Consider the following 72,089-nt stretch of genomic DNA (forward strand, 5'->3'; position numbering starts at 1 on the left):
TACTTCTTCACATCTGTCTTGAATTATCATCCTTGTAGCTGCCACCTGTCTCGCCTTCCGACTCCCCCTCCTACTCAACCCCCTTAAACAGTATGATGTCCAAATCCTGCTCTTTTTCTCTACTCTTGTCATGTTGAATACATGGCCTACATTCTAAGTGTCTTATCAGTCTGCAAATCCTCCCTTCTACTGTTTTGACACCTCTATTTTGTGGACTTGCTAGCAGCCCATTTCCCCATTGCCAGGATGTTCTCCAAACCTATACACAGTACTATGATGTGGTGCTAGCAGTGCCCTTCCCTGTGCAGTGGAAATATGATCACAGCATTTCTGCTGTCCACTTCTCATACTCTTCACCCCCAAAATCCTACTTCTCCATTATGTTGCATCACATGATTCGGCTTCAAACTGATCATCTGATTATTATTACCCCTTAAATTTTTTCATCCTCTGTTCTGCTTATGGTCAATCCACTAAAAATATACTTTCTAAGGCTTTCTTCCTCCAAAGTGCATCATTTTGTATTTTTATACTAAATCCAACTATTACCTGTCTACCCTTAATGTAAGCTACAACAGATCTGTCTGTAGATACTACCCTCGCCCATGAGTACTGCATCTGAATTAATACCATCAATATATAAGTTGGTGTTACTGGCCGTACCTAGTATAATATCTGCATAAATATATTAAATGGCATTAGCCCAAGTACTGATAAATCATTGTACATCTTAATGACTTTTCTCCTGACAGTTCCTTTTAGCAACTGGTTCTTGCTGCCAATCAAACAGCCAATTTTCAGTCCATCCCACCAGTTAAGGATCCACTCCCATAGCTTTTAATTTTCTTACTGGCCTCCTCTGTGGTACATTGTTTAAGTCCTTGCTGAAAGTAAGGCAAATTACATCTGTAGGGTTCCCTTATCTTCACTTCCACAATGAAAGGGCAGAGTTAATAGAGAAAAATACATAATCCATCAAGGCCTAAAGTTAGCATGATGAAGCTAAAAACACTGCAGTAAAAATAGAATAAGTGGATTTTCTAGAATTTTTTGCCATTACATTCTTGTATGGAGTGAAGTGATTTTACTCAGATATGATGAAAAAGACAAACCAGTTAAGCGATTCTATAGCAAGAAACCTGATCTTAATAAATGTTAAGTATCTCCTGCTTCAGTGGTTAAGATCATGTATCGTGCTAAGCAGTTAAACCTGCCACTGCTGGCCAGCAAACAACAGCAGCAGAATTAAAAACAGATATGTTTATGCCTGCTGTATATAACAGAATCTCTTACACCATCGTGCTGACAGTGGTCTTGAAGTGCTTTAAATCTTTGAAAGCCAGACAAATACCTAGCAATTTTTTTTCTGTAACTAGTAGTCCATGGAGCAGATACAGCTCCATGCACTACAGAGAATTATTATCAGGTCTGCAAACATAACCTACTATTATGCGTTCTCGACATGGATACAAAGATTCACCTCTTGAGCTTCACTTTCAAAGTGAATTTCTTGGCAAATGTGTCTCAAACACATAATAATCTAGTTTTGTTTGGCGCATTTGATGGAGCTTGTAATTACTAAATGCACAAGGTGAAATCTCCCATGCATGGGGAAAAAGGTAGAATGCAAACTAGTACTGTATACTCCTGTCAGATGTTTGGAGATAATTTCACATATGGAAGGCAGTATTATAAGTACATGAGTATATTTCAGACCAGACAGTGACATAGTGCTGAAACAAAAAGCAGATGAAGGGCACTGATTTTGTTCAGCCTTTCAAAACTGAGGTCAGTTATTTAGCAGATCAATGCAATGATGTTGGAAAACTGACTTCACTTGGCTTTGTGCTGTTATGCACATCTTGTTCCATTGACTTTATGATGTTCTAAAAATGTACGTAATGCAATATTTAGGTTGAGCACATTCTGTCTTCCGTAACTTTGGAAAGTTTCCAGCTATAGCTAAGACTGGCACCTTACTTGAAAAAAAGCTTTTTAGGCATTTGTCAGCTATAATGAACATATGATTAATATATTCAGCTTTATAAACCTTAGTAGTGCTAAAAATCTAATTATATTACTATATATGGTATTACATTTTCTTTCTGAAATATTTTTCTCTTTTAATTTCAATAGCAGCATGTGTTCTGTAAGATAATGTGACAAGAGGCAATTTATTTAGAAAATGACATTTATGACTGCACTTTTTTTCGTGCTCATGAAGGATATGACGTCTTTTGTCAAAACAATACAAGTGAACAATTTGATAGCATGGGAGCCTGCCACCAGTCAGGCCACTTGTTAAGGATACACTCCCTCATGTAGGGTTCCCTCATGTTCACTTCCACACTGAAAGGGTAGAATTAATGGAAAAAGATAAGTAGTCCATCAAGTCACACACACACACACACACACATGTCTACCACAAATGGTTAGCTGGTCTTGAAATACTGGATGATATTTTTCATTTTTCTTTTTACCAATATGTACAGTCACTAAATCTGCTGCATTTGTTTATACTACTATTGTAATAGTGTGCTGATGTGACACCAGAGGTCACACATCCTGCTGTGCTGATTAATCTAAAACACGAGGCAAGCAGATCTGCTGATCTGTTTATTTTTTTTATTTTATTAAATGTTGATACTGTGGATACGTATGTGGAATATATTCATTTTGAGGCCATAAATACTGATGGATTTACAGGTATGTCATCATTTACTGAGGGCACCAGCAGCGACTTGTTCACTTTTGGTTTAACATTTTTAAAAGTACCTAAAAGTCACTGATCAAAGCTTCTTTAAGATATGGGTGTGATCTCTCTATATATTATATAATATAGATTAAGGGGTGTAGCTCCGTCAAGGCTTGTTTTCAAAAATGTTACTTATGATGAAATCACTGCTAGAATTACTTAAAGTTTGCATTACAAAGATGAAATGAAATGTATGCAATCAAAAGACTTTATTATTTTTTTGATAACCAGAAATGTCTTTTGGGCATTTTTATTTTTAGATGAGTCTTAAGTAGAAAATATTCAAACAGAATATTCATCAGTCACAGGTACAGAGAATAGATGTGTGGCAAAGCAAAATAGTATTTCTTTTCTTTGCATTTCTGTATAATACACGTGGAAAAGTAAGCCAGTCAGCATTCTTTTGTTAAACAGAAGTATACATACATCTCAGTGAGCAAAAGTGCAGTGTAACTACAGTACAGTATATGCAAATGTTAATAAAGTATAACTATTTTAAATATCAGAGTAACCCTACATCAAGAATACAGAGGTAAAGGCATGCATACATTGAATTAGCAGGACTTCCAGCATACATACACAACACAAACACACACAAACATATACATTTGTGTGTGTGTGTTTATGTTTGTTTTTCACACACTCACACACACACACACACACACACACATATATATATATATATATATATATATATATATATATATATATATGTGTGTACTGAAATCAAATGAAACGCCCAAACCAACTACAAAATGTCAATTTTGCAAATGCTGACGTGTTAAACTGCAACTGAAAAAATATAATAGAACATTTTTTGCAGGGGGTAAAACTTCCCTGCACCAGCCCCTCACCCCATACAAACTATATATACTAACACCAAGACTGCAGAGTCTCAGTGAAAGGGCATATTTCCCTACCCAGGGAATTGTGCAATTTCACACACCTGTCAACCATATTTTTTGTCAACTAAAGAGGCAGATATCACTGTTCTTTCCTTCTTTTTCTCTATATACTTTATCAGATAGAACACAGCATATGCAGTGTGCAAGATCAATATTATGTTTAAAAGGGGGCTAATTAATATCTGATGTCAACCACAAATGGTTTTTCATTTGAGTTATTACCAACATGTACAGTCACTAAATTTGTTACATTTAATTATGCCTTTGTTCGACTGAGTATGGACTAGCTGTGAGGTCAACATGTCGAAATGTGAAATGATTTATGATTCAGGCAGTCATCATTTGCCAGTTACGTGCCAGATTTTTTTTTGGATAATAATAGTAAGAGGAAAGTTGAGGTATTTGCATGACATCTTATGAGTCTTGCGCAAGCTTAGTGCATGAGAAGTTAGGATGTTTGGATTGGACTGCTTTTTATAGAATAAAGGATATAGAGAAAAATATATGTTTAATAATTATCTGGGAGTGTTTTAAATGATTTACCCCATTAATGAAAAGAAACAGAACAAAGTGAATTCCTCATAGAGTAATAAAATAATTTTAAAAGTAAATAAACAATGAAAAAAACAAGCAATGCATCACTTAGGAAAAAAAGACATTTGTCTAGCATTTACCAAGCAATGAAATCATGGGAGAGTTCTTTCCAGAGAAAAGAAAAATGGGTTACTAGCAAGGTAGAGAGAACAGAGTACTAGATAATTTATCCCACGTTTGGGAGACAGTAAACCATATGCATGAAAAATGGGCATTTGGATATAAATTTGTCTGTGTAATGGTATTCTATTATTCTATTAAAAGAAGATAAATGTGCAGCAGAATAATTTAAAAGTTATTTTACACAAAATTAAAACTTTCGTCAAAAGAACGTGTGGCTAGAAAATAATTTTTCCTGTAACGTAAGGCTTGCTTTTTTAATCACTGGATATAGAGCAAGTGTACTACACTGTTAAACAAGAGTAATATACATCATAATGACTAAGGTGCGGGCGTTGGCCTAAGACTGATAAAGCAGGGAGCTGATTTCTTTGTATCTTACATTACACATTTGTTTTATTCCATAATTTTGAGAGTAAATTTCTAAGCAGTAGAAAGAGTTATTTTTGTTCCAGTCAACAAAAAGGATGACAGGAAGTCAATAAAAATATAGAACAATAGCTCTTTTATCACCACTGTCAAAAATATTACAGAAATCCCTGACTGCTCAGTTTTAGAAACATTTAGAGAAGACAAATGTTTTGGTGAATTTCAACAAAGGATCGGAGGAATAGGTCCAACATGTCTGTGTCCACTGTGTGTGCTATAGTGTCCATGCTGGATGACATATATGGTCCACGATGTTTATAAATCTTGTTTAACCTCATGTGTCATTTTATTAAAGGCGATTGTGTGGACCATGTGGATGTCATCCAAACTCTCAGTGACTTGGGTATAGACATAAAGCTTTTCACCTCTTATGGTTTTATTTGGAGGCGAGAGAAATGCAAAATATCTAGGTGCAATTACTTCACCTTTTAAACATCAAAGATGTGGAATTCCACAATGCTTTCTTATGGACCACTTATTGCTTACCATGGTGGTAAATTTGCTCTTTAAATCTGAGTTCTAAAATAGTAGCATATGCATATGATATTATTGTCACTGATTCACAGACAGTTTGACATTGTGCAGACTGGGTTTTCACTACATTCAAAAGTGGGCATGTTTGTAAAAAATGAAAATAAACATTTCAAACCTCTAAGGAATATCCTTTCTTTCTGAACTACCAGATGAGAGGGTTGTTGTAAGTAATGGTTCTATAGTAGTATGACTAATAAATATTGTTTACGTTTGAATATATTTTGATAATAAAATACATCTATATAAATAGTCCATGTACAGTAATTTATCAGAGATGGGCATTACAATTATGCGTAGGTCTGTCATCATAACCAAACTGTTACATATTAGAGATGTGGAAGTCAAGAAATTTGTCTTGAGAGTGGACTGAAGTAAGGCTTGAGAAGTGAAGCTGGACATTCATATCAAGAACACAGAAGAACTGACTTATAACTGGAGAGACTTACTAATAAGTCCTTTGCAGCGCATTGAGCTTTACCTGCTCCATGCACTACCAGTTTCAGGAAAAAATATATAAGAGCATGAAGTGTTTTAAAGCTTCATCAGAGTGACGCTTTGCTTTCAAAGATGTAAAACAGGTACAGTTATCAGACACTAAGCAAGCAGATGCAAGGCATCACTCTGATGAATGAATATGTTTAACAGGTGTTAGACACTTTCCTCTGCTTCACTGGTATTTTTGAGTCACAGCAAAATGTATAATGGTTTTTAAAGCTGTGAAGATGTTTCAACCTCTGATCTGTGGTGGATACTGTCAAACTATAGCTTAATGTTGTCAAAAAGTGCTTAAAAAGCTTTGTTAAGTGCCTCCCTTATATCACAAAGCTGCATAACAAAGTTGTCTTTTTAAAGAATTTAGAGTGCAATCACGGCACTCCATGCACTACAGATGGACTTACTAGATAATGCTGTATGGATTTCCAGTTTTGATTATAATATATTCATGAGGAAGTTAAAGCTTGATGCATATTTTAGAACTATTACTATCCTCTTTTAAGATTCATTAGCAGTTCCACATATAGAATTCATCATTATGTTTTCTGTACCTTAATATACAATTATTTCTTAACAAATCACATCTGTATGCACTTGACTTACTGACTATATAATGCGTGTCATAATAACATGCCTGAAAGTATTAAGAACTGAGTTAATTTGTTTAATCTATATTTAAATATGTCATCAGTATACACATCTCTGAGAGATACCATTTTTAATAAAACAAATCTAAGAAAGCTGACACATATTTTCTAAAGTTATGTGTAAGTATTTATCCTGTCAGCACAGTATGTATGCTTTTAAAATTTGAAAGAATGAATTATGTAACAATATGTTTGTAATTGCTTTTGGTTACTTTTTAAAATACTTTTGCATTTTCAATTTTTCCTTGGTCTTCTTGGAAAATGATTTATACATACAAATATATATATGTATATCTGTATACAATCTTATGTGGTATATTTCAGGATTAAATACAAATTATGAAGAAGAAACCTATATCTGGAATGATATTCTATTTGTACAACCTGAGCTATCCCTGGGTAAGGTATATTTCACAACAAATGACCAGTAGACACATTTCTGACTACAACAACTAGCAAAGTGGCTGTATAAGTGCAGACTTTGTCCGCTTTGGACTATACCAATATAAACCCTGTGGTGGGGGGGGGGTTGTAGCTAAGCTTCCATGTGATGGAGGCATATTCGTTGTTAGGAGCACACCTGTGGCTTAACAACTGGTCACATCTGCATATTAGGTTACAAACATATTTGTTTATGTAAAGGAAAAAAAAAAGGAAAAGAGGACAGATGCTACAGTGGAAGGAATGAAATAGGATTGCCTGGAGGGGAAAAAAATCAACAGACATTATTGGGGCAGGAAGATGCAGAGAAAGAGGAGATTAAGTTACTGAAAAGATAAGTCCAGCAGAAAAACAAAGAACAAAATCAGTGGTCCAGTAGTACATGCAATATAGTAGTAAAGTATAACAGCTGAGTTGAGAATGGGGGAAGAAAAGTTAAAATTAACATGACTGAGATAAAATAATTGAAGCAAAAACCACCCCTGTGGCATAGAGGGAAGAAGCTCTGACTGGGGCCAGACAATCCATGCTGATTTAATGTCACTGGTACAAGAGGAGCCAGCCTGGACAAATGGGAGTTAGTGGCTGCTGCTGTCTTACCCTTCCTTGGAGGCAATAGGTAGCTCTGGATCATCACTTGGAGGCAGCAGGCAGCTATAGTTCATGTCTTGGGTGATGTGCTAGGTGTTACACCACCAGAATGCAAGCCTGTGAAAACACTCTGCCAAGTGATGTTTGCACAGAACAGCCTGGGGGATAGCATGCGTGTACAGGCACACTCACTTAGCAGACATATGCAGCAATTGTGGAGCTCAAGGGGGCTTCCATATGGACTAGGAGATCCTAGGGACATATGCTGGCTCCAGCAAACTAATACCCTCCCTCGCTACAGCCTGACTTTCTCCTCTGTCTGGGGAATGAACTGGCTGATGAGGCATTCTAACCAGGGAATGAATGAGACATAAGGTTCCTGCCAGTCCAGCAGATGCCTGTCTCTTGCCCCATGCCAGGAATGAATGAGTCAATGGGTTTAATGAAGGAGAAAAAACAGGTAAGACTGAGCAAATGGGGGAAGAATTACTGAAGAGAAAGGTTAAGCAGAAAAAAGAAGAGTATGAGAGGCCCAGAGCTCTATGTAGGATCACAGCAAATAATTAGAGTTGGAATGGAAATGGTACAGTTAAAATTAATGGCTTAAAAGGTGATTAAAAAAGCAGATGTGAGGATGATTGGTATACCTGAATCTGTACAAGTGCAAGAACTGAAAAGGTTTCATAATATAAGAATAATACATTTCAGCTTCCAGAAGCCTATAATAAAATAATGGTATACCACTTGGGAAATCAAGCTGAAAAACACTGAGATTGGAACAGATGCTGAGTTGTCTGATTGTTTATCGCATTAATGATTCCCATTCTAAAAGAAATATTTATTTAAATTTGTTTACTGGGAAAGTCCAACTTGGAATGAAACCAATTTTCAGTGGAGGCCCAGGGAGAAATGCTCCAGACACGTCTTTGTAATGTGGGAGGAAACCGGAGTACCCAGAGAAAACCCACATGAATGCAGGGAGGACATGCAGACTCTGCACAGAAGGCACTCCAGCCGAGAACTGAACGAGAGAACCTCTTGCTGTAAGGAGACAGCACTACCGCTGCACAGCTGCGCCATCCGAATACTGACATAATATGAGTAAACTGGCAAATCATAATGTAATTTCTTTGAATTATGTCAATGCAGAATTATATTTCAAATGCCAGAACAGTGCTGACAAATCATGGTCTCCTTATATGGCTGACATTCCCAGCCTTAGTTGGTAATATGGATATCCAAACTGTGGAAACTTGAATCTCCAGGGGAGGTTTATGACTTTTCACTAGATATCATAGTAGGGCTAAGGATCAGCACAAGGTATCAGATTATAAAACTATAAAGGTAGTTCCAATGGAAGAAAGAGATAATTAGGAACAATAATTATATAACAAGAGGCTGTCAATGTATGATGGGTATCTAAACTGAGCAGTTCACTGTTTGGGGTATGTGATTCAAGAGACAGTATTATTCTGTGAATTTTATAGGTTATAATGAAACGAGCAGAAAAATATGGCTTGTGTCTCAAAAATGTGACATGATGCAGCCCCTCCCCCCCAAAAAAAATATGTTTGTTGAGCTTACACTGAACAGGATTCACACCAAGCTAGTGTAATTTAAAGGGTAGTGTATGAAGTTGCACTCATCCTATTAATTTGTAAAGAGATGTTCTCATGAACTAAGTTATACTATCTAACCATCTCATGGAACCATTTAAGATACATTTTAAAGAACTAATCATTGAATACAATTTGATTTGTTTTCATTTTCTCCCATAGTTATATTTCAGTAAATTAAAAAAAGAGGAGGAATGAAACCGAACAACAACTACCCCAGCCTATAATGACCCTTTTGAGTATCCACCATTACGGCAGTTGCAGAGACTGAAAATGAGGAACACCAACGACCAATGGGACAATCGCTCCCTCAATTATTTCCACTGAGGGGACAGCCCTGGTAGATGACTCACAGGAGGGGCAACCACAGATGCAACAATAACAGGTACTGTTTCAAAATGTTCTATCATAACTAATACAAGAAGTGATTTTAATATATATATCATTTTTCAAGTGATATGATTAACCATACTTGTGAGGACTTCTTTGCAAAAGGCATGACATTTGTTCCCAACAAAAGAGCAAATTTGCCTTATATATTAATGGATTCAAAACAGTTTACAAGAAAACTAGACTGTAGTGTACTGTTTGCTAATGTTTATGAAGCTTTGGGTTCTCTAAGGGTATCCAGTATGTTCAACCCACACATTTACCCATCTTTGATACTTTTTGAATGTGTCTGTAAATCAGACTTGAGAAATGCTTTAAGTAAGAAACATATAATAAAAGAAAATATAAACAAAAGGAACAAGGAACTTCATAATAAATTAAAGAACAATAACTTGAAAATTATGACACCTGATAAGGGGGGTGGGATTGTTATTATGGAAATAAATGATTACACTAACAGAATGCTAAATGTGTTAGAAAATGATTGGAATATGGTGGTATCACTGAATGAACGGAATACAACAAACCACAGAATTAGGAATGTTTTGAATAATATGTTTATTCAGGGACAAGTAAGTTTAGATGAGTTCCACTATATTGAAGTAACAACACCCACTATTCCTGACATTTTTGGTGTATCCAAAATTCACAAGAGCACCCACAATCCACCAATGAGGCCAATAGTTGACGCTAAAGACTCATTTACCCATCCCTGTGCCAGATTCCTAGATTAAAAACTAGAACCATTGCTAAGGCCAGAAAAATACATTTGCATAGATTCATGGGAATTCCTTGTGAAATGTAATGAGCTGAACTTCAATAGAAGCTGCTCCTTCTTGATAATAGATGTCAAAGACCCTTATACTGTGATCCCACATGATATTGGTTTAGCTTGGTTTGCTGAGTACTTATTTGTAAAAGGAATTACACAGGATGAGATTAATGTTTTTGAAACTTTACTTGACATTGTTTTGAAAAATAACTTTTTACTATTCAATGGTATATAGTACTTACAGAGCACAGGAGTGGTGATGGGGTCAGCATGTGGGGGTCTTTTTGCTAACATCATAATGATACAGTGGTAGACAAAATATTTAATACATTCAGAACACATTGAAACATGAGTTATGCACCCGATACTTGGAAGACCTCTGTTGTTTGGGACAACAGGGATGAAACAGACAAGAAAGAGAAGATAGTGGAGTTCATGGAATTCATCAACAATACCACTGAGTTTTTAAAATTTGCATATGAATATAAGAATTCCAATATTGCATATTTAGATATTTGGGTTATGAAGGATATGACAGCAGGGAAATGTATTTCCAGACTATATAGAAACCCAACACATTCTAATACCTACCTCCACCCACAGACACAAAAGCGGGAAGTAGTAAAATGACAGTTTGTCCAAGCTGCTCGTATGACTTCCATGTTTGAAGACTTCCTGGATGAGTGTGTGAACATTAAAAAACATATTCCTGGCTAGAGAATAACCAAATGTTTTTATTGATAAATTGATATACGAAGTCAGAAATAAAAGGTAACAAGATTTCTATAGACCCATAATGGACACAGAGAACAGACCAAACATTCATGTCACAAGTGTGAATGAAAACACTCTTGAAACAAGCACCAGTATTAGGCTTCATGAAACTGAAATGGCACTAACAGTACTCAGTAGTAATAACAACATTCATTGTTCATCTCATTCTACACACTCGTTCAGGAACTCATTTAACACCACTTTTGAGTAAGATAGTACTATGATTAAGGACATCATAGAAAAAAAACTGGTCTGTTTTGGGAGATGACAAGTCCTTACAAGAAAACATAGATACAAGGTCACAGCTCTGGATACATTCATGTTGTAAGGAAACAGGAACAACAGTTTTAGGACCTTTGAAAATAATGCTATCTTCCATCAACATTTTATCTCTGTAAGGAAAATAAGTTTGGACTTCAGGTGGTACACTAGATTGCTTTGACCACCATCCAACATTAATGTAGTGGTTGAGCTTTTGCAGAATTGGATCAGTTCTCTCTATGATCATTCAGCTCATCAAGTCTTGTGGTAGAAATATTACACACTTTCATGACATCAAAGTCAAAATTCTCTGCATTAAGCTGTTCTGTAGTATTTCTTGGTGATCTGGATAAGGTATCAGCCAGATAAAGAAATTGCCTTTTGTATAGACCATTTTGAAGTTGTATTTTTGCAATTTGAGCATCATTCTTTGCAATCTCACTGGAGCTGAATGCATAGGTTTCTTTAGAATAATAACTAGATGTTGGTGATCAGTCTCAATCTGAATAGCTTGACCGTAAATATAATCATTACATTTTGAACATGCAAATACTATTGCCAAAAGTTCTTTCTCAATTTGAGCATATTGCAATTCAGTTTGGGTAAGAGTTCTAGATGGATAGGCTACTGGTCTGCCCTCTTGAAGAATCACTGCACCAAGACGAAATTTTGAAGCATCACAGAAAAGAGTGACTGGTTTATTTACATCATAGTATCTTAATTTAGGTAGGGTTGCAGTGTTCAGCTTAAGGTCTTCAAATGCTCTCTGGTGCTGCTCCAGCCAAGACCATGTAACATTTTTTGTGCATCAGCTCTCTCAAAGGGACTGTCAGTTCACTGATGTCTGGTATAAACATGCCTAGATAATTGACAGTACCAAGAAAACTTTGTAGAGCTTGAACATTATCCAGTGCTGGCAACTCTAGAATGGCTGCTTGCTTGGACAGGTCTGGTTGTAAGCCAGTGCTAGTAAATAAATGACCTACATATGTAACTTCTGGTAGTCTGAATTTGCACTTCAGAGGATTGAGCTTTATGTTCACTTCATGTGCTCTGTCTAGAACTTTTCTAAGATATCTGTCATGCACTGCTTCACCATTGCCTCCAACCAATAAATCATCTACTATTGTGGCATAAGGATAACCTGAAAAAATTGCTCCATTGCATGCTGAAATATTTTACTTGTAGAATTTATTTCAAATGGCATCCTGAGGAATCTAGATCTTCAAAATGGGGTACTGAAAGTAGTCAGTAGTGAAGATCTGCGATCAAGCATCACTTGCCAAAATGAACATTTTGCATCCAAGACAGAAAAAACAATGGCATTCGGTATTCGAGGTGGGACTTCCTTGACTGTATGCATAAGATGATGTGGTCTCTTTAATGCTTTGTTTAAATCCCTTGGGTCAATACATATTCTGATTTCATCTGACCCTTTTTTGTGGACTGCTACCATGGACAACACACATTCAGTTGGTTGTGTAACTGGACAAATTACACTTTGCTGCACCAGTTTATCCAAATGAGCTTTGACTTTATCCTGCATAGCCATCAGAACTTTTCTTGCTGGTCTGACCACTGGACTGATCTCTGGGTCTAACTTCATAGAATACACAACTGGAAGCTTGCCTAACTTGTCATCGAAAACATCAGCATACTCTGAGAAAATAGCTTCAGTAAAATTGGAACTGCCTGCCCCTGTGGGAGTGGTTACTGCCTTGAAACTGTAGTTTTATTGGCCATTTTGAGTCAATTCCAAACTCCTTGATCTCCCTCTCTTAAAACCCGATTGCCTCATGGTTTTGGCATCTTTTTGGACTTGTTGGCTGTTGGTGAAGCACCCACCAAGAGGAGAAAATGCTGAGAGAAGAAAGGAGCCACTCTTGAGATTTTAAGTATTTTGCTTCAGATTATTTGTTAAGTTTTTTCTGCATTGCCGCCTACTTTTGAGCATTTTCTGGCTTGTTAAACTTGATTTCTGTGTTGGTAACTGTATTTAGAACACAACATAGAGCCAATTACTGAATTTCCTGCCTGCACTTATTTTTAAAATAGTTTTTTTTTCTTAAAACTTGCATTTTATCTGTCCCTGGCCTAGCACTCAAGTGTGGGGTCATTTACTGCACTGTTCTAACTTGTTGATACTTGTGAACCTCTGCTTTCCTTAAAAAAACAAAAAAAAACAAAAAAATCTTGCTTTTTTTCCCACTTTTCTGAAATTTAAAAAAGTTCAGTTACAGATTTGCTGTTCTGAACTGTTTGTAAGTTTCTTGGAGGCCATTGTTTGATGGGCTAAAGGGAAGTCTCTGTGTTCATCAGTAGCAGTGATAAACATTGAGCAGCCTGCCTGCCCCTGTGGGAGTGGTTACTGCCTTGAAACTGTAGTTTTATTGGCCATTTTGGGTCAATTCCAAACTCCTTGATCTCCCTCTCCTAAAAGCCGATTGCCTCATGGTTTTGGCATCTTTTTGGACTTGTTGGCTGTTGGTGAAGCACCCACCAAGAGGAGAAAATGCTGAGAGAAGAAAGGAGCCACTTTTGAGATTTTAAGTATTTTGCTTCAGATTATTTGTTAAGTTTTTCTGCATTGCCGCCTACTTTTGAGCATTTTCTGGCTTGTTAAACTTGATTTCTGTGTTGGTAACTGTATTTAGAACACAACCTACAGCTGATTACTGAATTTCCTGCCTGCACTTATTTTAAATTTTTTTTTTCTTAAAACTTGCATTTTATCTGTCTCTGGCCTAGCACTCAAGTGTGGGGTCATTTACTGCACTGTTCTAACTTGTTGATACTTGTGAACCTCTGCTTTCCTTAAAAAAACAGAAAAACAAAAAAATCTTGCTTTTTTTCCCACTTTTCAGAGATTTAAAAAAGTTCAGTTACAGATTTGCTGTTCTGAACTGTTTGTAAGTTTCTTGGAGGCCATTGTCTGCTTGGGTTAAAGGGAAGTCTCTGTGTTCATCAGTGGCAGTGATAAACATTGAGCAGCCTGCCTGCCCCTGTGGGAGTGGTTACTGCCTTGAAACTGTAGTTTTATTGGCCATTTTGGGTCAATTCCAAACTCCTTGATCTCCCTCTCTTAAAACCCTCTTTTGCGCAGTTTTGCGTGTTTTTGCGCATAGTGCAACATCGGGCAGTGCCGCATAATTGGATTTAAACTATTCCTGGCTCCACAAAGTCTGCTCTTCACTTTTTCCCTTAGAACTGCTCTATCTGTCAAATTAAACACCATATTCTCATTCTAAGGCCCCTCACTGGTCCAAATAAGTAATCTTACAAGTTAGCACTAATAAACCATAAGCACTACTTACTCTTATACTCTCTATGATAACCTTGTCCCCTATTGGTCCATTTTAATTCAGTTCCCTATATTACTCTAGCATGTCCAAAGGTCAGTCAATGGTTTCCTCTCCAGTCCAGCTGGTGAATCTGGGAATTTTGAGGCAATGTTACAACTGTCTCATGTACACGGACAGCCCTCTCCTCCTCCAAACAGGTTCAAATATATGTGAGAAATGCAACCATATAGCCAAACTGGAGGCTGAGCTCTCTCATCTCAAAACTGGTGTAACCAGTCAGGAGGAGAAGGTAACCTCACACAACACAATTCCAGTATCACATAGTCCCACCACAACAGCGAACCAAACACATAAAAACACAAAAACATACTCGGAGGCTCTAAATAAAAATCTACCTAAGCAACAGAGACCTCCAAAGCAGACATCCAAGCAAACGCTACCCCAAAACAAAACACGTACAACACATAGCACACAAAGTCAGTGTGCCAAGCAGTCACAGCCCTTAAGGCTGAATAACACACCTGATACCCTTGTAATAGGTGACTCTGTTGTCAGACACACTGACGTCCCACTCACCAGGCTGAACAAAGAGAAGGTCACAGTGAGCTGCCTGTCGGGTGCTAGGATCCGCCACATAACGCAAGCACTCAGGTCACTCCAAAGCAAATACAAATATGACTCAGTTATTGTACATGCTGGCGTGAATGACCTGAGACGTACCTCCCTCGAATACATGAAAAGAGACATAGAGGAGCTCTCTGAACATGTAGCCCAGGCCGGTATGACCCTAACCTTGAGCAGCATCTTACCCTCACCTACAATGATGCCACAGTATAAAGACAAAATGATTGATTTTAACAATTGGTAAAATTTTGGTGTCATTTAAAGGGGATCCAGTGTCTGTCAGCCTGGGATGACATGCTCGACAAGCCACATTGCTTCGCTAGGGACAACTTGCACCTGTCACCCCTGGGCTTTCAGATATTGGCAAAGGCTCTTGCCACCCCCATAGTGCCTTTTTTAGGCAAGGCTCAAAAGTCAAACCTACCTCCATAGACAGCACAAGGAACAAGAAACTAAGGGTAATGCTGCTAAACGCCAGAAGTCTTAACCTCAAGATGCATGCATTCGAAGCTCTCCTCAGTATGGAGAACATCGATATCTGTGCAGTGACAGAAACCTGGTTCAAGGCTCCAGAGAGCACCCCAGCACTACCAGGTTATACCTCATATAATGCTTTTCGGCCCCAAAACCCAGACCAAACCACAAAAGGAGGGGGAGTTTCCATATTTATCAAGGATATCCACACCTCCAGGTTAGTGGCAGTGCACGAAGTATTGGAGACCATCCATGTGCAACTGACAGTGGGCAAGACTGCTTTTCAATTTATAGCATCCTACAGACCACCCTCTCAAAGTCAGGAATCTCACTTGGCTTTCCTGAAAACATTGGAGAACACTAAGATCTCTCCGAACACCATTATATTGGGCGACTTCAACTACCCAAACATAGACTGGGAGCATTACTCAAGCCCCAGCACCTTAGCCCAAAGGTTCCTGGAATTTATAAACTCAAATGCTATGGAACAACTAGTCACCACTCCCACAAGAGGGGAAAACATACTAGACCTGATCATTACCAACATGGGGACTCTATGCTCCATACCAGAAGTATATCCCTCATTGGTAAGATCAGACCATAAATTAATTTCACTGGATATCCACATCCTGACCCCACCCCTAGCCCAGAAAACCACAGTGAAAAACTTCTCAAAAGCGAACTTCACACTTCTCAAAACTGAAGTGGAATCCTTCAAGGCCCCAGGGCCAGTGGAAACTACGGCCCAAACTGCAGAATCCTATATAAATGCATTCTACGGACATCTCCAGGAATGCATGGATCATGCTATCCCAAACAAAATCAAGACCCAATCATCCAAAGGCAGGCATCCAGTCTGGTGGATCCCAGCCATAAATAAACTGTACAACAGAAGGAGGAAGCTACTACATGATAGAGCAAAATCCCTAAAAGGGAAGGCATCTCTGATCAGTACTAGCAAAAAATTACGATCCCTCATAAAATCCTCCAAGGCCAGCTTTGAGAGAAAAATTGCACAGGACACTAAAGACAATCATAAGGCTTTTTTCAGTTATGTTAGGAACCTGGGATGCAACTCCCAGACTTGTTCTGAGTTGATTCTAAATGACAAAAAATACACTGAACCCACAGACATCACCAATATCTTGGCAGACAGGTTCAGTGCAAATGTCTCTACCCCCTCCCCCCCAAAAGAGCAAGTATCTATCCCGGCAGAGTGCAGCCTCCCAAACATCTCTGATGCTCAGGTGAAGGCCGCCCTTTCCAAAGCAAAAAACACTGCTTCCATGGGACCAGATGGCGTCCTGGGTTGCGTCCTACATGAACTCCAAGAAGAACTAATCCCTCAAGTAAAACTGTTGTATAATCTCAGCCTCACTACAGGATATGTGCCCAAAGAATGGCATACAGCAACAGTGGTCCCACTCCACAAAGGTGGCGCCTCTGCGGACCCTGGAAACTATCGCCCCATAAGCCTGACTAGCCTAGTATGCAAGGCTATGGAGAAGATCATCATGGAACTCATAAACAAAGACATTGGGGACCTACAGACACTAGAACCTACCCAATTTGGCTTCGTCAAGGGCAGATCCTGCCTTTTGAACCTGGTCGACTTCTTCGAAACAGTCACCAAGGCCATAGATTAAGGGGAAGGTAGTCCACACAGCCTATCTGGACCTCGCAAAGGCATTTGACACACTCGGGCATCATAGATAAGCTATCCAGCCTAAATATAAACCCCTATGTCACAAGATGGGTCACAAACTGGCTCAAAGACAGAACCCACAGAGTCAGAGTTGCTGGAGCCATGTCAGACTCGAAACCGGTTACAAGTGGCATCCCACAAGGTTCTGTCCTGGGACGTCTCTTGTTCGGTATTTATTTTTCTGAGAACAGGCCAACGTGGGAGGACTATGGCTCACCAAGTTCGCACATGACTGCAAACTGGGCGCCATAATCGACTCTCCAGCTGACACAAACATCCTTCAAAAAGGTCTCGCAGAAACGAATAATTGGTGCCAGAGCCATGGTCTAAAGCTAAATGCCAAAAAGTGTATAGTCATACCCTTTGGCAAAAACAATGTGCCCACAAATTACCACATAGGTGGTAACCCATTAAGTACAGAGAAAGTAATTAGGGATCTGGGGACCCAAGTTGATAGCAATCTCTCCTTTGACAACCACATTGCCAAAGTGGTTAGAAAGACCTTCTACATAGCCCACCTCATCATGAAAGGATTCACATCTAGATCAAGAGAGGTAATCGTGCCCCTTTATTCATCCCTCATCAGGCCCATCATAGAATACAATGCCCCTTTGGGATGTACCTTACCCGACACCTGCAGCAATTAGAAAGACCCCAAAAGTACCTCACCAGGAGGATCAAGGGACTCAAACAGATGCCATATGCTGCTCGGTTAAAAAAACTCCATCTCTACTCAGTTGCATACCGCCTACTTTGAGGCGATCTATGCCTGACATATAAAGCTATGTCCAACCCAGAATTAATGGACATGCTCCACCTCAGTAAATCTAAATCCCTTAGAGCCACGCGCTCCAGGGACTTGAACCTCAGCACAGAAATAAATAGAACATGCTGGAGGGACAGATTCATAACCCAGAGGCTCCCTTCGCTCTGGAATAGAATTCCAATTCATGTTAGGCAGAGCACCTCACTGACTCTCTTCAAGAAGAATCTTGATGAGTGGATGGGGGATCATAGGTTTGTCCCGGGGATTACTTCCGTGTCACTATTAGACAGAGGCACAGTAAACTAAACTTTAAAAAGGGCACAGTATACTCAAATCAAGGGGTCGCGTAAGCCAAACACAATCGGGCTAGGCTTATAAATGCCCCAGGGCAGATAGCCTAGTATGAACCTATGAACCTATGAACCTATATGTGCTCATATGATGAACTTCTTTCATAAAGGAAAGCAGATTCATTCTCAAACTGTCTCTGACACCCAATAATGACTGCACAGGTCTTTGGACTACATAGAATCGTAAGCTATAGCAGTTCCTAGCCAAATAACATGAAAGCACTACTGACCCTTCTGTTTGAATTTCTTCACCTCCATAAGCAACATGTTTTGCACAATTGACCACATTAAGCTGCTCATCAGCTCCCACCTAAGCAAATGTGTCTGCTAACATAACATTACACTTTGAACCAGCATCTACTTTGAGCTCTGTGGATTTACCATTGATCTGAACAGTACAAAACACTTCATTTTTTGCCAACAAATTTACTGCACCAACTTTACCACCAATTACTGACACACTATGTAGAAAGAAGAGTTGCAGCTCTCTATATGATCATCTTGCTTTTTTGAGTCACCCTTCTTTATAACTGTATGAGGTTTACTTGATTTACAAAACTTTCGAAAATGTTTCCATTTTTTACACTTGTGGCATTGCTGACCAAATGCTAAGCACTCTTCTCTTTTAGACTCATGACTGGCACCACAGTTGCGACAGTTAACAATAAAGCTTGATTTGGGTTTTGCTGACTCACCCTTGTACTGCACTGAGCATGTCTTTCTCACTGAACTAGTCAGAAAACTACAGGTGTTACCTGCTACACCTGCAGGGGTTACAGCTGCCATGTGCTTAGGCCTGCTTCTGCTAGCCACATGTTGCATGCTGTCTACATTTGCTCTGGAGCCTGCTGAAACCATGCTCTTATCACTTCTGTGCCTTTCTGTAATGTCATGGATTTGACAAATCTCAGTAGCTTTGCTCAGTGTTCAATCACTGTCATGAGGCAAAATCTTTCTCACTGCAGCACTATTAATGCCACACACAAGCCTGTCCTTTATTAATTCATCTTTTAAGTCACCAGGCCTACATTTTTTAGCTTTGTTTCTCAGGTCAGTAATATAAGCTGCAAACGTTTTTCCTGGTTTTTGATCTCTTGAGTAAAACAAATGCCTCTCTAATGTAACGTTTGTCTGGGATTTACACATTTCCTTGAATTTGCATTTCAAACACTTGGGGTCCTCCCTTGAATCAGCCTGTACAACAATATCGCAGTTTGCCCCTTTCTCCTTCATATACTGCTGGTGCATACACAAATGAAAGCTCTTTTTCAGTGGCCTCTGACCCAGCCAGGTTTAGCAAAATGAATGTCCTGGTGCACACATATTTGTTAGAATAAGCTGCTTGTGTAAAAATATTGTACTCTTGCTCAAATATTCTCCAGTTCTCTGCAATATTCTGATCAAATACAAGTGGACCCGGTCTGTGAATTGCCTCTGCCATATTAAAACATACCAGTAAAGGCTTTTGCAAGTATGCATGAACACACAAACACACACACACATACATATACATATGCCAGAACTTATACCTATGCCCAATAGCACAACAAGCCTCTGAATAACTGAACTTTGTGAAATAAGTTTCCTAGGCACAAGAATACTCTTGAAAATCACTGTACTGTAAGAAATCACCTCTTAGTGTAAGAAACATTTCAAAATAATTGCACTGAGTTAATAAACTGGGCAGAAGAAGCTCAGAGTAAAAAACATTTTGAAGTAATTGCACTTTGTGAATAAACAGTACACAGCACACTGAAACTTTCCTAAAATGGTTGTACTTTGTTAAATAACTCTTTACAGTGCAAGAAACACTCTGTAATGGCGGCACTGTGCAAATAGACACACCCAGCACAAGAAACTTTTCAAAATGACTGTATTTTGACTGCACTTTACAAAATAGTTGCACTTTGCACACAATAAACTCTTCGGAATAAATGCACAGTAATAAGCACACACTGAAAGCACTTTTACACACTTTGAGATACTTTGAATAACTCTGGTTATGCCCTGAATAGCTTCAATCAATGCAAAATAGTAGTTTATGCCAAAACACAATATCTTTGCCAATAAAACATGCAGTCACCTTGCTTTACTTATGGTTATAGTGCCCTTTTTGCCTTTTATTATATTTGTTTTGCTCATTTAACCTTTTTTCATGCCCATTATACTTTTCCTGGACTTGTTTCACTTTAACCGTGCTCGTTTTACTTTAAACATGCTTGTTTTGCAATTCCAAGGTAATTCCAGACCCCTTATGTGCTTTTCTGACAATAGTTTTATCAAATATCTTAATTTTAAACACTTTTTGTGCCTCTTGCTTGCTTAATAATGTATTCTGAGCTCTTGTAATGCTGTGTTTTATCTTTTTAATAAATAAATCATTTGTGCAAGTTTTCATTACCTTTGGTTCATTTCTGGCCCTTTTTTGTGCTCGGTTCTCTTAGTTTACCTTCACTGTTAACTCTGCACCTCATAACTCTTGAAAGCAGTCTCTGGAATCTCGGTTATGACACCATGTTGCTCATCTGGTCAGGATAAACATCAAACTTCTGTGGGTTCTGTTCAAGCAGCTTTATTATGTACAAACACATCAGGATTGAGGCTTAATAACTTTAACTTAGATAAACATAAACAAACTAGCTGTTACACTCATACATACTCTCTGACTGCACTTTCAAAATAGCACTGAAGTTAGCACTTGCTTGCTATTTATATGCACATGCTGTCCTTGAAACGCTTCTTAAAGGTACAACACACACACACACACACACACACACACACACACACACACACACACACACACACACACACACACTATTCTGCAAATCTCTACAAGTTTCTGTTGCTACTTTTCTGAATTGGTATATACATTTGTGAGTTTGTGACTGGTCAGAGTCTCTACAAACTTGTCACTATTTGAGCTTACTTTGAGCCAAGCTATCCTTTTCTTCATCTTATTTCCAGAACCTAAAAATGAGGGGCAAAGGATACTCCATACATTTGACTTCACAGACAACTCGGGTACTATCTTTCAGATCACAAATTTTCAGGAACTGTGATCAGTTGTTCATTTCATGTGAAGGTCAGAAAAAAAGGGCAACCTGTGTGAAAACAGACTATTTCCTAGTGGTTATATCATAACATTCCCTTTTATTATTCTCCCAGGCAGGCTAAGTGCTCATTCTACGAGGGCCTTGGCCTGATCTTTGGCTTTATGGAAAGGGTTGGATTCTCGAAGTATTCTAGAAGCAGCAACATGGTCCTGCATACACACTTTTACAAATCACTATAAACTAGGTTCTTCTAGGACAGGCTTTGCTTGGACCATTTTCCAAGGGCTCCTGGACAACTATCCTTCTTTATTCCAGTCAGTCTAAGCTACGGTAATCTATCTATACAGCAGTGATCCTTATGATGAACATAGTACAAGTATATCAGCAAGCTTACCATAACAGTAGATGTTCGAATGGTCACTGCTGCAGTATCTGCTCCCTACTACCACCCTCCTTATTTTTGTATAGTTTTGTTGCCAGGGTGAGGACTTTTATTATTATTATTTTCCAAGCATTGTTCTTATCAGGCTTATATCCTCACTCTCTCTATTGGCATGAAGGCTCTGAAGGGCTTGATGCCCAAACATGTCTTTATAGTCAGCTCAGCTCAGGCAGACTAATGGTTTAAGAATGGAAGGTGTCCTGAAGCTTTGGAAGCTGGCTAGCTGTTATATTCTTAGCATGCTATAACCTGTATAGCTAAGGCGATCATTTATTTTTGTAAGTTTACATACACCACTGTATTTTACTGATATTTTAATGAAGAAGGCAAACTAAAAACTGCAGTTACTTAATTGAAACTGTCAACCGTTAAGTTGAGATTATAGAATGAACATTTTCTCAGTGGATTTTTAACTATTATCCTAATATACTGTAGAGGAATATAATCGTTGCAAGTCAAGCTACATATACTTGATTTTCTTTCCCCATTTGAAAGAAAATTCCTTAATGTGAATGAGGTCACAGAGTTCTGTTAGATAATAAGACTAGACAATCTGGAATAGTAATGTCTTTCGGCATTTCCTAGTTAGGGGTCGCCACAGCGGATCACTGGTCCGCTTATGATTGGCAGTGGATTTTTACAGTGTCGAGTGGCCAGCCCAGCACCCAACCTTCAAACAAGACACACCCACTCATACATGCACCTACCTGCATGTCTTTAAAGTTCATTCGACCATGGGGAGAACATGCAGACTCCGCACAGAAGGTACTCCAGCCGAGAATCGAACTGGAGAGCCTCTTGCTGTGAGGTGACAATGATAACCCCTGCACCACCGCAGCCTCTTACTAGACAATATAGAATCTCTCATGAAATCTCTTCCAGCTATTCAAGGATTTGGGTCAGCTGCTCTTTTAATTTAACTACATAAGAATACGTTGGGTAACAGTTCAGGTTAATTTGCACTAAGTTATGCAAAGACTGGAAATTTTAGTTGACCTGCTATATTAGTCACTGACAACATATTATTAATGTCACTGACATGGAACGGTTTGCAAACTAGAATTTTGTATTCTTTTGATTTGTTCTTGTGAACATGATCATGAACTCTGACTATTGGTAAGAGACTAAAAACAATATTTATCATAAAGAAACTGAGCTCTGGAGACCACTTAATGTATTTATACAATACATGACAAATAAACCGGAATTTACTTATGGGCCTGTCTACAAAGCACTGCATGAGTAACTCATTTATATTGAGAGAAAGGGGTTATTAAATAAAAGTTGCAAAATTAACAGATGGGTAACCACAGAAGCTTTATTTCTCATGTTTGTTTCCTGATTATACTGAAGCTTCAAGTTGGTTTGTTAGTTCACTACACAAGGCACTCTTCAGCAAATCCTGTAACCATGGTAACCTATGCCACTCCAGGACATGCACTATTATAAACTTTCAATCAAACCTGTGGTTTATACCACTGTTCATAGAAAATATTTATTCTGTATCTTCAGAACTGTTCAGAACTTCATCTTTGACAATGTTTTTTTATTTCCATCTGTTTTTTTCAGATGCTAGTATTATTCTGTCATTTTTGATCTACTCAACAAATCCGATGCTAAAGCTGAAGAGCAAAACACTGTAATATTTCCTGATTTCAAACAGAGCCTACAGTTATTACAGTCCTCCACTTGGGCTATTGTTAATATTGTCCAGTGCAGGGTAGAGTATACGTTAACATTTTATTAAATCTTGGCAGGCAGCTCGGAGCAAGTTTGCAGTATTGTTTCTCAGTGGTGCCTTGATACAGATGTGGATAACAAGAACACCAAGTCACAGACATATATTATAATAGTACAGCTGCATGTTTCGATGGTGCTATTAGGCCGGAAGTATAGCTAAATGCCACTGAATAAAAATGAAAAGTATAACTATTGCTGTAGAACTGTAAATCTTGGACTGTTGCATTGCTTTGATACAAGAACATTAAAAGTGCAACTTCAAATGAATTAAAATATGAGTGAGTCATTTTGGAAATGTATATCAAATATGTTGTCATGTTAATACTGCATTCCTCCAGTTTAACACTTAATCTGGTTATTTGATGGCTAGCTAAACACATGAAAGATATTTACAAATGTGTATGGAATACATTTTTAATAAAATTTGTTAATGTCTATTATTGTTTCTTAAAAGAAATCTGTACAGTACTTTAGACTTCTCAAGTTACCTTTTACATGGTGATGGGGGTGATAATTCTCACATGTAAAGGCCCCTAAGTGTGTACATTTACATAAATTTATAAAGTGCTAAAAGGTTTTTGTACTATTTCTGCCCACCTCTATAATAATATTTCTTACACTTTTTTTTTCTTCAAGATGCATTGCTGTTTGCTTTATGTTTCCTTATTATATTTATCATCTCACATTTTCAGGATATGGGGTCATAAGTTGCACATTTAGCCAAATATTATATGCATATCCAATGCAACATGTGTGGAAGGTTGTATTGTACCTGAGGAAATAAAATAATGTTTATACAGATAGAGAGTTTGAGAAAAACAGGGCAAGATATAAAGGATGCACAGCTTTACCTAAAATGACCACAATCAAATCATATGCGCCTGGCTGCAAAGTAGCATATACTTCCCAAAGTGAATGATTAGTAGGCATTCCTGAGTCCTGTAGTCTCAAAAATAAAAATAGCTATAGTGATCTAGTGAAAATATTTCCTTTATTTTGCATATAAAGTATATAACCCCTAATATTTAACATGTAAACTTCTTTTATGGTAAATTGTATGTACCTCCAATCATTAATATGCAAACTTCTTTAACAAGTCATTGTACCCATATCCACCAAGCTCAACATGACAAAACCCCAGCATGTACTCTGGCCTTGTACCCATTGAGAAGGTTAACAATTGTCTCAATTCTCACAAGTATAGAACTAGTTACTAACTGAATTTTGACTGCAGGTTTGCATGAGTCTGCACACACTGCAATGAGAACTCTGAGTAGAGGCATGCCAGTTAATGAGCGATGACAGGATTGCATCAGATGTTATGCCATATTGGCTGGATACATGCACTGGATCAGTGGAAATGTTTCACTTAAGAGACTGGTACCTGAAGATATTCTGAAAGTGTTAACTAGAGTCTTAGCAATACTAATAAGCAGTGCTTTCAGTGACCAGTGCAAAAAATCCACAGATAACTACTGATATATTTATTTTAGGTACAAAAATAAAGAAGAGCACTGCATCACTTTGATATCAGTAAATATTACAGTCAATGAGGGCATGGGATCAATCTAAAGCTAAAAGCAGTTGTGTTATTTGAGAAAAAGATGTTACAAAAATACAGACAGTTAATGTTTTTTTTCAAATTCTTCATGAGCTCCTCCAAAACATAAATTGTCACAATCTTCGTTAAATTCTCAACAGTACCTCAGTATTCCATTTGGAGAATCTTAGCATGGATAACCTTCATTATAGGTCAATCCAAGCTTGGGAGTGTAGCTGTCAAGCTGGACAATTGTTTCTATTAGGAGGGTTAAACTTTATTACTTGAAGATGAACATAGTTTTGTGTGTTTGCATTAAGTTAATGGGTTAAGAGGGTGTTCTGTGGGTGTGCTTGTTTTTTTTCAAGGTTTTCATTAATACTAAAGGTCTTGTGAGATGTGACATATGATCTAATGGATATGACAAGATACAACTGTGTAAAAGATCAACCTGACACACATTTGTGTATGCATGTAACACAAAAGCTAAATAAAAACAGACATTTAAAAACACTATTATACATAACAAGTGGGAATAATAACTTCATATCATAATGACAACACTTTCCATATTATGTTTAAATGTGAATGATCTCACAGGTATATAAAAAAATAAACAGTAGTGAACTATATTAAAAAATGTAGCGTGCAAAGAGTAATGTTACAAAAGACACATTTGGTAAGAGCTGAGCATGTAAATTTGGTAAGAAAAGATTTTAGGATGGTTATTTGACAGAATATCTGAAACAAAGAAAAAGGAGAATACTTATTTTAATTGCTAAGAGAGCTCTAACACTGATAGAAGTAAAAAAAAAATAATAATGGCAGATTTGTAGTAGTAAAGTAAGGAGCTACTGGCAAGTGAAGAGAATTTCGCTAGCATGTATTTTTATCCTACCTAATCCTGCTACTATGGAGTTTAAGAATACTCTGGGTGAAATAATCAGATTTCAGCATGGAATATTACTTAAAGGTGAGGAGTGGAGCTTAATTTGCAACAGTGAGGAAGTATCTTGGGGCTGGAAGGGAAAATATAACAAAAGAGGATAGATTTTTGAAAAAAATTATAAAAATATTTTTGTTATGGAAGGTGTGAATTCAATAGTAGGAGCTCAGAAAGAATTTACATATTATTCCCCAAGGTACAAAAAATGGGCTAGGCTAGACAGAAATTATATTTCATAAGAACATATGCATTTAATTGAATGTTGTGATACATATCCAATAATTATTTGAGATCAATTATGCACAGATAATAACTAAAATAAAAATGCACTGCAAATAAATAAAAATGAGACACTGGTGCTTCCCCACCTATGTGTTAAACAGAGAGGAATTTAAGTAATGGGTAGTGGAAATTATTTGGGAATTATTAGAGAAAATAGAAATTTCTTCAGAAAATAACCTAAGGAGTAGGATAAAATGAAAGTGGAGTTTAAAAGTAGAGTAGAAATAAAAGAAAAAAGAGATATGGATAAGACGTAACAATAATTATTTACAGGAACTGACAAAGGTTAAAATATAGCAGAATATGGGAAATGTAACAGAACAAGAGGTGGCACAACTGCAGAGTGTTAAACGGAAAATAAAGGACTGCCTCAATAATATGCATGAGTTTAGAATACTGCTGTTAAGCAACTGTTTTTTGATATCACAACAGTTCAGGGAACAGAAAGTAGAAAAGGTCATTGCCAAACTTAGGCAGACTATAACAAGGAAAATAAGAAGAGATCATGCAAAGATCTTAGAAATATTTTGAAAATTTTATGAAAAGCTGTACAAAGCAGAGAAATAAGGAAATAAAGAAGTACAAATGGAAGTGTTTATGGAAGAATTAAATATGCCAAGGTTGGAGGTAGATAAGGCTCAATTACTAACATAATAAGAGGAGATAAGATAAAAATGGTGATGTACAACCAACCAAAGGAAAGACTCCAAGAATAGGTGGTATTCCTGTGGAAGTTTGGAAGGTAGGAGGAAAAAAGGTGGGAGGAGAAGCACCAGCATCCTGGAAGAAAGCAGTAATGGGTGTAATACCTAAAGATGGCAAAGAACCATCAGATACAGCTGCATATAGGCTGCATATAGGCCCATTTCAAATGTAAACCATGATTATAAAGAGTTTATGTCTATAATGGCTAAAGGAGGGCAAAGGTATTGCCAAAAGGATAGATATGGATCAATGTGGTTTTGTGGATGGGAGTCAAACATTTGACAGCTTTAATAGAACAATGTTGATCCAAAGGGAAGAAGAATGCCAGAAAATACCACTGTTGTTTGTGGGACTTGATGCAAAGAATTCAACAGATTAAGTTGAGATTTTATGAGTAGGGCAATGGATGCATTTGGATTCCATGATACAATAATAAGGTTAATTATGAGGATATATGAGGGATCAGAGGCAAAAATTAAACTGGGGGGGGTTCCTCTCTGACATATTTTGTCTGAACAAAGGAACCAGGCAAGGGTGTTCTCTTTCCCTTTTGTTATTTGCATTATATTTAGAACTACTAGCAAGGAAAATAAGGAACTTAGAAATTCAAGGATATAATTGGCACAGTAATCAGAAAGAGTTGGCTTTATTTGCAAATGACACTATTTTGTACCTTATAAAACCGGAAGAGGACATTTCAGTGTTCTGGAACATTCTGAGACAGTTTCAAGTCTTTTCAAGATACAAAAATTAATGAAGATAAAACAAAGGCAATAGCTGTAAACTATGTACCCACACACAAATTGGTTCAGCAATACCCATATTTATGGAGACATTATAAAATGAAGTACTTAGGAGTACAAATTAAAATGATTCTGCTATGGCAGCTAAGGATGTGTGGGAAGAGACTAAACAAAAGATAATACAAAAACTGAGAAAACGGCAGCTCTATTTTATGAATATGGACAGCAAGATACAAGCAGTGAAAATGTTTTTAGTCCCTTTAGTTTTATATGCAAGTCAGGCCTATTTTCATCAACTAGAGGATACATTTTGGATAGCAATTAGTAGAGTTAAAGGATTTTATCTGGTAAGGGAAGAGGGCAAGAGTCAAGTGGGATAAGCTGATCCTTCCAATAGAATAAGGTGGTTTGGGATTACCTGATCTAAAGATGATTAATTAAGGCTCCTATACATAGCACAAACAGAAACCTATAATAAAAAAGTGGAAAGGGATGATGATGAGACAGGGGGAACCTCAAAAAATAATGAGAGACTGGGATTTTGGATGCAGATCCTTAAGGAGAATAACAATAGCCATACATAATTTTATATTCATAAAGTAGCAGAAAGTATTCTAAGATCTAAACCAACACAGGAATGGAGAAAGGAAATTCTGCCAATAGGGATGACTGCAATTAGAGTTACAGAGAATAGGCAAGAGGGGGCTGGAATTTACTGGAGAACACTGGCAAAGGAACCAAGGTACTGGGAGAAAATAATTAGAGAGGGAAAGGTAATAGAAGGGGAACAGGCCAAGAATACATTTGGAATGCAAGCTAGAGACTGACTTCCGTACCAAGAATTGATTTCAGAGTATAGGCAAAGAGAAAGGAATAGCGGAATCTTAAGTGAAGACCAGCACTGGTAGAGTTTTTAGCTGAATATAGAACAGAAGCTGCTGTTAAAAAAGTTATAACTTATAGGGCATGTAAGATATTGCATAAATATAGGAATCAATCAGATGAGGTAAGAAAGAACTGCAAAGAGATACTGGATAAGCAACTCACAAAGAAACAACGGGAGGATATATGTATGGTTCCCAAATATGCAATATAGTTTAGAAGGTTTAGGAGTTTTGCTTGGAAGTGTTTTGCAAAGGTATTTTTATACCCCAAGCAGACCGCAAAAAATTTTTCCTCTGGTAAACAACAAATGTTGCAGGTGTAATGGTGAATAAAGAGGTAATCGGGGATACATTTTTGAGGAGTATAATGAGTTGGCAGACTTTAAAAATTCCTTGCCTACTTCTCTGTCAGAAATACTCAATGAGCAAATTGTTGTAACTAAGGAAATGATTTTTCTGAGCTGTGATACAGGATGTGAACTGCCTAGACATAGTAAAGCCTTGCTGAGTTTAATTCTGGCGGCTGCCAAAAAGCAATGACTAGAAAATGGAAATGAAAGTCTAAACTAACTACATTAGAAGTAGTGAATATAGTAACAGAGATAAAAAAAACTGGAAGTGAGATCTTTAGAAAAAGATAGGAGCAAATTACATAGAAAAATGTTAACAATACATGCAGAATAATATTCTGGAGGAATGAGGTTTAAGAGAAGGCAGGAACTGAATGAGCTATGCAATGTTTGATTGACAATGCCTATGTAGAAGATTATATGTGATGTATAATGCTTGTAACTGAAAATATGTCAATATGGTTTTGTTTGCATTTATATAAATTTGTGATTGCCTGTGTAATAAGTGTTAATTCAATAAAGATGTTTAAAAAAATAAATATATACATTTACAAATAATTATATATCTCTTTTCATTCATCTTTATTACACTTCATTCTCATGTTACTCTAGGATATTTTATCAGTCAACAAATATAAGCAAGTGCATGAAACAAGAGTGTTGCTTGCTCCCTTATTCATTGCTTTAGCTGCTGAGCCTCTAGCCAGCTACATTAAACATAATGATACAATGGGATTTAAAATAAATGATCAAAACACATCCAAAATTAAGTCATCTACTGACAATATTCAGTTAACAACAGGTAATACAGTTTCTTCTTTAATACCTATAAAAATTCATTAAAATATTTTAACGTAATATCAGGTCTAAAGTTCAATCAGAATAACACCTTATTAGTTAACGGAGTTAAATTGTTTGATGGAAACAAATAGCAAACGATTAAATGGGATAGCAAAGAGGTTAAATATTTAAGGGTTGCTCATACATGCAATTGTAAAGAAATAGCAACAATAAATTATAAAAAAATATATAAATAATATTGAAATTATAATAAATTAGTTAATAATTTATGTGGAACATAGGTTGATTTTAATCAAAATGACCATTTTATCAAAAATACCATACATTATACTGACTTCTTTAATTCCTTTTATAAAATAATTTAATGGCATTTTTGAAGATTTTTATGACATTCCAACAAACTTAGCTTTGGGATATCATGTAAGAGAATGAAAAGATGGTAGAATAGGATTTCCTGGCGTAGAATCTTGTGCCATAGCCTCAGTAATTAAAACATGGGTAAATGAGGTTCCCTGGCTTCATGGGTAAATTCTGATTATTCAGCCATTTGAAAAAAACTGCATGAAATCATTTGGCTAAATAAAGAATAAACATTACAATACAACATATACAAATCTTGAATAATAATAATGTAAAGTGGCTGTTAAAGATATATTTATTTAAAAACACCCATATCCCAACAGATCCTATTTACATATAAAACATATTAAAAGCATTTAGAAATTTTGTATTTAATCAACTTGAAATAAAACCATGGTGTGTCGGGTCTATATTAAATCATTGAAGAGTAAATCCTACAAACAGGTATTCATCAACAGCAAAACAGCAAATGTATATATCAGTGAATGTCAAGACATCGAATAGCCATAGTTGGCCAACCTCAGTTTAAATTAAGCTTTAGCTATGGTTGATTTTCAGTACTTATTCACATAAGTGGGGAATGGTTATAGATTTAGGCATGTACTGTACAAATTACAAATGATATTCACATAGGGTGTTGTTTTATGTTATTTTATGTTTGATATGTTTATTTTCACGTTTGCAGTGTTGGCCAAAAATGGCTATTCAGTGTTTTGCCAGCTGCTGATATGAGCATTTGCTGAAATGTATGTTCACTGTTTTGCTGCCAATAAATAGCTGTTCACGGAATTTACTCTTTGGTGATTTAATATAGATCCTGGTGTTTCACTTTATTCCTTATTGTATTTACACCAGAGTACATAGACAGTCTGAACTTTCAAAAAATGCCAAGCTTAAAAAAAATAGGGTTTTGATCTTCTGAAATCAAATGAAAGAGAAGCTAAAGCTCAACTCAGACTATTTTATGTTTAAGCATGATTTGGATATGAGAAAATGGATTACACTACAAATCAATATACAGTTCTTAATCTCTATAGTTGACAGCGTCGGTATACTTTAAAAAGAATATCCATCAGTTCTTGATATTCTAAAAAAATGAAACAATGGTGAGATAAGGAGATCATATTTATGCAACATATATAAAATAATGAAGAACTATACATTTTGTATATGATAACTATTGAAATTATAGTCTCCAAATGAATATTTCTGTTTTAACTATGATAGATTAAATGATTTCAATATCCTCAAAAAACTACACCATCTTTATTTTGAGATCATATTCCTGGAAATGTCCTCATAGATCATTTATCACAGTGCATAGAATTAAAATTATATACAAAAAAGAAGGTTTTGGTTTTGGGTGGTGCAAATCCATAATTAAACAAGACTGACATCATATGGTTTATGGCTGCAAAGTCCTACAACCTTTTGGGGGAGAAATGTTTTCTGCAAGCATTGCGGTCTGATAAATTTATATTAACTAACTTTCTGTTGCAATTTATATTAACTAACTTTCTGTAGCATTTATTGGATACTTACTCAAGTCTCAATACCCACTTCTCTGGAGCTTTTTAATACTAGCCAGAATAATGACTCCTCATTAGCCCTCTTTAAGAGAAATCTTGACAATTGGATGGGAAACAGGAAATTCACTCCAGGGATCTGGAGTGGTGCTGCATTACAGGGGCACAGGAAAATAATTTTCTTGGGTGGGGAAAGCCAGGGAACCTCATTTGGCTAGGCTTATATAGGCCCTAGGGCCAATAACCTAGTACATACCTATATACCTATGAACCTATGAACATATGAGGTTACATCTTCATTTACAATTTATTAATCTGTGAATATTGTATTCCATAAAGAAACATCTACACTGCTAATATGAAAACAAAATGACCACAAAATATAGTTACTGGATAAAACTGAAATCATTAACAGACAAATGTTAGTATGTATTCTATGAACAGTTAATGGCTGTTTTATGAATTATATTAATGTATACAGCAAGAATTAATGTAGGCACTGATATAATTAACTGTTTGTATTATTATATTAATGTGTTGTTCCTGTATATATATATATATATATATATATATATATATATATATATATATATATATATATATATATAATTTAGAAGCCTAGTCAAATTATCATAAAATGCCTTCATGATTTAGCTTCCCCAACTGAAGAGTACCATGCTGCAAACCCCAGGGGTTAGATTTTGATTGACTATCCAATTATACAAAGTAATTTTGAACATAGGTAATGTGTTGCACTGCTTTTTTTTGCAGAGAATGTTTATTTTGTAGGTAGGAGGTTCACTGTGTTAGGAATCTATTGGCCTAGATGTTCTGTTTAGCTGTCAAGGAACTTTATGGTCCTTGAAGTGGATTTTCTAGGTACTATTTGCTTTGTGTAGGTGTAGAAGATTGAATAGGGTGGGTCGTTCACGGCTCAGAAACCAAGCACAGATCACAATGAAGTAGTCTATATGAGACAAAATACAGGGAGATGGCTTTTAATATATCAGCATAATTAGTGAGTTTAAACCAGTAATTTTCTTGGTCAGAAATTCCTGAGACCTTTGAAGCTGATGCTTAAAGAAGTATGTGCTGAATGATGGGTCAGATGAAAGAGGTGTGGAGAGGGACTAAGATTTCCTTAGTTCTGTCAGATATGTCTTTAGAAATTAACTTTGCTAGGCAGAAAGATTTTATGAATATTACTGACACATGATGGTCAAGTGATAGTAAGTTGTTAATGAAGGTGCCCTGGTCCCTGAAGATTAAATTGTTTTTAAAGAGGTGTCTTTGACATGGTAAGAAGTGAAATATTCTTGCTTGTCTAATTAAAATCACACTATATTTTTGGCATTTGTATTAAACCCATGGACAGTACACCAGGTGTTAGGCCAGTTGGGCCCTTTTATGAGGAATTTGCATGTCTTTAGGGGAGCATGTTATAGCACCCAGTTTGAAGTCATCAGCAAACATAACAAGCCATAGTTTATCATCATCTGTCTTAAGATGGGAAAAGTAAATATCAAGTAGGTTTCACATGAAATAGCCTTGGGGAATTCCACTGATGACACACTTTTGTGTGGAAGAGTTTCACCTAATCTGTATTATGATAATTCTGTCAGTGAGCCAAATAGATATTAAGTACATGGCATACAGAGTGATGTTGTAGGGCCTACACTGGGGAAATGTACCAAATGTCTTAGCTAGGTCCGGATAAGAAAAGTTGAATGCATGGCCCATATTTATGGCTTCCATGACCCTTTCAAAGATATTGACTAATCTGAGTAGACAGGCTCTACCTTTAGCAAAGCAATATGGGGATGTATCAAGCAGGGGCTGAAGGTACCATATATTATTCATTTACAAGTTCTTTCTAATATGTTTCATGACTTTATAAATTATACTGTTGAAATGCATGGGTCTGTAATTACCTGCATCTATATTGGGACCACCTCTTGTATTTTCGGACCACTATGGCTGTTTGCCAGGCATCAGGTACATGACTGGAGGAGTTAAAGAGGTTAAAACGATTAATAAGGAAGCTGAACATTTATCAGGAGACAGACAGGCAGAAGTCTCAACCCATGGAAGTGAATTATTTTGTCTTGGATGGATATGCTAGGACTTGAATAAAGAGATAATTGGAAAAGGAGGAATTAAGTGAATAATAAGGGGACTGATTGTTAGGTCAGTGGGGAAAAGTTGGTGGTGATTTGTTTGCATGAATTTTAGACATGGCCTCAGAATCAGAGTAAGTGGAGCCATTCAATTGTAGTTCAAAACAGAACTGAGTGTTACTTTTGAGATTCCTAATTTAGTTGAAAAATGTTCTGTGGTTATTTTAGGCAGAAGAGGCAATTTGTAATTCATATGTAACCTTATGTTTTTCTCAAAGGTCTGGAAATGTTTGCTAATCAATTATAAACATATTTTTTCATGTGGGGTGGAGGATATCCTATATAATGGCAGTAGTTTACTCCTTTTTGTACAATTTATGTGGTAATTCCACCATAAGGTTTTATTCCTGAATTTTCCATTCTATTTATTTATTTTATTTATTTATGTATTTATATTTGTTGACCGGCAGTGTCCGACTGGACGTAGGTCCATTTTCAGCAGAAGCCCGGGGAGAAAGGCTCCACAGTAAAATAAACAGACAGTAGTTACATTGGATTACATAGCGATTAACAATTTACATAGCAATTACTTACAACATATTTACAGATGAAGAACAGAGTACATCAGTAGACAACTAGAATCTTTATCTGTGAAGTACATAACAGACATTAACAAATGTTACAAGAAGTTCCTGCTGTATAATAAGTACTAGGCTTATGAGCATCTGAGCTTGCTATAATCAAGGTAGTTAGTGGAGTGGAAAGAAAGGTAGTGGTTGGATGGGGTGGGTGATATTAGAGTGGGAGTTGCAAGGGCATAGCCAGCATGTTTTTAGGTGCGCTTTTAGTAAAGTTTTGAAGTGGGTGCATGATGGTATGGAGGTAATTGTGGGTGGGAGGGAGTTCCATAATTTGGCTATGGCAAGAGAATAGTGCTTCACCAGCAGAGTTATTGGCTTTAGTGATCTGCAAGTGATTTTTGTTACTGGATCTTAGTGGTCTGGTGGTGCGATATGGTTGGAGTAGATTCTGGAGGGATGGGACATTTAGTGGATGGTTTACTAGTTTGTGGGTGAGTGAGAGTTGATACCATTGAAGGAGGTGAGGGAGTTCAAGCCAGCCCAGTTCAGCAAGTGAGAGACAGTGGTGACTATGGTAGGATGCCCCTGTGGCGAATTTGGCGATTTTGTTGTAGCAGATCTCTAGCTTGTTTAGATCGCATTGCCTTAGGTTGGTATATATTGGAGAGGCATAAAGTAGGGTGGAGATAAGGTGGGAATTTGCTATTGAAATCTTTGCTGCTTTGGTGAGAAGGTGCTTATTTCTGTATAACGCTCCTAGTTTTTTGTGGACTTTTTTTATGGTCATGGATATGTGAATGTCAAATTTTAGTTTATTGTCTATTTCCACTCCTAGCAATTTGGTGTGTTCAGTTGGGTATATAGTGGTGTTGTCTTTTGCTGTGATGTTAAAGTGAGAGTTGTTTTGAGTATGTTTGGTGGGTTGGAAGGTGAGTAGTTTAGTTTTGTTTGGGTTGAGTATTAATTGGGCATCGGATAACCAAGTTTGAACAGAGGAAAAGGCTTCCTGTGTGACTTTTTGCAGTTTGGGTAAGGACTGGGCTGAGCAGATGATGGTTGAGTCATCTGCGTATTGTATGAGTGTGCCATGTTTGGTGGCAAAGGCTAGATTATTGGTGAAAACAGAGAAGAGTAGGGGTCCAAGGATGGATCCTTGGGGAACCCCTATGGAGAAAGTTAGTTGGGGAGATATGTCATTCTGCCATACAAAGGATTGTTGGCGGTCAGACAGGTAACTCTGAAACCAGTTGGTGACTGATTGTGAGAAGGATAGGTTATTGAGGACAGAGATAAGTTATTTGTGTGGGACCATGTCAAATGCTTTAGATAGGTATAGAGTGTAGAAACAGATGCCTCAATGCAGCTGTTTAGGTGGGAGTTGAATGTCATGTTGAATGCAACAGCTTGAGCAAGAGATTTGGTGGGGGGTGCACATAAAATGTAATTAGGTTATCCAAGAACAATAGGAGGTTGGCTTTGTAATAGCCCCTAAATGGTGCATGGTTCAGGAAGGGAGTGGTACTGGTTCTGAGAAAGAAGCTGGCAATCTCTTGGTCAGACTTATCCAGAGAAGGTATAACCCAATATGTGATGCAGGCAGCAGCAACATTGGTAAGGACAAGAGCAAGAAGGTTTGTACTATTTGCACAACATATGAACCACACTGCATATGTATAATTGGTTATAAAGGTGCCCCAGGTAGCAGGTGGGTAGTGGAAATCACCTACAAGCAATATATTGGGTTTTGTAGATGTTTTTCCAAGTAATTCCGGTATAAATCATGAGTGGCAGGAGACAATGAAGGGGGATCTATAATTGGTGAGGATGTAGTAGTTGGTTTTGTTAAGGGTGACCATGATCTCAAAAATATCAAGGTGTCACGTGGAACTGAGCTTGAGATAATGATGTCACAGATAAATATGAAGATGCCCACATGGCTCCTGGTGGGTTTGAATGTATAAGTGCAGGAACCAGGAATAGAAGGAGCATTATCAATACACTAGAACCAAGTTTCAGAATGCTGCAGGTATTGATATGCTCAGGGGGCAGGAAGGCTTCATGTCTGGGTATTTTCTTATTTAAACTCCTAGCATTAAACATTGCCAGCTCAATGTAAGCCAAAAAGAAATTTGCTAAGTTGATATGTCCAGGAGATGGACTTTGCCTAAAAAATGCCCCAATAAGGGCTGCAAAAGTTTTAGCTAATAACGTGGAAACTTTGGAAGGAGAGGTGTCCACGTCTGGCAAAACAGGTTAGCTTGTCAGCCATGTCCTCCCCCTAGAAGGACATCAGTTACAAAGTCAATCATTAAAGCCAATTATTTTGCCTTTGTATTGTGCAAGCATTTTTGGTGATTGCAGAATACCACATAGTATTAGAGTTTTTGTTGTTTCAGACACATATAAAGACAATTCCATTATGTATGTCTGCCTCTCACTCAAAGTCTAGCAGTTAAAATTATTCACCTCTCACATGGATAACCACAAGGGCATATTCATATTTAAGGTGGAGTGGCCTAACAGAGCTAGTTACATCACAAATTTGAGCAAGTGAGAGGCAGCTTTTTGTCACCCACTCTTTTGTACTATCTAATGAGGGTAGAATATTACTGCCTAACTACAAAGTCTCTGATTACTAAGGCTGAACCTTCAGGGATGCAGGCTTTATGAACTTTATGCAAGCAGGCTTGCAGCACTGGGTAAGAATGTAGGTTTGAGTGTATGAGTTTGTCTAGTTAGCTTTGATAAAGATTTCTTTACATCGGCATATGTTGGTTTACTGTTGCATTGTTATGTAGTACAGGTAGGATACTTACCAATAATGGTAGAAGCTGAGAAGCTGATGTCCAATTTACAACTCTCACAAATCATGTTATTGTTTAGTATAAGTAAAGGGCTATTGGTAAGAATTAGGCAGTTGTTATACTGCCTTACTGTGACAAATACATGCAGGCTAATCACAAAAGAGGCTATAGCAGACTGAGAAGAGATAGGTGACGGATTCCATGTCATCAGTTTATTAGGTGCAATTGTTACAATAACTTGCGGGGTGACCACTAATTAAGTAATGTTAGGCAGTCTGAAACCACGGCTAATTAAACAATCAAAATATAACTAGAAATGATAACACAAATACTCAGCAATAAATAACAGCACAAAATCTCTAGGAATTTCATTCAAAATGATTAGTCAGGCAAAGCCATTTATCACTGATAGCACAAAAACTGTAGGATGTTCAAGCAGATTGTATCAGCCTCTCAGATAGAAACAATAGCATAAAACTGTAGGAACATCAAGTAACTCAGCTAGTAATGAAAATACAACAAATGCAAGCAATTCAAGTAAATAGTCAACCAAGCTTTTAAGACAGGCAAAGAAATATAGGACAGGAATACAAATAGCAAAAATAATTTAAGCATTGTAAAAGTTTTATAGCTACCAAAGTAAATTGGGCAAAAGTAGCAACAAAATTCAGTAACAGTAATAGCAATACAAGCACAGGTAGAAAGTGTCAATGGCAATAATTCAAGCATAGTGAAAGCTCTGTGACCAGCAGAATGTAAGCATACTAAAAATAAAATGACTTTTACGTAACTGGGGAAAGGATAATTACAGCTAGCAGAAAAAAGTCAGCACCAACAGCAGAATAAATTTTGCAATAGCAACAAAAATACAGGCAGATAAAATAAACCCCAAGATTTACTAATCTGCTGTGCAGGACTAAACTAGTCCTGCACGTAAGCGGCAGTTTAAGAGGAGGATGGCAGCGCATTGTGCATAATAATGAAGGCACGCCGCCTGAGCTCCAAATCCTATACTGAGCATGGACAAGTGCAGGGAGCATGTCTGAGAGCAGAGCTCTCAAAATAAACATGCCCCTGCAAAGTAGAACAGAAGAAAGTGTAAATAAATGAGCAAAACCACTCATAGGTGTCCGCATATCTCCACCAACAGTCCCCATGTGTTCAACAGCAACAGTACATAGAAATAAAATGAAGAAACCCTTGTATTTATTTTTCTTAAACTCCAAGTACAGCTAACCATAGGTGCATGGGTTTGCCCATCACTTAGCTACAGTTAAAGCAGCTTAAAAGGCTGAAGAGGATAACAAGGAATATATATGCAAATGAAGCAGCACAGCAATAGTGTAGTGGTTAGAGCAGCCGCCTAATGAACAGGCATTCCCAGTTTGAGTCCCACTGTAGCACATATCATTTTCCATGTGAAATCTGTATATGAACATATTTTTACATCGTTCTGCCGTATAACCTACATAATAACATTTAAATGTGAACTGGAGTATTGCATGAAATGCACATGTGAAGTGTCAGTGTCATAATGAATAAGGCACTAGTAAGCAGGTTTAAGCACAAATAAGCAGCAGTAAGCGTGTCTAAGTGCATTTGCGCAGGGGTAAGCATTGCCTACACAGATTAAGCAAAGTAGAAGCTAAATAAGTGTAAGAAACTGTAACCAGAGGTTAGCAGTGCTTACCGTCATGCAAACCCATGCAAACCCACTTACAACTGCTTTAAAGTGCCTTAATCACTCTGGATCCAATGGCCCATGTTCTGCCCAGCAACAAAACAAAGTGCCTCTGCAAGGCTCAAACTCAGGACCCTGCACACTATAGTCACAGTAGTTAACCACTAAGCCATCATAGCAAGAGATATGCATGAGGTATCAGCAAACTAATTCTCACCACAGGAAAATCAAATCAAACATGTGAACTGAATCTATGTACAGTGTGAAGTGGTATAACCTGTTACATAACATAAATATGTGAACTGGCGTACTGCAGTAAGACCAGATGTGAGGTGTTATTGCAATAAAGTGTTTAAGTTCCCAGGACAGCATACATCATATGTACACATGAATCAAGGATACAAGACACATATGTAACGTGTAATGAAGAAGACATCAATGCCAAAAGGCAAATATGCAAACTGAATATTAAGCACAGCTAAGCGTTGCACAGCACTGCTACCCAGACTACTGGCAGGATACTACCAGTGGGAGAAACAGTGTCAACCTGCAAATACAAATCCTAAACAAATGCATGCTCGTCCCTAGCGGGACAACCCCAAACATACTGCTAAAAAGAGTCCTCGCAGTAACATACCATGCCTTACAGGTAAGCAAAGAAGGATATGTATGTTTGTGGACTGAATGTGTGGGAACACTGAAGATCTATGGGGTGAGACAACTTACGTGATGGGTCCCGAGAAGTGGAGAGTGGGCAATGTGTAGTGGTGTGGTGAGATTCTGATGGAACTTGTAGGAAGGATGACTGATGTGGAGAAGGGAGGGAGTGGAGGGAATGATGGGTAAAACATTATGGGCTGAGAAGTGCCAGGGTTGGACGGACCTGTTCTAATGGGACCACCCCATGGATGTAAGCGAGAAAGGAAGGTAACTGAGACATACCATTTCCCATGGCAAAGCACGTTATGAGTAATATGTATGTTGCATAACCCATGGAATAACATATATATATATATATATATGACCTGGAGTACTGCTGCCATAGAAGAACATATATATATATATATATATATATATATATATATATATATATATATATATATATATATATATATTTATTTATTTATTTATTTCAGTTTGATTACCGGGGAGGTCCACTGGGCTTGGGGGCCCATTTTCAATGGAGGCCCGGGGAGAAAAGCTCCAACAGGAAACAACAGTTTAATTACATGAAAATTCAAAGACAGTTTGCATTACAAATAACAGGTAGCTACAAAAAGAATAAACACTAACAATTTCTATTTTGTTCAGGAGGAAAAAACAGGCTTATAGCATAAAAATCAAGATTTTACTATTTAGTTACCTATGCTAAGTATATTTAAAAGAGGTTAGGAAGGTAAAGAGGTTAGCCTGGAGAGAAGGGGGAAGATAGCTTGAGAGGTATGGGCTGAAGAGTGCAGTTGCATTTCCTGTTTAGATAGAGGTAGGAATGAAGTTGGGTTTTGAAGTTATTAAGGTTGGTACATGTCCTTAGTGTGGAGGGCAGGGCATTTCATTTCTTAGCTAAGGTAAAGGATAAGAGAAGCTGACCTGCTGGGCGCTTAGGTTTTTGTACGGTGATCAGGTTTTGGTGAGAAGATCTAAGTGATCGAAGGGGGGTATAAGGTTGCAGAATATTAGAAAGAGCAGGGCAGTTAGTAGGATGGAACAATAATTTGTAGGCTGTGATGATTTGGAGATAGTCAAGTTGATTGGGGAGTTCAAGCCAGTTTAGAGAGTGAAGGGAGGTGCAGTGATGTGAGGAGGATTTGGCATTTGTGGCAAATCTTGAGATTTTCTTGTAGCATTGTTCCAATTTGGAGGTAAGTGTGGATGATAAATTAGTGAGCAGAGGAGCGCCATACAGTAGAGGGGGAAGGAGGTAGGTAGAGGCAAGAGTTAGTCTGGTGGGAGGAGAGAGGAAGTGGTTGTTTCTATACAGTAAACCAAGTTTTATGTGTGGTTTTTAGATGTTTAGCTGGATATGAGTATTAAATTTTAGTTGGTCATCAATTGTAACACCGAGAACTTTGGTGGAGGGTACAATTTTGATAGTGGAGTTGTTAAGGCTGGTAATTTGACATGAGTTTTTGTCAAGAAAGGAGGATGTAGAGGGGGAGAAAAGGAGGATCTTAGTTTTGTTTGCATTTAGAGAGAGATGATTTTGGAGCATCCAGTTTTCAGTGGTTGAGAAGGCACTTTGTGTTAGGACTTGGAGCTTTGTTAGGTTAGAGGCACAGCAGATCAAAGTGGAATCATCAGCGTATTGCACAATTTTGGTGTTAGGAATGGCTTTGTGGAAGTCATTAATAAAGATATTGAATAGTAATGGGCCGAGTATGGAACCTTGGGGTACTCCAGTAGGGGTAGGAAGGAAAGTAGAGGTGGCTTGGCCCCATTTCACAGCTTGGGACCTGTTTGAAAGGTAGCTGGAGAACCAGGAAAGAGTTTTTTGGCAAAGGTTGAGATTAGAGAGGTGATTTAGAAGGTGGGTATGAGAGATGGTGTCAAAAGCTTTGGATAAATCTAGTAGGACAGAGGATACTGTATTACCGGAGTCACGAGCTGAACTGACAGAGTGCAAGAAGGAGAGAAGGGCGGTGTTAGTACTGTGTCCTGGGTGGAAGCCGTGTTGGGTAGGAGAGAGTAGTTGGTGTTTGGTAAGGAATGGCAAGAGCTGCAGGTGGATACATTTTTCTAGGATTTTGGAGATAGGGGAGAGGATGGCTATGGGGCGGAAATTGGAGACATTACAATTTTTGCCGCCCTTGTGGAGAGGAAGAATGAAAGCAGTGCACCATAGTTTAGGTACATAGGATTCAAGTAAAGATCTATTAATTAGGATGCTGATAGGTAGAGCAATAGTGTCAGAAGCTATTTTTAGGACGGAGGATGGAATGCTGTCAAGGGCATTGGAGCAGGGCTTTAGTTTATAGAGAAGTTTCTTTATTAGGTCAGTGGATACAGGTTTGAGTTCGAAAGGGGAGGGGGGAGTGGAAGATTGAGCCGGGAGGGGAGGAAGGTTATTGTTGGTGAACATCTTGGTTAGCTCAGCGATGGAAGAGGTGAAAAAGGAATTGAATAGGGAGGCTATTTCAAGGTCAGATTTACTGGTATCAGGACAGGGGTTGTTTTTTGTACCTGGCCTAAGGAGGGAATTAATAGAATTCCAGAATTGCTTGGGATTTCTTGAATGGTTTTCTTGTAGTTTGATGTAGTAAGACTTTTTATCTCTAATGACTTGTTTTTTGGCAAGGTTTCTCAACTGCTTATACTTAAGGAAGATTTCAGGTTGCTTGTGTTTAAAGTAGGCTTTCCAGGTTTTATCCCTTTGTAGCATTATCTTTTTTGTATCATTGGTGAGCCAAGGGGTGGTATTTGTTTTAACTCTTTTTGTTCTTATAGGAGCAAGGGAGTTAAGGACAGTTATGAATGTAGAATTGAAATAGTCAATGGCTTCTTATAATGGTAATGTTTTTAGGGGGTTCCAGTTAGTTAGCTTAATAGAGTCAGAGAAAGAAGTAGGGTTAAAGTTAGATAGGTTACGAGTATGAATGTAGTGGTGAGAGTGTAGGGAGGTGGGAGTAGCTCAAATGGAGAAGGCAGGGAGGTGGAATCCTAAAGGGTCAGGAGTGACACCAGATTTTATAACTTTGTTTGGATGAGATACTAGGATCCAGTCAAGTATGGTGCCAGAGGGATTAGTTTTGTTAGGTCTAGTAATGGAGTTAGTAAGTTGAGTGAAGTTAAATAGGTTACTGGTTATCGTGGGATTAGGGTTATTGATTTTTCCCCAGTCAATATTTACATCTCCCAAAATGAAGGTTTCTAGCTTAATATTGGAGGAAGTCCAGGAGAGGATGTCTTCCAGTGTATTGGTATTGTTACCAGGAGGAATATAGAGGCAAATAATGCAGATGCTTTTATGGTTGTTTATTTTTAGTATGCCAATTACAAGTTCAGTGTTACTGAAAGAAGGGATGGGGTTAGGATAAGGAGTAATGGACAAGAGCTTGGAGTAGATTAGAGCAACACCTCCACCTCTTCTATTAGGTCGGTCAGATCGGAGAGAATGGAATCCTGGAGATAGGAATTCAGAGTCAATGTGAGGGTTTAGCCAGGTTTCAGAGATAGCTGCTATGTCAGGAGAGTTGTGATTGAGCTAGGCATGGAAGGGTTAATTTATTTTTTAAGCTTTGGGCGTTGATAGTGAGGAATTAGAGGTTTTTGTTAGAGGATTTGTTGTTGGAGCATGGGAGATTTATAGGAGAGAAGTTAGGACCTGGATTGGGGTGAATATTTCTGGCTAAGTAAAGGTACATGGGATGGGGGATGTGTTTATTAGTTTTGTATTTTGATAGAAGAGGCTGGTAGAGATTTAGTTTATGTTTGAAGTTATTATTTGAGCTTGGAAAAAGTTTAACTTTTAAGAGAAGGATAGGGTAGGAGGGAACTAAAGAAGCAGAGATGTTGTGGTAGTGGGAAGTAAGGTGGAGCTGGGGAGTAAAAGGAGGGGAGAGTAAATGGAAATCAGTATAGCAGGTAATTTGGTATAGAGATAATAGAAGGAAGGGGAAGGATGAGAAGAGAAGGACCTTGGGAGGAAGGGTGAGCATGGTCGTTGGAGTCAGTTAGAGGTAATAGAAAAGAGGGTGATGTGATGTTAGGAGTGTGGTGGGATTGGTAGAGAGAGGTAGGTAGGGAGGAGGAAGGGGAGGGGGGAAAGGTGTATCAGGATTGGTTGATGGAGAAGGAGGGACTGGTAGGAGGGGGATAAATGTAGAAGCACTGGGGGGCGGGTGGGAATTGGGGACAGGGTAGGGAAGCGGAGTGAGCCCACAGGGCAAACGGAGCAGGAAGAGCCAAAGAGGCGGGAAAGGCCCGAAAAACTATCTGTGACCTGAAGCTGGAAAAGGAGAACTATAGCAGGGGTGCAGGTATATGGTTATACACTTTGTTTTACAATTAATAACTAGGATTCTATGTTTGGTTAGTGAAAAACTCTCCAAAAGTATGTATATAAGTGTGGGGAGGTAACTTACTGATTCTTTAGTGTAGGGCAGAGACACTTTTAGGCAGAGAAAGTTAGTGGAGCAGGGAGAAGGGAATATTGCTGTTCTTTTTATCGAGATTATGATGCCACCTAGTGGAAAAAGGAGGGAGGTGCACACAGAGGAGAAGAGGTTCCACAGAGAAGTTAGGTTTACAGAGATTAGATAGAGGTAATTATGGGGAGAAGACTGTAAACCAAGGATGTGCAGTGACCAGTGGTAGGCTACTTTCACGCGCACCGAGGTAGAATGCTGTTCAAGGTTAGGTAGATGCTAGAAAAAACATATGTAAGAGATTACATACACTGAGTCTCCTTAGTAAGGGAGATAGGGTCCCAGAAAAATTAATATAGCTCAAGCAGATAGTCCACAGACGTCTTCTCTTTGAGAGGAGGGATCTCCTGTCTGGTCAGTGAAGAAGGGGAAAACACTCTGGGGAGCAACTGAAAAGGAGAGTGAGAAAAAAAAACAATAAGTTAAAAATGGGGGTAAGGGGAAAATTGGAAGAAGGAGAGTGCAGGAAGAAGTAAATGCAGAGTAGTGGATGGAATTATACAGAGTGGAGTGGGAGGAGGAGAGAAAGTAAGAAGGGACAGAAGTGTAGACTGAGGGAGAGAGAAAAAGGAAGCAGAGAAGTTGGAAAAATGAAAGGTGGAAACAGTTGTGCAGTAGAAGGTCCACAAGTTATGATAAACTTCATACATCAATTCAACATGCAAACAATAGTTAGGTAACAGGATTACAGGTGCTAAGGAATACAACACTTGCTTAAAGTAGTCAGAGACCGTTTTTGTGTTCAAAATAGCAATGAATAAAACAATATTCCTAGGTAGGAGAATTATCCAAGGCAGTAGCTACAGCTAAATACAGTTATTACATTCAGTTAAACACATAAAGACAGTCAGTTGAGACAGGCCTTAGGGATAGCAAAATATAAATACATGTCAGCAAAAGCAAAGCCTATAGTAATGCTGAGACTACATTGCTAAAACAGTAGACAATAATATTCTGACTTCATTTAGGTGGAAAAAGACACTGGTTATCCAGTAGCAAGTTTAAAAGTCAATGGTTGCTACGGTTCTAAGACAAAGTGTCATGCCTGCAGGTAAAAGACACTGTTATGCAATTGCAGGTTGCAAGATAAACGGTTGTTAAGGTTTTGGAGTTAAAAAAAAAATCGTGTCTACAGGTAAAAAAGACACTGTTAGGCAGTTTACTGCTAAATCAATGGTCGCTTAGATTCTAGTGCTAAGAATGGCATGTCAGCAGAGAAATAAGGCAGTTGCAGGTTAAAAACCAAAGGTCGCAAAGGTTTTAATAATTAAGAGCCGAGTCTTACAGGAAAAGTCACTGTTAAGCAGTTAGCTGACTGAAAAACGTGTCGGCGGTTAAATAAGGCAGTTGCAATTTAAAACTCAATGGTCGCTAAGGTTTTAGTAATTAGGAGCCAAGTCTTACAGGAAAAAGCACTGTTAATCAGTTAGCAGACTGAAAATCAATGGCCACTGAGATTCTGGCGCTGGGAGTCGAGTTAGCCAAGAGAAAAAGTCATCTCTAACTATAGAGTGCACATTTTCTGTTCTGGGCAGTGTGGAAGAACTTGGATCAGGAAATATTGTCAATGGCAATCAATAAAACATGCTAATACACTAGCATTGTGAGCAGCATCTAGAGCTGCTTAACTGACACTTCAATAAAGCTCACTGAGATACTAGGATTGTGACCAGTTTCATAAGCACCTTAACAGACACAATAAAGCATATACCAAGCAAATAGAGCAGGGGACCTTGAAATTACATGCTGCTCCTACTAGAGTATTGGTAAACCATACCCAAAAGCCTAAACAAACAGACACAGATGCAGACGCTAAGCAAAGGGGGCAAGCAACACAAGAATGCACGCTGCTCAACCAGACCAGAGAGAAACACAAACCAACTCCAGGGTGCAATAGGGTAGTTAAAAAAGAAAACTTTAAACAGCAATGTTAAAGGCATCAGTATACTTATATAGTTTCAGTAGCTCATAACAGCAAGTACACTTCAGGTATTAATCCAGCAAAGTTACAGCAGCAATATGATTAACGAGTTTCAAAAACTTTTAGTAACATAAATGCATTTAAGCATAGATACATTAGAATCACTTGTACTTATTCTTTCATTTTTCTTGTGCTACACTTATTGGGAAGCGAGAGCAGCAGCCTAGACACATGGCTGAATGCACAGAGGAGGGAAGACGCGTGTGGCCCAAATTTAAAAATAGCACCTCAGACATCGTCCTGGTGAAATAACATTCAGTGCTGGAAATAAGCCTAGAGGGAGGGGATAAGTAGGGGGAGATTTAGGAAGGGAGAGGAGAATGGGGGAGGGAAGTAGAGCCAAAGAGGCGGGAAAGGCCCGAAAAACTATCAGTGACCTGAGGCTGGATAAGGAGAACTACAGCAGGGGTGCAGGTATATGGTTATAAACTTTGTTTTACAATTAATAGCTAGGATTTTATGTTTGGTTAGTGAAAAACTCTCCAAAAGTATGTATATAAGTGTGGGGAGGTAAATTACTGATTCTTTAGTGTAGGGCAGAGACACTTTTAGGCAGAGAAAGTTAGTGGAGCAGGGAGAAGGGAATATTGCTGTTCTTTTTATCGGGAGTATGCTGCCACCTAGTGGAAAAACGAGGGAGGTGCACTCAGAGGAGAAGAGGTTCCACAGAGAAGTTAGGTTTACAGAGATTAGATAGAGGTAATTATGGGGAGAAGACTGTAAATCAAGGATGGGGGGCCTGTGCAGTGACCAGTGGTAGGCTACTTTCACGCGCACTGAGGTAGAATGCTGCTCAAGGTTAGGTAGATGCTAGAAAAAACATATGTAAGAGATTACATACACTGAGTCTCCTTAGCAAGGGAGATAGGGTCCCAGAAAAATTAATATAGCTCAAGCAAATAGTCCACGGACGTCTTCTCTTTGAGAGGAGGGATCTCCTGTCTGGTCAGTGAAGAAGGGGGAAAACACTCTGGGGAGCAAACTGAGTCTCCTTAGCAAGGGAGATCGGGTCCCAGAAAAATTAACATAGCTCAAGCAGATAGTCCACGGACGTCTTCTCTTTGAGAGGAGGGATCTCCTGTCTGGTCAGTGAAGAAAGAGGAAAAAAGTCTGGGGAGCAAACTGAGTCTCCTTAGCAAGGGAGATAGGGTCCCAGAAAAATTAATATAGCTCAAGCAGATAGTCCACAGATGTCTTCTCTTTGAGAGGAGGGATCTCCTGTCTGGTCAGTGAAGAAGGGGGAAAACCCTCTGGGGAGCAAACTGAGTCTCCTTAACAAGGGAGATAGGGTCCCAGAAAAATTAATATAGCTCAAACAGATAGTCCATGGATGTCTTCTCTTTGAGAGGAGGGATCTCCTGTCTGGTCAGTGAAGAAGGCGGAAAACACTCTGGGGAGCAAACTGAGTCTCCTTACCAAAGGAGATAGGGTCCCAGAAAAAATAATATAGCTCACGCAGATAGTCCACGGACATCTTCTGTTTGAGAGGAGGGATCTCCTGTCTGGTCAGTGCAGAAGGGGGAAAACACTCTGGGGAGCAAACTGAGTCTCCTTAGCAAGGGAGATAGGGTCCCAGAAAAATTAATATAGCTCAAGCAGATAGTCCACGGACGTCTTCTCTTTGAGAGGAGGGATCTCCTGTCTGGTCAGTGAAGAAGGGGGAAAACACTCTGGGGAGCAAACTGAGTCTCCTTACCAAGGGAGATAGGGTCCCAGAAAAATTTATATAGCTCAATCAGATAGTCCACGGACATCTTCTCTTTGAGAGGAGGGATCTCCTGTCTGGTCAGTGAAGAAGGGGGAAAACACTCTGGGGAGCAAATTGAGTCTCCTTAGCAAGGGAGATAGGGTCCCAGAAAAATTAATATAGCTCAAGCAGATAGTCCACGGACATCTTCTCTTTGAGAGGACGGATCTCCTGTCTGGTCAGTGAAGAAGGGGGAAAACACTCTGGGGAGCAAACTGAGTCTCCTTAGCAAGGAAGATAGGGTCCCAGAAAAATTAATATAGCTCAAGCAGATAGTCCACGGACGTCTTCTCTTAGAGAGGAGGGATCTCCTGTCTGGTCAGTGAAGAAGGGGGAAAACACTCTGGGGAGCAAACTGAGTCTCCTTAGCAAGGGAGATAGGGTCCCAGAAAAATTAATATAGCTCAAGCAGATAGTCCATGGATGTCTTCTCTTTGAGAGGAGGGATCTCCTGTCTGGTCAGTGAAGAAGGGGGAAAACACTCTGGGGAGCAAACTGTGTCTCCTTAGCAAAGGAGATAGAGTCCCAGAAAAATTAATATAGCTCAAGCAGATAGTCCACAGACGTCTTCTCTTTGAGAGGAGGGATCTCCTGTCTGGTCAGTGAAGAAGGGGGAAAACACTCTGGGGAGCAAACTGAGTCTCCTTAGCAAGGGAGATAGGGTCCCAGAAAAATTAATATAGCTCAAGCAGATAGTCCACAGACATCTTCTCTTTGAGATGACGGATCTCCTGTCTGGTCAGTGAAGAAGGGGGAAAACACTCTGGGGAGCAAACTGAGTCTCCTTAGCAAGGGAGATAGGGTCCCAGAAAAATTAATATAGCTCAAGCAGATAGTCCATGGATGTCTTCTCTTTGAGAGGAGGGATCTCCTGTCTGGTTAGTGAAGAAGGGGGAAAACACTCTGGGGAGCAAACTGAGTCTCCTTAGCAAGGGAGATAGAGTCCCAGAAAAATTAATATAGCTCAAGCAGATAGTCCACAGACGTCTTCTCTTTGAGAGGAGGGAATCTCCTGTCTGGTCAGTGAAGAAGGGGGAAAACACTCTGGGGAGCAAACTGAGTCTCCTTAGCAAGGGAGATAGGGTCCCAGAAAAATTAATATAGCTCAAGCAGATAGTCCACGGATGTCTTCTCTTTGAGAGGAGGGATCTCCTGTCTGGTCAGTGAAGAAGGGGGAAAACACTCTGGGGAGCAAACTGAGTCTCCTTAGCAAGGGAGATAGGGTCCCAGAAAAATTAATATAGCTCAAGCAGATAGTCCACGGACATCCTCTCTTTGAGTATATATATATATATATATATATATATATATATATATATATATATATATAACCTAGAGTACTGCAGGAAATGCACATGTGAGGTGTCAGTATCATTATGCATAAAGCATTAGTTAGGTTACACAGCAAGAAGCAGTAGTAAGCATATGTCAGCACTAGTAAGCGAGTTTAAGGCCATGCATCCCATACATTCACATGTCGTTAGAAATATATACAGCAATATGTATGTATATATATATATATATATATATATATATATATATATATATATATATACAGATATATACATATATATATATATATATATATATATATATATATATATATATATATATATATATATATATATATATATATATATATGTGTGTGTGTGTGTGTGTGTGTGTGTGTGTGTGTGCGTAGATATACACATATATATATATATATATCTATGATAGGAAACAGCACCCAAGAATGACATATGTTCACAGGCTATGCCAATGGAGGTCAGAGGTCCAAGCAAGAAACATGTAACATGTAGCATGACCTCCCCACCCCAGCCAGACAGAGGAAACATACAAACAAACCCACAAACAATGTAGATAATCCACTGCTCCCCAGACCACAGGCAGGATACAACTGGGGGGGGACACAGTGGACCCGTAAAATCTAATCTTGGAACACAGACAGGAGCGTCCCTTGTGGGACACCCCAAAAATTGTCATAATATTGGAGGAAGCCAGAGCAATGACCTTTCAAGTTGGGGTGTGTACATACCTGGAATACAAGGGTGGGAAAGCCTGATGACCCATGGGTCGAGACAATGTACGAGATGGGGCCCATGAAGTGGAGAGTGGGCAGTGTGTAGTGGTGTGTCCAGACCCAACCTGCACCCAGAGTAAGGATGAGTGCTGTAGAGGAGATGTGGGTGGGGGAACTATGGGTAGCTAATTATGGGTCCAGGCATGCAGGTGTTTACTGGAGTGGGTCTATACAGACAGCCCCAGGGATGCAAGCAAAAGTGTTCATTGGGCAGAGGTACCGCCCAACAAGCAGCCACAACCGCTATGAGTCACACTGCACCAAAGTCTAATTTACATGGCAAAGAACAAATAACCAGATGTAGATGTATATATGTAGAGGTATGTGTGTGTATATCTACCCATAGCTACATGGAGATATACCTCTCCCTCTCCGTAGTACAAATGTATACATACAGAGACAGAATACATATAAATACCCACATATAGATATATACATATGCAGACACTCATACATCCATATGTTGTTAGACATATATATATATATATATATATATATATATATATATATATATATATATATATATATATATATATATATATATATATATATATATATATATGTATGCATACATATATATATATATATATATATATATATATATATATATATATGATATGTAGAAATATATATGTATATATGTGTGTAAACATACACATATATATAGCTAGGATATTTATTGATTTATTTATTTAAATTACATCTGTTAACAGGGTAAGTCTGGCTGAACTTTTGGCTCATTTACAGCAGAGACCCGGGAAGAAAAGCTCCGCAGGACTAGAAAACAGTTTATTAAATAGCAGTATACAGCAGATATACATATATTTAGATCTATACATATAGATATATATAGATATGATACAGCAGTTAAGAGTTACATATCTTCACAGGCTGTGCCAGTGGGGGTGAGGGGTCCAATCAACAAACATGTAACACATAGCATCAACCCCCCCCCCCCACCTAGACAGGTGAAACATACAAACACGCAATACAAGTAAACACACCACTGCTTCCCAGACCACAGGCAGGATACTACCAGTGGGAGAGACCTGCCAAGTCTAACTTTGAAACTAAGACATCAATTTCCCTTGTGGGACACCCCAAAAACTAATGATGATCGGAGTCAGTCCCTGTAAAGGTTTATCTAACCAGGTCGTGTACGTACACGGACCAGTAGGTTGGGCAAGCCTGATGACCCATGGGTCAAGACAATGTACGACATGGGTCCCGACACGTTGAGAGTGGGTAGTGCGTAGTGGTGTGGTTAGACCCCACATACACCCACAGTAAGGATGAGTGCTGTAGAGGAGGGGCAGGTGGGGGAACTATGGGTATGCAATTATGGGCCTAGGCGTGCAGGTGTTGGCTGGTGCAGTTGTATTCAGACCCCCCCAGGGATGTAAGTAATATTGCGAATTGGGCAGAGCTTCTACCCATACCTCTCAACCTCTAAGAGGATAGAACCTAAACCATTGGGGGGACAAATAGGGACAAAAATTACATATTCCACTTACAACCTTAGAAAGCTGATAGAATAATAGGTTATGCATTAGCATGACTCGTCTGAAGTATGTGGAGTCTTAAACCCAAATACTTGTCTGTATTTAATGATGTCAGTTCCCAGGTATTTGCCAGACAGGTGCAGATTGTCAGAGGAACACACCAATATTATGAGGCAAACTCTGGACAGTCTGTGGATTCTGTACAGTTGACAGGTATGCTTTCGCCTAATGGGCAGCCATTCCCGATATGGGTCCCACCGCAGCACAGTCCAGTTTACATGGCAAAGTACGGTATAAACATATGTGGTGTTGCATAACCCACTACACAACACCTATGAACACATGGTCGCAACATCCCACTGTAGGCATGTAAGCCGATCTAATTGGCATCACAAGGTATTATTGTAGTCCTCACCCCCACCCAGGGGTGTGAGTGTCCAACGCAAACACCAAATGCAGTGTATATGCACAGCTGTTGTCGTAGACAACATGGCCAGCTGTGGACCTTCCCTGCAGCTGTCCTGCACATACCTGGATAATTCCCCTACTAACACCCCCCTTTGTGCCCCATGCACACCACGTACCTATCAGCCCCAGTTCCATTTCTATTAATGTCTATGGTTACACGTAGGGGACACCCTCTTCCCCCACTATATTGCCAGTATCTGCAACCCCAACCCACATGTAGTATCACAGCTGTCCCACAGGACACATGTAACTAACACATGAAGGTACACCACAAGCACACCTGGAGCAGCACAGGCTCACCACCTTGTGAAACCCTCTCCCCCACCTCACACTCTATACCACTACATCAACTAGTGATACCGACACCTCTTGTCCTGCCTTGCATACAAATTCCAACATCCTTCAAACCTTCCCTATTGCTCCCCATTTAATTATACATACAGGCTACTATACAGTTACAATGTCACCCCACTACCTACCTACCTACTACTTAGCTACTCCCCTCTACTGTACCACACAGGTATGGAATAACTACACCTACTCCAAATACCTACATGTAACCTATCCAGACCTTCAAACAGGAATCCAACTTAACCTTAAACTGACCTTTGTCAACAGTCATACCTGACATGTAAACCTGACCTAAGCATGGATACAACTGACATTTTAACGTAAACTAAGCATGATGAATGAGGGACATAGCTAAGGTATGTCTGTTACCCTCTATGAATGTGAACACCCCAGTATTAATTGGAATAAGTAGCTGGGGTCAATGTGGAGCTCTACACCCCGGGCCACCACTGGCAATGGACAAGCATACAGTCTGATTGTCCCGGTTGACAAATGTGAACAAAATGCATGATTTTGTGCATGTGTATGCGGGAGCAAGTGGGTGTAAGCTTGTTTGGCTGTCGGTATGCGAGTACTACACTGGTGAAGCAATGCAGAGGCTAACTCAGTGCAAGACTCCACATCCAAAGGTGAATAATGCTGTGCTTCATGCAAACCAGCGCATACTTGCCTACAAATGTTCTACAGTGCCTTAGTCATTCTGTAGCCAGCAGCTGTTGTTGTGGCCATTAACAAAATAATCTGCATTGCCAGGTTGCAAACCCCGACCCTGCACACTGTAGTTGACATGGGTTCCACTAAGCCATGGCGGATACACATTCAACTGCTGTGATCACAAACACTTCATCCAGCACAGTCATCCAACAGTATAGGAAATGTATATAAGTGTGTAGATTAATACCAGAACACGTGTCCATTGCATAACCACAGTATTATGAGCAGTCTATATGCAGCACAGAACAGTGCCTGTCCAATCATACTGTGAGAACAGTTGTCCTACATAATACTGAAGGGAATAATGATATACAGTGCACACCATGGGGGCATCTGGGCATGCTTCATGCACAGTATGTCATACCTGGGGTGTTGGTTTTGTGGAACCAGGAGATGAGGCTGGCCAAGTGTGTGAGCAAACCACTGCTACACAATACCCTGGCAGGATGCTACCAGTGGGAGAAACACTGCAGACCAGCTAAGTCTACTCTTGACACAACAGGTCCGTCCCTGGCGGGATGAACCTACAGTTGTGGGTCACATCAATGTGACTACCAGTACTGGTGGAGGATCAAGGGAAGGCTGGTATGTACATGGACTAAACAGATAAAGAGCCTGCAGACTCTTGGGTGAGGACAGTATACTGGAGGTGTACCAAGACGTGCAGAGAGGGAAATGTGTGGAAGTGTGGTATGGCAGGGCTAGCAACTGGGGAATAGTATGTGGAGCTCAGGGGCTGGAGGAAGGGAACATGGGTATGTCATTATGGTAGACATATGCAAACAAAGCAGAACAGCAATAGTGTAGTGGCCAGAGCATCCACCTAATGCACACGCATTCCCAGGTCGAGTCCCACTGCAGCACATCCTATTTTCCATGTGATATCCGTATGTTAACATCATTGTGCTGTATAACCTACTAAGTAACATTTATATTTGCACAGGAGTACTGCCTTAAATGCACATGTGAAGTGTCATAATGACTAAGGCACTAGTAAGCATGTGTAAGCACATAACAGCAGTAGTATGCATGGTTAAGCAGGTGTAAGTGTGTGTATGTGCATTTGCATGGGGGTAAGCATTGCCTACATAGATTGAGCTAAGTAGATGCTAGCTGAATGTAAGGAAACACAACCCGAGGTTAGCATTGCTTAGCTCTACGCAAACCTGTGCACACCTGCATACAACCGCTCAAATGTCCCTAACTCACTCTGTATCTGACAGCTGGTGTTCTGCCCTGAAACACAATATACAGCCTCTGGAAGGCCCACACCCGGGATGCTGCACATCATACACTATGTGATTTACCAGTAAACCATGGCAGATGTACATAACCACTAATTTCACATACATATCATCCAGCACAATCAGTGAGCAGCACAGGAAATGTAGTAATAACACACCACACAACCTCTTAAAGCATGAATCCCGGACATAGTGCACCATAATGTGGGTACATATAGGGATATCTGTCATATCTTGCTCTAATACATTTAAAATGTTGCAAGTTACACATTTATATGTAGTAAAACACATATATTGAAGGAGATGATACGTCTGAAACACATATGTGTCAGCACGAATGACTGACCTCAGTCATAAGGTCATCCATGTCAATTGCCAAGAGAATGAGGTACAGACCACACTTATAGGCCAAACATGCATGGATATATGGACAGATATACACCTGTAAATGTGGACAGATAGACAGCTGTAGGTATATATATGTGTATGTATGACTCACAAATAACCATATAACAGCAATCGCACATAGATAGATTAATATGTTCAGTGTATATATCCATATATATATATATATATATATATATATATATATATATATATATATATATATATATATCTACATACATACACAGATATATATGAATACATATACATAGCTAGAGCTATATCAATGTCCAGTTCTATCCCTCTATATATGGGGGTTTCACATATATACATATGCAGATATACATAAATATGTATATGTATGTATATATATATATATATATATATATATATATATATATATATATATATATATATATATATATGTATATACAGATAGACATGTGTATATGATTTACACATGGGAATGGACTCCTGGCCCACTCCGTACTACATAACAGACCATGAGCACAGTTAATGGGGTGGGGACACACATGAGGGACACCTGCTAATTACTGCTATGTAACCCCCCCAGCCCTAACGGATATGCTGTGCAATCTAATATCCAGCACATGCAGTACTTGACAGCAGGACCCACCACAACACAGCTACAATGCTCCAACAGTAATCCATGTCACCTGTACATGCCAGGCCAATATCTGTAACATATCATGCAGATAGGCCATTGTACCACAGGGAATGTATTATGTTGATGGGGCTCACATTACAACGGTGCAGATATGCACACACATCCATACACTGGCAATCATGTGCAGGTATATATATATATATATATATATATATATATATATATATATATATATATATATATGATATATTGGATACATGGGTACATACACATATACACAGACAAAGGGTATTAGTAGCCATACATATGTAGAAGTAGTGTGGACATACTGGGTGCAATGTATATCCCCAGTCACAAGCCCTGTAACTGGTACCTGTGACATGTGTGGTGTGGCAACCAGCCCCACAAAGGGGATACTTACATTGCACATATACCCACTCACAATTCAAAGGACATGACACGACACACAGGTATGTATACACAACCTTTATGTGTATACCACACAATAATGTATGCCATTACTGACAGCACATAGATGTTGATATATATGACCAGTTATGAATGCAAGGCCCACACAAAACAGTAGATGCAGACAGTGCGGATATATAACATACTATGGTGTCCAGGCTAAGCCCTTCAATTCGTACAACAGTAGACAAAGGATTTGCCTGCACAATACGCAACAATCAACAATATCAGATGTAGTTCAGCAGCCTCCAATTACACCCTGTAGTCAAGCCCTAGGGGGACATTCATTACTTAAGGTAATGTCAATGTATCTGTCACATGTATGGACCCTGACCAACAAATGTTGTGGGTGTCCATGTTATGACTAGGATGACAGTAGGAATGCTAGCAGTATTTTATGATAGGCCATTACCTAACAACCCCATAACCGTATCACAGCAGGACAAAGGCTGCCATATACGTGGAGAACAAAGGCAGGAATACAGGGCCATAATCGCAATATTGCAGTTACACACCCTGGAACATGCTGTTGTTACAGAATGTGTTGCAACATACCCTTATGCAGGAATAAGACATTGGGGACACAAATGGATATAGCCATGTACTGCTAGCATGCAACACTCTCACTGTCAGTGTAATATCTGACACAGGACCTGTGTGGTGGACAGACAACACATGATAGGCACACCTCTGTCCAGCTGGAGGATAATTCCACAGTAGTGAGCTATGCAGACAGACTGCAGTCCAAGGTAAACTAGTATGCACACACACACACACACACACACACACACACACACACACACACACACACACACACACACACACACACACACACACATACACACACACACAAACACACATACTGTAACACCAGTACTATGCAAAGCATTACACCACTCTACTCACAGTCTGTCTGTATGTCCTGATCCTCCTACATATATGTGGCTGCCCTGAGTGTGCAGGTTCTCCTGTAAGAGGTATTGCTACCTGCTGTCTGTAACACTGATGCCCACACACAGGAAGGATGTCCATCAAACAGGGAATGTACAGGGAATATGGCCACATGATGTAGGGATTCATAGTGGGTGGTTGCCATGACAGTAGTAATTGGAAATACTACACGTGTACTCAGATATATATATATATATGGCTATCTGGATAAGTACATGTCCATATCATCCACCATATGTCCTGGACATGGAGTGTAGCCCTACCTCAGCCCCTATAGTCCCAATGTCATAGTGCAAGTGAATGTCTGGTATGTACAGCTGGTATATTAATAGACATTTGCTATTCTCATTGGGATTGTTGACACAGGCATGGTGTGTGTGGAAGGTGGCATCTGCTCATAACATATGTGCCATTAGCTACTGACAGACATCCTAAGGTTATCATGGTACAGTACCTGCATAAATAGCAGGCTCAACAGCCATGTCACAGCACAGGGTAGGATACACCTGTGTGACAGTGCATAACCACAACCAACGTGAACACAGCCACAGCCACATATGGTACTCTAGCATAATAGTACAGTATATGGACTATCTGTCCTACACCATCCTCATATGTGCCACTCACAGAATGTCCCTACATATTCTGGGCTGCTACACAGTCTGGTCTGATGGCTGTCTGTGGTATGGGACATGTGTGTGTATGACCCTACAAACATGTAAGGTAAAATGGTACCATACACTGGGGCAGCATGTAACATCAGATAGAAGTGGAGCTAGAAGTATGACATCTACCACAGTCTGTACACAGGCCATAGTACATATTAACAATACACACACTGCCGACATTCACCATCACTAGACAGACCTCAGTACTGTACAAACATCCACAGAATGTCCAGGTTATGGCATTAAGTGTAACCCCTACTGTACATGACATGTGTAGCAATCTGATATATCACTGGCTTGTTATCAGATATATAGTATAGACATGTTGCTGTGAAACCCTCATTAATCTACCATTGTAACGGGGTTTGTTGCAACATATGTCCAATGTGGGATATATAGTCAGTAACTGTCACGGCCTTCACCATCAACAGACTGCAATCCTCACACTACCTTCTGCATTCCACAGATAGATGCATCATGGCTAACACATGAAACCAAAGGGACAACACTGCCCAGTCTGCAGATGACCCTGCAGATGGGGATTCCTGATATACATGGAACTGACATGGCAGGTATTGCGACATGTACGATAGGCATATCCAGACAAACACTGTTAATCCAACATTACTCCATATGCAGTATAGCAGCACTTACAGTCTGTAGTCAGGTCAGGCACATCCCCCTCCTGTTTGTTGCCCTCTTTCCACAGTGTATGTTGTTAGAGGTAAAGCCCCAACCCATCTGAAAAGCTGTTTGCCAAACGACAGTTCTAGCCCTGCTCACATGTCCAGGGAGGAGTTACCCATAGGGCACAGTGACAGACAAGGGCCAACACCACCAGGATGTTCCCAGGTATTGGAGTGCATTTCCATTTAATTGGCTATGGGAATGTCACCACACCTGTTCCACATGCAGTCAGCTAGGAAAGGGCTGCAATTCATGCAGAGGCCATCAGCTGATCATGAGCATCACTTAAAATACACATGCTGCTGCCTAAGCAATGCAGGCGTGGGCCTCCACATCCACCAGAGATGGAGTGGGGGAGGCAGACAGAGGCGAATACATGTCAGGGAGGGGTGGGAGGGTAAAACTGATGCATGTTCGTGTCACACACCTACCAGCACAGGGTATCGAACACCCAACATCTATGTAGTGCTATCACAGTTTGATGCTGTTATTGGATGTGCCACATGGGTTATCTGGTGGGGAGCACTCAGAACATATATGTGATGGTGAGTGACATCTGCAACAGGGATACGGTAGATGTACAGTAGGTGATGTGCACATGCCTGTTTGCATGAACAAGTGCCAGAGTCAGCACAGGCACACCTACAGAGGGACGCACACACATTAACACACTTGGCAGGGCCAGGAGTGCAACTCGTCACTAGTGGGATTGCCACAACACATCAATGTGTAGAGAACACATGCACCACACAGGTCATATGAAGGTCGTATGGGCAGTGAGTATGAGGAGGTGTCAGACATCAGGCGGCATGCTTCACTGTGCCCTGGGGGGAGTAATGCCTGTGGATGTGGACATGCGCACCATACAACACACACATGAACACACAGGGTGCCAGTTCAGACATGCATGGGTGCATGTCTGCACGGGTGTGTGGTGGGCAACAGTGCCAGCAGGCTATACAAGGGTAGGCGATGGGTATACCTTGGCATCAGACCACATGACAATGGTCTGCATTGTGACACAGGCCTGTAGCTTCTGCATTTGCCCACACAGGTGGGTATTGCATCCGTCATCCAGTCACCTGGGTGACTATTGTGTGTGGCCAATGCTGTGCATCACTTGCCATGTATGTGTTCCCTAGTCCATGACTTGGATGGTGTCTAGGATGTGCACACCTCCCACATGCATGTACAGTGACATGTGGAACTGTACCTGGGGTGTCTGGCCCATGCTGTGAACACAGCTTATCATCAGATGTGCCAGTCTTGCCCACCTGTGGCAGGGACTGGTACTGGTCAGCAGATTTACCCTGCACCTACATTGATAGCATGCTAACAGCATTTCCTGATGTCAGTGTCATCTGTCCATACAAGGCATGTTGTCAGGCATGGTATGTCCGTTGTGAGTCACATGTGAAGGCACAATGGGATTGCTAACTGTGATTGGCTGGCCTTGATGTCACATATATGGGTATGGATTTGCACCCCAGCCTCTCAGCTATTTACATCTGTTATCCCTGTATGGTTGACATTGTGGTATATAGTAGGGCCACCATAAATGAAATTAGCAAAACCCCTCCACATTGCCCACAGGTGTCACACACTCACAACCACCTCTACACAGGATACGAGTTACAAACACACACACACACACACACACACACACACACCTGTCATGTCTGAGAGTAGAACCCTTACCTAACTAGTTTACTACACTACAGCACTACACAGTTATAGTACGCGCCACAGACATTACTGAAGTACATCTTCCCCAAAGTTGTATTTCACAATTAATGACATCAGCAGGACTACCAAAGTAGGGCATTTGTAATGTACTGCAAGTGAGTAGCCTATAATGCATTGCTTCATACACAGGCATTGAAACACACACAAAACATCCGGAACTGGCATGGATGGAGATGGAACACTACCACCATTCTAAATCACACTACAGCAGTACGCAGTTACAGAACATGCTACGGCGATTACTGGGCTATCACTTTCCCAGAGGTGTACTTCTAGGTGAGTGACATCAGTAGCCTTGCCAAAGTAGAGTATTTGTATTGTGTGAGTAGCCTAAAAAGCATTACTCTCTACTCAGTCAGACACACACAAACTCATACACAATTGCCAGGTCTGGGGTTCAAACACCTACCTTACTAGTTTATCACACTATAGTAGTACGCAGTTACAGAATGCGCTACAGTGATTACTGGGCTATCACTTTCCCAGAGGTGTACTTCTAGATGAGTGACATCAGCAGCCTTGCCAAAGTTGAATATATGTATTGTACGGAGTGTGAGTAGCCTAACAAGCATTTCCCTCTACACATTCAAAGACAGACAGGCATGCACACAAACATGCACTCACACAATTGACAAGTCTGGGGTTAGTACTACTACCTAACTACTCTGTCACTACAGCAGTACACAGTTATGGGACGTGCCATGTATATTACTGAGCTATAGCTCTCCCAAAGGTGTAATTCATATTGGTTGACCTCAGCAGGCTTGTCATACTACTGCTATGGGGAGGGCAGTATGTGCATGGGCCATACCCCATTCATGTGGGGGTTGACATGCCACATGCAGGCACACACAGAGTCATATGTCACAGGTGTGTGTATACAGCTACTAGATGGCTACTTCCTTGTACAGTCTTGTTGCACAACTGGCACGTACACCACATAGTCTGTCATGCTGACAGGTACTGGTGGCTAGTATCCGTAGTGGGTTACATCTGCACCTCATGTGTTGGGGGCCCTTTGGCTGTGTGCCAGTTGGGACAGGCCAGCATGGCTCCTTGTTATGGTCACCCTCTTCCACACATCTATGCCCGTGTACCTGTGGCTTATTATAGTGTGTTGTCCCTACATATTTGTCTGTATTCCTATCCACTGTGTGTGCAAGGCAGGAGTGGTGCATACTGACATGTGTCCGCACTGAAAACTGCAACTTCCAGATATGTCTGGTCCACTGGTGTTTACAGACATGGCCTTCATGTATTTAAGTGTGTGAGCATGCCCAGTATGACCTCTTAGTATGTTGTTGACTGACATTGCCTTCATTCCTCTAAGTGTGTGAGCATTACCAGTATGGCCATCTGTGTTGCACGTGTGGATCACATCCAGTTAGTTTGTACTGTGGTGCTGACCTTTGTGTTGTACACTGACAGGTAACATGCTGTGTCTGCAGGGTATCCATCGGTCATTTGCCATTGACTGTTGCTACATTTCAGCATAGCGGGGGGGACATCTGACTGTTTCTACTGTTCTACATAGGAGTGGGGGGCACACCTGACTGTTACTCTAAGTGTACGTTGTATGGGGGGCACACCTGACACTTGTACACATTTGCTAGGACTGTACTGGTATGTCACGTACTCCATTTCAGTCTGTAGTCTTACCTATCCTGCTGGCTAGGGCTTACCAGTGTAGTACAGATCCTAGCTTTGTTTACCTACATATTAGTTTCTGACTTCCTAGCCTTCACAACTTACATCCAGCTACCTGGCCTGTGTGGTCTGTCTTTGTAGGCCTGAGGGAGGGTTTACCCATAGTGCACATTCAGTGGCCATAGTACAGCATTTGTTTGTGTTAGTCTTCACCTGTCCTGCTGGCTCAGACTGTTGTTGAGTATGTGATCCTTCCTGATTGGCATGTGTGGCTCTTATGGACACCCCTGTCGCTCAGGCCATTTCCTGTAGTGGGTTTTGTCACCCTGTGTAGTACTGGCTACTATGGTGACTCCAGTATGTATTACAGATCTCATGATGCCACTATGAGTGTCTACTCTCCGCTGCCTTGACATCCGGCCACCCAATTCCCTTGCATGTTCATATCCATGCCATAGCTACAGGTAAAAATACATTCTACTTCATTTGGCAATTGGTAGGTTGATTGAGGCTGTGCTGGACTTGAGAATGGTGCTGGAGGGCTGCCTATGTTGGATGCACATACTACACTCCCTATACATAGCTGGGCACAGATAGTGTCATGTTTGGCATCCCATTTACTGTCTGGGCAAGTCAGAGAGAGGCATCATTCCATGGTCCCCTACTGTGTCAGTGCATATGCTATGCATTACCTCTTTGCCAAGGCCAGGGCATACTGGGCACACCCCCTTCTGCCTACTGGGGTAGGCTCAAGTTGTTCCTTCTCCAAGTCACTCTGTGCCTGTACAGGCCTTGGCATTGGTGGGGAGCTGTGTGGTCCTGCCCCATGCTGTTCCTGCTGCAGCTGTTTCCGCAGGATCATATTGTGTAGCATAGCACATACCATTACAATTTGGGTACATGTTGCTGGTGAATACTGCAGGGCTCCACCGGATGTGTCCAGACATCCCAAACACATGCTCTATTATATGTCTGGCCTGTGCGTGTGCCTCATTATGGCGTTGTTGTTCAGGTGTGTGTGCATTTCTGATGGGTGTCATCAGCCATGGCTCCAGTGGGTACCCAGCATCCCCCACTAGGTGACCGTAGGTGATGTCCACATCGGCAAAACTGTGGTACAGCTGCGTCAGTTGCCATCTGTGTGAATCATCATAGCTTCCAGGGCAGCCAGCACACACATTCAGTATAATGCCCTGGGCATCACATACAACCTGGAAGTTGATGGAGGGGATGCTCCTGCAGTTGATGTAGGCCCTACCCTGCTCACCGGGTGGTGTTTGATGCATAAGTGAGTGCAGTCTATAGCATCCACTACCCCAGGGTAGTTAACTATTTGGTAGAAGAGACGCATATTGCAGGTCAACACCTCACGTGTGTTGTGGAAATATATGTGCTCACTGGCCTGTGCTGACATGGCATCCAGGAACTGGTGGAATGCTCTGGATGCTGATGCCTGTGAGATACCCATGTTATCCCCAGTTGTGGTTTGGGAGGTACATGTGGCTAGTATACCTAGGCCTACACATACCTTGGTATCCACTGGGATGGGTTCCCCTCGGCCAGTGTGGTGTGTCAGCTGTGGCCTACACAGCTCAACGATTTGCTGTAGGAGGTCTCTGTCCACCCTATAGCGCTCCATTGTCTCCAGCTCATGTAGCCCCTGGTAGGTTACCCTGGGTTTGTACACTCTTCTCTGTCTCCTCACTGTGGGTTGTTCAGCAGCATTGACATCCTCACCACCCTCAGCCTCTTGCACATGTTGTTCTATGTTGTCTGCTGCAGGCCTTCTCATTTTGTAGGTTTTTTTTTTTTAATTTCCCTGCTTGTATACACCGGTGGTGTAGAGTGTGGAAAAAACAGAGGGTAGGTGTTTGCTTGGTTTATAGTGGCGTTCTGGGCTGGGCTGGTCTGGTGATGGTAGATTGTCAAAACAGTGTATTTGTCCCAACACAAATTCCATTACAAACTTCAGCCCCTAACTACAAAGGTGGATTTATCACTATCTTCAGTAATGATAGTGGCCAAGTCAAATGTATTTTATGTAAAAACTGGCAGTTTATCTTGAGTGATATTTCACTATTAAGTAAACTAGGTCCAGTACAAAATATTGTATTTCGTAGAGGCCACAACCTTAAAAACTTACTTGAATGTGGGGGGGCAACAACTTAAAACACATAGGTATGCTGGAATGAATTTGTGTGAATCTTGTAGGATATGTAGATTCATGGACGTGGGCAATACATTTTGTATAGGTGACAACAAGTATGAGATTAAATTTAAACTCAACTGTAATTCTAGACTAGTAGTCTACATAGCAAGATTTGTCTGCTGTCCCGCATTCTGCGTGGGGAAGACTGAACGTAGACTGCGGGACAGGGTTTATGAACCTATGCTATTTCAGTCAATAAAATTGACAACCCACAAGCAAGACATATAGCAAATAATGTGGGCCACAAATTTACCTTTAAAGCTATAGATCAAGTTCAAGCTAATTTGAGAGGTGGCCCACTGAACTTACTTTTAGAGGAACATGAGCTTGAATGGCAAATCCGTTTGAATGCATTTGTTGTACCAGGTTTAAATGATGCTTGCAACATTGCCTGTCTTCTGAAACTAAGAAGTTTGAGACGGTAACTGGTATTTTGCTTGAATATAATTCTATTCATTCTAGCTCTACAATATTTTAGAGAGATATACCCGGTTGATTATTCCGTAATTTTGAAGTTTAGTCTAACTTTGTTATTGTTTGAGTCTAACAGTTTAATGCCTTCTGTTTAACTATAACAGTTTTGATGACACTTCTAATCTAACAAACTTGCAGCTTTTGTATTTAGGTTTTATGGACACATTTTTTTTAGCAAATGTTTCTTTAAGAATTTGATTTACTGGAGGTGTGGTCATCACATGACATGTCTCAATTACTTATAAACTACTGTTTGAAACTGTGTATCTTTTCTGAAGAAGTTGCCACATTACAAGCAACGAAAAGCGCTTCAATAAATTGTTTTATTTTATATTTTTTGGATTCCTGATACTTCCTGTGGTGGGTCTTGGTGCTGCTGACTTGGTTTTTGTGTTTCAGTAGTTTGTTGGCTTCCTTTCCCTGGTTTATCTGTAGTATGGCTTCTGGAACCAGCAGCAACCCAAGTAGTCCCACACTTTTCGGTTCACAGCTGCAGACCAAATTGGGGAATCTTACTCAGTTAATTAATGCGATGGGCCAATGTATGGACGGCCTTTCTGCTCGTTTAGAGAAGGTGGACACTGTTTTATCAAAACAACAACGTTCTTTTCAGAACGTGGTTCCACAAATACCGGTGAGTGGCAGCCCTGTTAGTAACTTGAGATCTACTCCACCCAACAGAGTTGAAGTCAGTATTGGCGCAACTTGTGGGGATATCACATCAAGCCAACGGGTCCCAACCGAAGCCCGCCAAACGGGGAATATGGATGAACCTGTACTTAATACATTCAGTGACAACAATGGAAGGCTTATTGGAGCTCCTGATTTTAACGAGTGGATTAAAGACACTTCCACACTTTGTTTCAAGACACGGTCTGACCAGGAGCAACCGGCCGAGACTAACAATGGACAACAGGTTGGTGCTATTGGCTTGAATGAGAAGCTTAAAATCCTTGATGTAAAGTTATTAAAACTTAAAAAATTACAACTTGAAGTGATGTATTTTAAGGAGTGCTTGGAGCAACACATAGTTCCGAAAGGGCTTCGTGTCCATCGGTATCCAACTGGTTTAATCCCGGATTCATTGTTTCATTTAGAACTAAATTCTTTGTACAACCAACAAGGCTTTGACCTCATGCAACTTATGATCAAACACTACCAGTTACAGATAGATGCCTTGTCCTGTGTGGTTTCAGTGTTGAACAATGACATAGTATCGGACTGTGAATTTTTCAGATATAGGTATGACTATGACCGTTCCTTCTCTAGTATTAATCAGTTGCTGGACAGATTGAAGAGCAATAAAGTCAAAAAAATGAAGAGGGACAGGCTTGCTTATGACAATGGGTCGGCCTATCCAAAACAACCTTCAGCTCAAATTTCTAATGCAATGAAACCCTTTATTGCTGTACAGCAATCCAACAATGTTGTGCAATCTGATGACAATAACCAGATTGTCATTAGACGTAGTGAATGGATCCGTAACAATAACAGCAACAGCTGTGATTATAACCAACAACAAGTGACTGACAATACCAACGTCCCTGTTAACAATTGTGTAAATTTTCGGAAAGACAACCCTACAGGAACAATTCCAAAGAACAAATCATTCCAACAGAACCAGAAGAACAATTGACGCAATTTCAAACGCAGGAAGTAATAACAAATAACTATCCTCGTTTGAACATTGTTACTAACAGTGACGGGGACTTTAACATTTATAATTTTTCATCATTTTCTATCGACTTGCCGTTGGTGAATTTATTAGCTAAAGGTAGTACATTTGTACCTGACAAACCATTTAACTTAGTCAAAACTGTCACAGATCTTAAACTGTATGTGAGAAAGTTAAACTTCAGTTTATTATTTGGTGACATTAACTCTGGTGACCATGAGTTAAGGGTGGCTAGTACTTACAATCCCCCACTACACCCTACTCTGAAGATGTTTGAACAAGTATGCAAATTGGATTTTCGATTCCTTTTGAATCCTCATTCTTGTCCATTAAAAAGACTAAGTAATGTGAGTCGAAAGGAAAGTGTACTACTGCAATCCATGAGGAATGCTAATGTCAGGGTGGTTAAACCAGATAAAGGTGGGGGATTAGTAGTTTTTGATCAACATGACTACACAGTGAGAATGAGGCACCTGTTAGACACAGAGGCTTACTCTAAATCATCCTTGAGTGAGGTCAACACTGCATATAAACGGATAAGAGGCTATTTCAATGATTTCTTCATTTATGCCATCATTGATATTGGTACATTTAATTTCATCTTCCTTCCTTGGCCAAAAATCCCAATTATGTTTGGGATACCAAAAATCCACAAGGATATGGAAAACCCCCCCATGAGACCATTAATAGATCGGAGGGGTTCATTAACTTACCCTTGTGCAAAGGTAGTGGACAATATTTTGAAAAAATACTTGGTGTCAGAACCCCAAGTATGCAAAGACTCATGGACCTTCCTAGAGAATATTAACAACTTGGAATTTAACCCCAATCATGATTTCTTAACTATCGATGTTAAGGACTTGTATACATCTATTCCACACTTAGAGGGCATAGAATGGGTGAGTCTTTTGCTTAAATCTAAGAAAGCTCCTTCACACGAAATTACTTTAGTGGAGTCTTTATTAGACATCATTCTTACTAATAATTACTTTTTATTCGATAAGGATTTTTATTTATAGAAACGAGGGGTTGCTATGGGGTCGCCCTGTGGTGCCAGCTTTGCCAACTTGGTGATGGCGTATTGGGAAAGAACTTTTGTTTTCAAAGCTGAGCACTTCAGGGCGAACCTCGTTTACTGCACCCGTTCCTTGGATGACATCTTCGTGTTATTTAATGGAGATGGCATTCAGGCTGAGCTTTTTATTTTATTTCTGAATTCTACAACCGATTCCCTTGTATTTACATCAACATTTCATACAGTCACGATTGACTATTTAGATGTGAAACTTTCAAAAGATAAAGTCAACAGGGGGTATGTATCACAGATTTTTAGAAAACCCACGTACTGTAACTCATTCCTACACTTTTCCAGCTGCCACCCATTCCACCAGAAGTGGTCCATTATAAAAGGCCAATTGATAAGGGCAGCTAGAATGACCACACTTGGGCTCGATTTCCATCAAGAGTGTGATTTACTTAGGATGATGTTTGAAAAGCGTGGGTATCCTAGCGTCCTTATTGGAACTTTAGTCAGTGAAGTTTCTGACAAAAGAAGACTTGGAATCGTCTCTCCCATCCTTGGGCTAAATAGTTTAGAACAGGACAGTCTTGTTCCTCACATGGTAGATTGTCAAAACAGTGTATTTGTCCCAACACAAATTCCATTACAAACTTCAGCCCCTAACTTCAAAGGTGGATTTATCACTACCTTCAGTAATGATAGTGGCCAAGTCAAACGTATTTTATGTAAAAACTGGCAGTTTATCTTGAGTGATATTTCACTATTCAGTAAACTAGGTCCAGTTTCAAATATTGTATTTCGTAGAGGCCACAACCTTAAAAACTTACTTGAATGTGGGGGGCAACAACTTAAAACACATAGGTATGCTGGAATGAACTTGTGTGGATCTTGTAGAATGTGTAGATTCATGGAAGTGGGCAATACATTTTGTATAGGTGACAACAAGTATGAGATTAAATTTAAACTCAACTGTAATTCTAGACTAGTAGTCTACATAGCAAGATGTGTCTGCTGTCCCGCATTCTACGTGGGGAAGACTGAACATAGACTGCGGGACAGGGTTTATGAACACACCTATGCTATTTCAGTCAATAAAATTGACAACCTACTAGCAAGACATATAGCAAATAATGTGGGCCACAAATTTACCTTTAAAGCTATAGATCAAGTTCAAGCTAATTTGAGAGGTGGCCCACTGAACTTACTTTTAGAGGAACATGAGCTTGAATGGCAAATCCGTTTGAATGCATTTGTTGTACCAGGTTTAAATGATGCTTATAACATTGCCTGTCTTCTGAAACTAAGAAGTTTGAGACGGTAACTGGTATTTTGCTTGAATATAATTCTATTCATTCTAACTCTACAATATTTTAGAGAGATATACCCGGTTGATTATTCCATAATTTTGAAGTTTAGTCTAACTTTGTTATTGTTTGAGTCTAACAGTTTAATGCCTTATGTATAACTATTTATAACAGTTTTGATGACACTTCTAATCTAACAAACTTGCAGCTTTTGTATTTAGGTTTTATGAACACGTGTTTTTTTAGCAAATGTTTCTTTAAGAATTTGATTTACTGGAGGTGTGGTCATCACATGACATGTCTCAATTACTTATAAACTACTGTTTGAAACTGTGTATCTTTTCTGAAGAAGTTGCCACATTACAAGCAACGAAAAGCGCTGCAATAAATTGTTTTATTTTATATTTTTTGGATTCCTGATACTTCCTGTGGTGGGTCTTGGTGCTGCTGACTTGGTTTTTGTGTTTCAGTAGTTTGTTGGCTTCCTTTCCCTGGTTTATCTGTAGCATGGCTTCTGGAACCAGCAGCAACCCAAGTAGTCCCACACTTTTTGGTTCACAGCTGCAGACCGAATTGGGGAATCTTACTCAGTTAATTAATGCGATGGGCCAATGTATGGACGGCCTTTCTGCTCGTTTTGAGAAGGTGGACACTGTTTTATCAAAACAACAACGTTCTTTTCAGAACATGGTTCTACAAATACCGGTGAGTGGCACCCCTGTTAGTAACTTGAGATCTACTCCACCCAACAGAGTTGAAGTCAGTATTGGCGCAACTTGTGGGGATATCACATCAAGCCAATGGGTCCCAACCGAAGCCCGCCAAACGGGGAATATGGATGAACCTGTACTTAATACATTCAGTGACAACAATGGAAGGCTTATTGGGGCTCCTGATTTTAACAAGTGGATTAAAGACACTTCCACACTTTGTTTCAAGACACGGTCTGACCAGGAGCAACCGGCCGAGACTAACAATGGACAATAGGTTGGTGCTATTGGCTTGAATGAGAAGCTTAAAATCCTTGATGTAAAGTTATTAAAACTTAAAAAAATTACAACTTGAAGTGATGTATTTTAAGGAGTGCTTGGAGCAACACATAGTTCCTAAAGGGCTTCGTGTCCATCGGTATCCAACTGGTTTAATCCCGGATTCATTGTTTCATTTAGAACTAAATTCTTTGTTCAACCAACAAGGCTTTGACCTCATGCAACTTATGATCAAACACTACCAGTTACAGATAGATGCCTTGTCCTGTGAGGTTTCAGTGTTGAACAATTACATAGTATCGGACTGTGAATTTTTCACATACAGTTATGACTATGACCGTTCCTTCTCTAGTATTAATCAGTTGCTGGACAGACTGAAGAGCAATAAAGTCAAAAAAATGAAAAGGGACAGGCTTGCTTATGACAATGGGTCGGCCTATCCAAAACCACCTTCAGCTCAAATTTCTAATGCAATGAAACCCTTTATTGCTGTACAGCAATCCAACAATGTTGTGCAATCTGATGACAATAACCAGGTTGTCATTAGACGTAATGAATGGATCCGTAACAATAACAGCAACAGCTGTGATTATAACCAACAACAAGTGACTGACAATACCAACGTCCCTGTTAACAATTGTGTAAATTTTCGGAAAGACAACCCTACAGGAACAATTCCGAAGAACAAATCATTCCAACAGAACCAGAAGAACAATTGACGCAATTTCAAACGCAGGAAGTAATAACTAATAACTATCCTCGTTTGAACATAGTTACTAACAGTGACGGGGACTTTAACATTTATAATTTTTCATCATTTTCTATCAACTTGCCGTTGGTGAATTTATTAGCTAAAGGTAGTACATTTGTACCTGACAAACCATTTAACTTAGTCAGAACTGTCACAGATCTTAAACTGTATGTGAGAAAGTTAAACTTCAGTTTATTATTTGGTGACATTAACTCTGGTGACCATGAGTTAAGGGTGGCTAGTACTTACAATCCCCCACTACACCCTACCCTGAAGATGTTTGAACAAGTATGCAAATTGGATTTTCGATTCCTTTCGAATCCTCATTCTTGTCCATTAAAAAGACTAAGTAATGGGAGTCAAAAGGAAAGTGTACTACTGCAATCCATGAGGAACGCTAATGTCAGGGTGGTTAAACCAGATAAAGGTGGGGGATTAGTAGTTTTTAATCAACATGACTATACAGTGAGAATGAGGCACCTGTTAGACACAGAGGCTTACTCTAAATCATCCTTGAGTGAGGTCAACACTGCATATAAACGGATAAGAGGCTATTTCAATGACTTCTTCATTGATGCCATCATTGATATTGGTAAGTTTAATTTCATCTTCCTTCCTTGGCCAAAAATCCCAATTATGTTTGGGATACCAAAAATCCACAAGGATATGGAAAACCCTCCCATGAGACCATTAATAGATTGGAGGGGTTCATTAACTTACCCTTGTGCAAAGGTAGTGGACAATATTTTGAAAAAATACTTGGTGTCAGAACCCCAAATATGCAAAGACTCATGGACCTTCCTAGAGAATATTAACAACTTGGAATTTAACCCCAATCACGATTTCTTAACTATCGATGTTAAGGACTTGTATACATCTATTCCACACTTAGAGGGCATAGAATGGGTGAGTCTTTTGCTTAAATCTAAGAAAGCTCCTTCACACGAAATTACTTTAGTGGAGTCTTTATTAGACATCATTCTTACTAATAATTACTTTTTATTCGATAAGGATTTTTATTTACAGAAATGAGGGGTCGCTATGGGGTCGCCCTGTGGTGCCAGCTTTGCCAACTTGGTGATGGCGTATTGGGAAAGAACTTTTGTTTTCAAAGCTGAGCACTTCAGGGTGAACCTCATTTACTGCACCCGTTCTTTGGATGACATCTTCGTGTTATTTAATGGAGATGGCATTCAGGCTGAGCTTTTTATTTTATTTCTGAATTCTACAACCGATTCCCTTGTATTTACATCAACATTTCATACAGTCACGATTGACTATTTAGATGTGAAACTTTCAAAAGATAAAGTCAACAGGGGGTATGTATCACAGATTTTTAGAAAACCCACGTACTGTAACTCATTCCTGCACTTTTCCAGCTGCCACCCATTCCACCAGAAGTGGTCCATTATAAAAGGCCAATTGATAAGGGCAGCTAGAATGACCACACTTAGGCTCGATTTCCATCAAGAGTGTGATTTACTTAGGATGATGTTTGAAAAGCGTGGGTATCCTAGCGTCCTTATTGGAACTTTAGTCAGTGAAGTTTCTGACAAAAGAAGACTTGGAATTGTCTCTCCCATCCTTGGGCTAAATAGTTTAGAACAGGACAGTCTTGTTCCTCACATGGTAGATTGTCAAAACAGTGTATTTGTCCCAACACAAATTCCATTACAAACTTCAGCCCCTAACTTCAAAGGTGGATTTATCACTACCTTCAGTAATGATAGTGGCCAAGTCAAACGTATTTTATGTAAAAACTGGCAGTTTATCTTGAGTGATATTTCACGATTCAGTAAACTAGGTCCAGTTTCAAATATTGTATTTCGTAGAGGCCACAACCTTAAATACTTACTTGAATGTGGGGGGCAACAACTTAAAACACATAGGTATGCTGGAATGAACTTGTGTGAGTCTTGTAGAATGTGTAGATTCATGGAAGTGGGCAATACATTTTGTATAGGTGACAACAAGTATGAGATTAAATTTAAACTCAACTGTAATTCTAGACTAGTAGTCTACATAGCAAGATGTGTCTGATGTCCCGCATTCTACGTGGGGAAGACTGAACATAGACTGTGGGACAGGGTTTATGAACACACTTATGTTATTTCAGTCAATAAAATTGACAACCTACTAGCAAGACATATAGCAA

The sequence above is a fragment of the Protopterus annectens genome, chromosome 6.part0 (genome assembly GCF_019279795.1).
Source record: "Protopterus annectens isolate FY-2018-M chromosome 6.part0, PAN1.0, whole genome shotgun sequence".
In the NCBI taxonomy this organism is placed as follows: domain Eukaryota; kingdom Metazoa; phylum Chordata; order Ceratodontiformes; family Protopteridae; genus Protopterus; species Protopterus annectens.